The 72,089-nt window shown below is 41.9% G+C and overlaps 4 protein-coding genes and 2 pseudogenes across 4 annotated transcripts; 4 read left to right on the forward strand and 2 right to left on the reverse strand.

The window, feature by feature from the left end:
- Positions 1-2,695, forward strand: part of LOC142458643 (glyceraldehyde-3-phosphate dehydrogenase-like) — a 3,992-nt pseudogene extending 1,297 nt beyond the window's left edge.
- Positions 2,696-16,153: 13,458 nt separating this feature from the next.
- On the forward strand, positions 16,154-17,086 carry LOC142458644 (olfactory receptor 1E2-like). The gene has a single exon (XM_075559599.1). The coding sequence runs from the start codon at positions 16,154-16,156 to the stop codon at positions 17,084-17,086; it is 933 nt and encodes a 310-aa protein (XP_075415714.1).
- A 5,486-nt stretch (positions 17,087-22,572) lies between these two features.
- Positions 22,573-23,763, reverse strand: LOC142458161 (glyceraldehyde-3-phosphate dehydrogenase-like). The gene has a single exon (XM_075559212.1). It carries the CDS (start codon positions 23,699-23,701, stop codon positions 22,700-22,702), a length of 1,002 nt encoding a protein of 333 aa, XP_075415327.1. The 5' UTR covers positions 23,702-23,763; the 3' UTR covers positions 22,573-22,699.
- Positions 23,764-42,269: 18,506 nt separating this feature from the next.
- LOC142458645 (non-histone chromosomal protein HMG-14 pseudogene) lies at positions 42,270-42,780 on the reverse strand (annotated as a pseudogene).
- Positions 42,781-43,624: 844 nt separating this feature from the next.
- Positions 43,625-44,569, forward strand: LOC142458646 (olfactory receptor 1E2-like). Its single transcript, XM_075559600.1, has one exon. It carries the CDS (start codon positions 43,625-43,627, stop codon positions 44,567-44,569), a length of 945 nt encoding a protein of 314 aa, XP_075415715.1.
- Positions 44,570-62,529: 17,960 nt separating this feature from the next.
- LOC142458162 (olfactory receptor 1E2-like) lies at positions 62,530-63,474 on the forward strand. Its single transcript, XM_075559214.1, has one exon. It carries the CDS (start codon positions 62,530-62,532, stop codon positions 63,472-63,474), a length of 945 nt encoding a protein of 314 aa, XP_075415329.1.
- Positions 63,475-72,089: the final 8,615 nt, after the last annotated feature.

A 72,089-nucleotide genomic window follows, 5' to 3' on the forward strand; every position in this document is an offset into this window, starting at 1 on the left:
TCCATCTGTTCTCAACTAAAGAAATACTAGTCACTTAAAGCATAAAAGATAATTTAGCTGCTTGATTTACTGGTGAACAATATGTCATTCTATAATGAGATACCTTGCTGTGTTTTCAAGGTAATTTTGATTATATGACCTTTTTTTGCCAAGCACACTGATTTAGAACCTAAAGCAGGCTTAGTTTATAATTTCACTCTGTTAAAGCCTGGCTGGATGATTTTTAAGAAACAGGCCCGGTAGTACCGATGAAGAACACAGCTTTCCCCCAGATCCTGGATGCTTCCTCCCCCCAACTACCATGATCCGAATTCTACCTTGCAGGACTGGATAGGGCAGAGGTTGTACACTGGTGCATATGGGGGCTGGAGGCACAGGGAATCACGGTGGATGATACCTTCAGGACCAAGGGTGTGAGGGTCGATGCTGGGAGAGGGGAGGGTGAGTGGGTTGGAAATGGGGAACTGATTACAAGGATCCACATGTGACCTCATCCCTGGGAGATGGACAGCAGAGAAGGGGGGAAAGGAAGACTCCGGATAGGGCAAGATATGACAAAATAACAATGTATAAATTACCAAGGGCACATGAGGGAGGGAGGAGTGGGGAGGGAGGGGAAAAAAAAGAGGACCTGATGCATAGGGCTTTAGTGGAGAGCAAATGCTTTGAGAATGATTGGTTCAGGGAATGTGCGGATGTGCTTTATATAATTGATGTATGTATATGTATGGATTGTGATAAGAGTTGTATGAGCTCCTAATAAAATGTAAAAAAAGAAAAGGAAAAAAGAAAATGATTAGGGCAAAGAATGTACAGATGTGCTTTATACAATTGATGTATGTATATGTATGGATTGTGATAAGAGTTATATGAGCCCCTAATAAAATGTTTAAAAAAAAAGAAACAGGCCCTGTCTTGGTTTACTTTGTGTTCTCCTTTCTCTTCACACACTTCTTCCTCAGGTGTAAGACATCTGTATATACCTAGAATAAGTTTATTCCCAATGTGTTTTAATGAGCATAGGTAGTAGATTGCTTGTATAAATGAGGTTAGACTTGAGATAGCCTAATAGGACCTAAGAGAAGAAGGAATTGGGGAATGCACAGCATAAAAGAAGTGTGGTGTTGGCCAAACTATTCCCTTGTCTCTATTAAGGCTGATGAAGATGATGTAACAAATATATATATATGTCTTAGTCTTCATTTATGTCTTTGACTGGGATTTACAAAGTGAATCAGGTTCCCATTTGACTGTTTCTGATGTGGAACACCTATCCTCAGAGTAATACCAATACGACGGGGCAGCACAGTGCTCTGAACAATGTGTCCACCTGCAGACAGCTGGAGAATCAATGCTTCCCTACCATTTAAATGTAGTCTTTTTCTTTAAAAAAAATGGTGGTATCCTTTAAAACATTGTTTATTTTATTGCCTTTGTTGAAAATACACACAGCAGAATGTACACAATGCGACAATTTGTTCATGTACAATTCATTGACATTTATTATATTCTTCCAGCTGCAAAACCTTTCTCCCCCTCTGTATAAGAAAGAGGTTTAGATACAAGAGCAGTTGTTTGTTAGTCTGGGTAGACTAGAGAAGCAAACTCATAGACACTCATATGTAGGTAAGAAAGAGGGTGACTCTCTTCTCCTCCTCGTGTGACAGGCAGCCATCTCTTCTCATTCCCCTGCAGTCACAGCCACATCCGGAGACACAATAGTGAAGGTCGGAGTGAATAGATTTGGCGACATTGGGTGGGTGCTCACTCGGGCTGCTTTCCACTCTGGCAAAGGGGAGATTGTTGCCATCAATGACCTCTTCATTGAACTGAACTACATGGTCTATATGTTCCAGTAGGATTCCACCCACGGCAAGTTCAAGGCACCATCAAGGCTGAGAACATGAAATCTATTATCAATGGGAAGTCCATCTCCATCTTCCAGGAAGGAGATTCCGCCAACATCAGGTGGGGTGAGGCCGGTGCTGAGTATGTCGTAGAGTCCACTGGTGTCTTCACCACCATGGAGAAGGCTGGGGCTCACCTGAAGGGCGGTGCCCAAAGGTTGATCATCTCTCCCACTTCTGCCGATGCACCCATGTTTGTGATGGGTGTGAACCACGGAAAGTAGGACAACTCCCTCAAGATTGTCAGCAATGCCTCCTGCACCACCAACTGATTGGCCCTCCAGTCCAACGTCATCATGACAATTTTGGCATCATGGAAGGACTCATGACAACAGTCCATGCCATCACTGCCACCCAGAAGTCCGTGGATGGCCCCTCGGTGAATTTTGGCTGCTCAGAACATCATCCCCACATCCACTGAAGCTGCCAAGGTTGTGGGCAAGGTTATCCTGGAGCTGAATGGGAAACTCACTGGCATGGCCTTACATGTCCCCACCCCCAATGTATCTGTCGTGGATCTCACCTGCCATCTGCAAAAAGCTGCCAAGTATGATGACATCAAGACAGTGGTGAAGCAGGTGTCTGATGGTCCACTCAAGGACATCCTGGGATACACTGAGGACAAGGTTGTTGACTTCCACAGTGACCCCCACTCTTCTACCTTTGATGCTGGGGCTGGCATTGCCCTCAACGTCCACTTTGTCAAGCTCAGTTCATGGAATGAAAATGAATTTGGCTACAGCAACAGAGTAGTGGACCTCACGGTCCACATGGCCTCCAATGAGTAAGAACCCCCTGGACCACCAGCTCCAGCAACAGCATAAGAGGAAAAGAGGCCCTCAGCTGCTGGGGAGTCTTCCCCACTCAATTCCATACCCTAACACATTGAGAAATTTCCATTCAGACACCCTAAAGAAGAGATGGGGCTTAGAGAGTCTGATCATGTCATGCACTATCAATAAAGTACACTGTACCCCACCCCCTAAAAAGATTTGTATACAAGAATAATTGTACACTGAGAAAACATCTCAACTCAGTCCATTTCTAGCGCATTAGTCTGATATTAGCCCATATGTCCAATACCAATATATAAAGTCCTCTTCAGACTCATGAAATACATACAATGATGCCGAATTCAGGAAGATCACAGGCCAGGAGTGGAAAGTCTCTGGATCATGTGGTGTTGTAAGCATCTCAGCACTGGCAGGGGTTTCTGTGTAGCTTCTCTGGCTTCAGAGGTTTGGTTGCATCAGGGTAGGTCCATGTGGCTTCTCCAGCTCATGGCTCGAGGGTAGTTCCATGTGTCTTGTCAGTTCCAATGTCTCCCAGGGAGTGTCTTCAGAGTTGCACACACCTCCAAGGAGGACCAGATATCCCAGAATTCTCAGGAGAAAGCCATGACCACACAGAGGCCTCATTGGCTATGATCAGATTGACAGACTAGACTCCACCTCTTCACTCTTAATCCTCTCAAGTCCAAAATTGACACTGGCTTATGTAACTATCACACCTTCCTTTTTCAATCTGCTCTTCTGCATTGACATAACCCCCCCTAAGGTTTCAGTCTGTCCTTTTGAGTTGCTGTTGTCAGTTTGATCGCGTACAGGTTGTGTTAGTCTGGGCTGACTAGAGAAATAAATTTATAGACATATACAAGAGCAGTTGAATATTTAGAAAATACCCCAGCTCAGTTAAGATCTAGTCCATTAAGTCTGATATTAGACCATATGCCTGATACCACTCCATAAATTCCTCTTCAGACTCATGCAACACATGTAATGACGCCAATGCAGGAAGATCATATGCCAGGGGTGGAAAGTCTCTGGATCCAGTCGCGGTGGAAGCATCTTTGCACTGGTGTGGGTCTCCCTGTGGCTCCTCCAGCTCCAAGGCTCCGGCTGCCATCAGCCTAGTTCTATGTAGCTTGTCTGGAGAAAGACGAAGCAGAGTCTTTATCTATTTGGCCTCCAGTGAGCTATTTATCCATGTGGTGCATCCAAATGAGGTCATCAAGCTGTGACCTGCCTGACACGCTAGACTCTACCTCTCCACAAGTTGACGTGAGATTATGTAACCGCCACACAGATAGATCTTAAAAGAGTGGAATACTCAGAGCAGAGTTCTTTGCTAGTTGAGCTAAACTATAGTTTGTAGTCATTTTCTTGATTGAGCATTTGCTTGATGCTGTAATTCTCTGCTGATTTGCATCTAGTGTTTATTCCACCAATTCTGTTTGCTTTTGAATGGCAATTTTGTGGGCAAATGGGCGAATGCAACTGCTCATGCCACCATTTAACTCTGCTTCTCCTTCTACAAAAGGGTACCCCCCAAACCATCGGAATTTTTTCAAAGCTATGTATTTAAACATTTTTTAACCATACAACCGTATCATGTTCAAAGTACTCTCCATTACACTGAATACACTTGTCAAATCTGCAATTTCATTTTTGGTTGTTGAAAACATTTTTCAAACTTATCTGTTTGGATGGCTGACTACACCTCCTGCATTTTTTTCTCCATCCCTTCTACATCACCAAAGTGCTGTCCTTTTAAGTCCCTCTGCATTTGTGGAAGCAAAAAGAAGCTATATGGAACAAGCTCAGGGAGTAAGGTGTGTTAGGCAAAAAAAGCAGTTTGTTTTTTTGCCAAAAACTGATGCACTGAGATGGCTGTGTGAGCAGGTGCATTGTCATAGTGGCAAAACCAAGTGCCCTGTCTGCCACAAATCAGGCCTTTTTTTTGCACACTGTTGAGCTATCTTTTCAGAACCTCAAAACAGAAAGCTTGATTAACAGTTTGACCTGGTGGAAGGAACTAAAAATGCACTATTCCTCTCACATTAGTGGAGAATTGTTCCGTTTTAAATATACAAGAAAGTACCATCACCACCACCATCACCATCCCCCCCAAACAGAAAAGCTTCAGTGCCATCCTCTAAAGTAAATTCTTCTGTGGGGAAGGGCAGTTGTCCATGTAGCTGATATGGGGACCGAGCCCTCAGGTCCCACAACTGGTCCCCCTCTCCATACTGGCATGCTGCATTTGTATCCTGGAACACTGGATATAAGTATGGTCCCTTTTTCCCTCCAAATTTTCTGATCTGGCAGCAGGAACTGCAGACGGGTGAGTCTTAACTAGTCGCTATTTCCCCCAAGTCCAACATCTATTCCTTTCTGCGTTTTATGCTAGTGTGCTCAGTATAATTTTTAAATTCATGCAATTGTATGTATTGGTAATTTTTCCCTTTTCATTTCTGAGTGGTTATTCCAAATAATTCCACTAAGAACTTTTGTGTGTATGTATGTGTGTCTATTTTTGATACTTATATATTCTGTTGTATATATGCACCTAAGGGTGAATTTGTTGGCATGTAGGTGTATTATATTAGATATTACCCAAAAGACTTTAAAAACACACTAATTTGCACACCAATAAGCTATATGAGTTTTCCCGTTTCTTGGTATATTAATGAACATTTGAAGGGTCAATGGTGGTGTAGCAGGTTGTGTGTTAGGCTGCTGGCTTCAAGGTCAGCATTTCTAATCCACCAGTTGTTCTGCAGGAGAAAGATGAAGCTTGTTGCTTGTGTAACAAAATCAAACCCTGGAAACCAACAGGGGCAGTTCAACTCTGTCCTATCGGCCTGATATGAGTGGGAGTTTGTGATAGTGAGTTTGGTTTATTTGTTTTTAATAGTGATGATTTAAATTTTTTAAATCCAATCTCTGGGTGTTAAATGGTATCTCATTTCTCTGCACTTCTTTGATGACTAATGAGGTGGTTGAGTATCTCTTCATGTTAACTGATCAGCAGTTCTCAACCTGTGGGTCACAACCCCTTTGGGGGGTCTTATGACCTTTTCACAGGGGTCGCCCAAATTATAACAGTAGCAAAATGACAGTGATGAAGTAGCAACAAACATAATTTTATGGTTGGGGGGATCACCACAATATGAGGAACTGTATTAAAGGGTCGCAGCATTAGGAAGGTTGAGAACCACTGATTTAGATGCATTCTTTTTTAGCAACATGAACATTTGTTCTGTTCATTTTCTGCTAGATTTTCTTTTTCTTATTGACTTGTAGGAGTTCTTTATCAATTCTGGATGCAGTAGACTTTTATTCTGGGCCAGTCTTAACATTGCGTGTTGCACGTTGGCTTACTTTTTCATTCTCAATGGTGTATTTTATGATGATTTTAAAATATTTAGGTAGTCATTTTATCATTCATTTTCCTTATAGTTAGTGTTTCTTATTATTTTTTAATAAGATATTCTCCAGACCCCCCAAAGGTTCAGATAGTATTCTCTTTTGCTATCTTCTAGAAGAATCCCTGGGTGGTGTAAATTGTTAATGGGCTTGGCTGCTAACTGAATGGTTGGAAATTTGAGCTCACCTAGAGGTGCCGCAAATAAAGGCCAGGGATCGACTTTGAAAAATAAGCCATTTCAGGCATCGGACCTGACTCCGGGATGCATATGGCAGCCAACTAAAAAGGAGGGCAAAAAGAGGGGGAAGAAAAAAGGAAGCAAACAAAAAACAGCAACAACAAAACCACAGGGTGATGGGGAACAGGGCACTAGTACACCCACAGGGAGGGTATTGCTTATGTCTCCACAGGAAAGGGATAGAGGGACCAGACCACACCCCAGAGCACCAAGCCTTGAGGGAAATACACTGGCATGTAGCAGTGAACTAACAGAGAGGACGATGGGACCACTAAAGATATTGTAAGGAATTCTGGGGCATGAAACAGAACCAAAGATCCAATCGGCAAAATTTAGAAGCAGGCTCTATTGGGAGGCTTGTGGGCGGATTCAGCAACTCAGGGAATTGAGCCTTTGAAACCGTGCCTTAGGGAATTTAGGCTGAGTTTTTACACCCCTGCTGGCAGGCACAGCTGGGAAGGGTCCAAGCTGGGGAGGATCTGTGCACACAGGTGCTTCAGAAGGGAGAAGGTCTTTGACCTTATCTATATGCCAAGGATGGGTAGAGTGGAGTGTGCTTATCTTCAGAAAACATTCTGGCTCCATGAGGAGCCGGCTCCAGGAATTTGAAGGTTGAGCAGGGGAGGGGGAGATCAGTGAGAGGGAGGTCAGTGAAAGGGAGGCCTATGAGAGGTGAATTCTGAGAGCCAAGCTGAAGGCACCGGATTAAAAATGGAGTCCCTTTTGCCAAGACCAGGCATACCCAACTCTGCCTTATAGTGAAAAGGGGCGGAGTCAGTCTCTTCTGTAACTCCTTCCTGCGGACATAAGGACGACGGACTCATATCAGGGAGGGGATTTTAGGCAGAGTACTGGAATGCCTGGCCTAGCATAGGGTGGAGAGGCTGGTATTGCTGCAGCATCTTCTGGTGGACTGCTATACGGGTGATCTCGCGGAGCCAGTTTTGCAGGAGCTGAATGAGACAAGGGGCAATTAAGAGCAAAATTATAACTAAAATTATGGGTCCTAGTATGAGGGCTAGGAAGGAGTACAGAGAAGAGTCCACCAGGAAGAGGATCCGTCTGTTCTGAATCTGGTATTTTGCAGCTTACAGTTTAGCTTGTTGAGGGTCTGGACTCTAGTTTCCACAAATATAGCCTTGGGAGAAGGTGGGTCTGTCCAGACCACATGGGAGCGAACTAAGAGGAGAGAGAAAGTGTGCCTCATCATGGCCCACCAAGCCCTTGGAATGACATCCCTGCACAGAGCAGCTAATGCACAGAGTAGACTGTAGGGCCGGCCCCACCATGAGACACGACATTCTCCCACTGACCCTTAGTGCTACAGGGGACACCACTGGAGACACTGTGTGGTAAGTGTGCCCGGTCTGCCCCGTGCACAGCGGGGTAAAACACAAAGGGAGTGTAACAGGGCAGTAAGGGGAGCAACGTAACCAAGTCCTAAGAAATCCTGAAAAGACTTCTGACTTGGGGGACAGGGCTTGGCACCTCATCAGTCTTGATTGGAAAAACACACATAAGGGTCAGCAGACCGACCTGGAACTATCTCTCTCTTTCTTTTTTTCCCCTTCATTTTACCCCCCTGATGTTGTTTTTCTTTTGGCCTATGTCTATCTAAATAAGAAAGGCAGGATGAACAATTCCGAGGAGAAAACAGGGGACCAGAAGTTCTGGGGGGGGGGGGACATGGGAGAGGAAAGGGTGGGGACAGGGAGTGGGAAGCCAACAAACTCAGGGATAAGGGAACAACAAGAGATCTAAAATTGATGGTGAGGAGAGTATGTAATCCCTGGTGTGGTTGAATCAAGTATAGTGTATCCGAGAGGAATTACTGAGAGCTGAATGGAGGGTGAGCATGATAGTAGGATAGGAGGAAGGGGAAAGGAAATAGAGGAAAGAAATAGGAGGCAAAAGCTACTTATGGAGGTATAGCTATTGGCATGTATATAAGGCATGTATATATATGTAAATATTCTAATTTGTAATGAAGGGGATAGAGGCCATTGTACATATATTTATATGTTACGTATTAAGATAGCAGATGGATTTTGGACCTCTACTCAAGGTCTCCTCAACACAAGAACACTTTCTTCTAATAACCTGCCACTCTTTCATACCTTCCCGACATGATCACTGAAGACAAGATGGGTGCATAAGCAAATGTGGTAAAGAGAGCGGATGGTGCCTGGTTATCAAAAGATACAGCATCTGGGGTGTTAAAGGCTTGAAGTTAAACAAGCAGCCATCCAGTAGGGAAGCAAATAAGCCCACATGGAAGAAGCAAACCAGCCTGTGTGATCATGAGGTGTCAATGGGATCTGGTATCAGTTATCAAAAGATTCCAAACAAACAACTATATTGATGTGAACCAGGGACTTTGGAGTAGAGACCCAAAGCCCATCTGTAGGGAATTGGCATCCTCCACAAAAGGGTTTTAGGAAGGGATGATTCAATCCGGGTGCAGGAGCACTGAGGAGTCACACATCATCCCTCTAGTTCCTGAATACTTCCTCTTCCCCACTACTCTGACCCAGCTCTACCTTACACATCTGGTCAGACTGGAGAACACACATTGGTACAGAATTCAGGACAGATAAACCCCTCAGGAACAGTAGTGGGAGTAGCAATATGATAAGGTTAGGGGGAAGGTTGGGGAGGGGGAATGCGGAAAAAAGTTGGATATATAGTTTCCCTCTGAAGGGGACGAATAGCAGAAATGTGCGTGAAGGGAGACAATGGACAGTATAAGACACGAAATAATAATAAAAATATATAATTGGTCAAGGATTCCTGAGGGTTGGAGGATGGGGGAGGGAGGGGAAAATAGAGTATCTGATACCAAGGGTTCAAGTAGAAAATGGTTTGGAAATGATGATGACAACATATGTACAAATATGCTTGATACAACTGATGTATGGAATATTATGATAGCTGTAAGAGCCCGAAATAAAATGCTTTCTAAAAATTAAAAAAATAAAAATCACTCTTTTATGGGTGAAATTGCACACACACACAAAAGAAAAATGAGCCATTTTAATCTTATGAAGTACATTTCTACTCTGCCACACATGCTGTCAGGTAGCGACATTACTGTTCACTTCTATTGGGATGTCTTTCATGGATAGATCTATGTCTGGAAATGATTTTTATGTTTGGCACGAAGAAAGCATAACCCAAACAGTTGTAAAGGAAACAACAAACTCCTAAATAGCTCATCAGGTAAAGAGGGATTGAATATGGCGTATAGGCTGTGTGACAAAGAGAACGCCAGGATTTACGAGGCAATTATAGCAAACACTTGAGGAAGAATTAGTGCCAATTCAAATCTCATCCAGAATCTAGAAAAGGAGAAAATAATTTTCAACTCATTTGTTTGAGGCTAGTATTACCATTATACAAAGATCACACAAAGGCATAGCCAGAAAGCTATTGTTTAATATCCCATAGAAGCAAAAACACAAAGTTTATAGATATGATTCTTTAATAGTCATTAAACAAGCTACTCTCATATCAATTTTGGATAAGCCGTGTTTTTCTGGAATTTTTTCCATTTTATCTGCAAAGTAGAGTCCTTCTTGCAAATCAGATTCCCAAGTTTGTGCATTTGGCTACTTGTTAAAACTTAATTATAGCCCTAATATCAATGCAGCCAGGATCATTTGCATACATGAGAGTGATGATTAATTCTAGTCACATGGCATGCAACCTGAAGCTGAACAAGATGTCACTTCCTTATTTACAAGAGTTTTTTGGTTTTGCAATCTATTTAGTGGCACGTGAGAGATAGGGTTGTAGTGAAAGATTCTTATATCCTTAGAACTTTTACAAAACATGGGTCTTTTCCTGGTGGTTCTCTGCTTTAAAACTAATGATGGCCTTTTGTTGTTCACAAAATTAAGTTTAAATTCTAACAGTAGTACTAAGATACCTTAGGTCACTCACAATCAGTTTACACGTCTCTGCTTACCCTTACGGATTCTTCATTTATGCTCCCTCATGTCCTATAATGTAGACTCCAGTCATACAGGACTACTGACCTTTCCCTAAGCAGGCAATGATTGACCAATCACACTCGAGCTTTTCTCCTTACCTACTTTTTCTGAAAGTATAGACACATGATCAGTGGTTGTCATTAGTCACTGTTACAAGACTCTGAGAGACAATTTGTCCTGTGGACATCTTTTAATTATTTTGTCTTTAACGAGTCTCTTCAGAATCCAGGGCCCCTTAGGACCAGGGAAATGTAGAACAAGAGATACAAGAAAGGATGGTGTAGCAAAAGTCAATGAACACCTAGCGAGACTATTGCTCCACAAGCTTACAGTAAATAAAGGGAAGCCGAAACTTGGGTCAGGGCCTGGTGTTACCCTCAGACACACTGGGTAAGTTGGGCAGGGGTTGAATAAGCTTTTAGGGCCCCTCTAAGCTGAAGGTCTTGATTTCCCAGGTTGTATGATGTACTTCAGGGTCACCAGGGTTACTCGGTATATTCTTAACTAGTATAGTTAGTCCTCCTCTCGACCAGTTTTCTGTTTCCCAAGACTTTCCAACCTTCTAGCAATATTTTATAAATCAATGTTCACCGTGGCACATTTGCTCTATTCTCCACCCACTGTTCCTACAAATAGTTACCAGTCACTTAAGCATTTAATCTGTACATATTAACAATTCCTGCATCGCAGCATGAGAAGCTGACCTAAACATGCATAATTTCCTTTTATCAATACTGGTTTAAATTCTATACCATTGGCTAAAGTAATGATACTATCAATAGGAGTACCTTCATCCTCATAGGGATGATTTATAATGTTCACTATCACAGCATGATAATTATATCTCTAAAGTAAACCAGAAGCATATATAACCTTGAGTAGGTGAGTGGATTTGAGCCTCACACTTATTCATAGCCATGATCTATGGACAGTTAGTTCTTATGACATCGCTTTAGTTGATAAGCTTACTCATGAAGAGATCACGGAACATATGGGTGCTATAGAAAAATGTGATGAAGAAACCAGATGGTGCCTGGGTATCCGAAAGTATAACATCTGGAGTCTTAAAGGTTTGTCTTTAAACCTTTTTCCTCATCTAAGTGAGCCCACCTGGAAGAAGTAGACCAGCCTGTGATGTACACTGATTCATGGCTTGTAAATAATAAAATCCAAATCCAAAGGAGGTAATGGTTTCAGAGTTTAAATTGTAGACACCTGGTTTATAGAAGTTTATCGATGATAGTGGAAGCCCAAATTCATTTGTAGGCCCTCCCCACAAATTCAGCCTCCCTTGAATCCCCTCTGAACATAGCCCAGAGATGTCACTAGCCTTGCTGCCAGACAGAGAGCATGGTAAAGTAGATGATGGCAGATGTATTTAGGTTAAATATAATACTTTATCATTTGCTCCTCCCTTGGACCTACTTTAAAGTTGTTTCAGTTTTCCATTTTTTCTGCTTTCTTTTTAATTGAATTCTGGCCCCTACCAATTTTTTGTCGTTTTTTTGGTTGCTTCTTGTTTGTATTTTGTTTACCTATTCCTTTAGAGTAATTGGATTGATAATGACCTAGGTGATCTGCATGGTCAGCAGTTCTGGACCAGCAGCAGCTCTTTGGGAGAAACTTTGGGCTTTCTACTTCCATAAACATTTACAGTCCCAGAACTCACAGGGACTCACTATGTATCACCATTGACTTGATGGCAGTGAGGACATGGCAGGGGAGGTTGGGGGGAAATGGGGAGCAAATAATCAGTATAAAAAAGAAGAAAATGTTCTGAAGTTGTGCTGATGATTGTGCCACTCAATATGGGTGAACTATGATATGTGCATTCTATACCAACAAAACAATTAAAATAAAATGTTTACCATTTGCAATCTCTTTGTTAATGATGACATTTATAAATATCACTTACTATGTAATCTGTCCTCCACAAATGGTATCATTTCGGCATAACAATAGGTCTAGGAGGTGGGCACTTAAACCTTTACCTGACTTTCCATTATGTAGAGAACTTTGCAAATTTTTCTCTGGTTTCCCTCTCAGAGATTCTCATCACATTTCCAAGAAGAGCATCAGTCATTTATATATTTTAAAAGCATCGTATGTCAAAGGATCGTCCACGGACCAGCAGTGTTGGGATGCTCTGGACGATTATTAAGTGTGCAGTTAGAGAGACCTTTACGGCTTTGTGCTGATGGTTTTACTTATCTGGATACTATGTGTGTGTCTTGTCTTTGTCCTGCTTCACACTTAACACAAGGATCTCACGGTTAACGAAATGTATCGTCATTCGTATGGAGTCAAAATCAGTACCTTCCCAGAACCTTCAGGGTATTTGCATGAGCGCTAACGTTTTAGAAGCACAGCCCTAGGTGATCCTAATGGGAATACCAGGCTGAGCTCTAGCTGCTTACATGGGTTAAGAAAATGAGAAACTCAGATGCCTCCTCACTGAGTGTCTGGAAGTGATACCTCCATACTTGGTGATACTTCGTCATATTCTTGGCAGTAGAGATGGAGCCTACTGTTTTTAACAGGCAAGCAAAATAGTGAGAAACCAGGAATACTCATAGGATTGTTCCCTAGATGTTTCTTCCCACCAGAGAGGCCACACATAATATACAACTCTTAATGCCTGGATAGAACAGCATCCTCAGGGTGAAAGCCTGGTAGTTGAACTCAATGTTGCCTTTTTTCAGTGAGGAGATTCCCATATTCTTCACGCCCTTGATGGCTTTCATTGTCCAATTCGGAGGCATATGGAAATATGGATATCTGAGGGAGAAGTCTAGTGAGGTTTCAGAGCAGACCATCTTCCTTTGTTGTATTCATCCCACATTTCCAAAAGTCCTCACCAGACTGTTATCCCAGCCTTACAAATGACACCATGGAGAGTTCCATAAGGATGCTTAGATTGAGTCAGATTGCTTGAGGCTCCCTGATGTATTTAATGTGCATGACATTTATGAAGTCTGTAATAGAATGGCAAAATTTAGTGCAAAATGGTCCAGGCTCGCCAGTACCGGTTCTGGGAGAATGTAATAGGAGCAGTTATTCTGACTGGGAACCCTGGAGGTGCTGCTGGGAAAGCTTCGGACACTAACCTCTGGATGAGCTGTCCAAATCCACGAGCATCCCCACAGGAGAGCGAGGAAGCTGCCTGCTCCCATAGAGAGTTATAGTCTTGGAAAGTCTATGTGGAGCCGCTGTGAGTCAGAACTGACTCCATGGCCATGGGGGAGTTATTCTAACTTAATAAAAATGCAAAAAAGACTACACTGACATTAAATCCTCAGAACCCTCATTTTTTTCAGGGATGGACCAAAGGCGTAATCATGGCTTACAGAAAGCATCTTGACATTGAGGTAGTTTCTGTTGTAAAATTAAGTTTGTGTATGTATATGCAAAAAATTACAGGTGAAGATAATATATTTCAGATCATAAGTTTACAAATTCTGTATCAGCATACCTTTGCCACAAAAGTAAATAAATAAAAGTTTAAAAAATAATGTTTGATGTCTTTAAAGTTGGAGCAATGCATATCACAACTGAATGACACCCAGTAAATAATATGAAACATTGGTTGTGTCAGGTACTGTGCCAGGTGTTGGTGCTACAGTAGTCCAGAATGCCGACTTGGCCTCTCCTGCATGGAGTTCACAATCTGGTAGGGAAAAGCTAAGTGACTTCAAATGCATCGAGGGCTATCGGGACTAATACAGGATGCAGTGGAAACATAGCAGTCGGTTCTGACTTAATCTGAGAGACAGGGCAGGTTCGGCTGAGCAAATAGCATGCAGTATTATACTTGAAGGTGAAGTAGGGCTAACCTAAGTGAAGAGAGAGCAGAGGAAAGAGGATCTAGTCAGGAGGAACAGCAAATGTGAAGGCTAGGGCAGGAAATAATGACGTTAAAATTGTAAAAGGTATTTTATTGTATTGAGATGAGTACAGAGACATTATGAACAATTTGTACACAATTTTTAATGCATGTGCCCAAACCCTAAAATGACATGTAGACACAACTCTTTTCTAATTCCAATGACTTTCCAGCTTTAAATATGGAGGAAAATTTTCCTTAAGAGGATATCAAGTACCATTATCTTCAAATGTTCTTAAACTGTTACATCTTAAGTCCCACTAATTCATAATTTAATGTCACACACACACTATACACTCAAATGGTCAACCCTTCACAGCACATAACAGTGACCGGGAAAACTGAACTACCATGACCAGTGGTGTTGCTGAATGTGCACATAGTTCTGACAAGAACACCATGATGACGGAGTGGTTGTCAGATAAAATTCTACTAAAAATACACAACATGGGAACTGAATTTCAAATGTTCAAGTCATACAAACACATGGTGTTGACTTCAAATTAACAGTAAGTGTGTTTTGTATGAGGGATATAAAAACTCCCCTCATTCCATGGAATTTTACACTGATCCCCAAGTCAAATCTTCCCACAATTCAATATTCACTATTTTCTGCTTGTATTAAATAAAACCAACTAGCCGGTAAATGATTTCATGTATTAATAAAAAACACACTAGAATAAAAATAGGGTGAAGTGGGATTTTTTTCTTAAAATTTTTTCTAGAGCTATTAAAAACTTCACTTTATGAAGTTGTTGATGAAAATGTTCCTCTGGATTGTACAAGAGGGGAGAGCCCAGGGCCCACTGATAAGACATAAGCAGAGAAACGTTCATCAGACTTGGTTCCTTTTTCTCCTGCTTCATCAGAGGCTGGTTTTCCTGGTTCCTTTTTCTCCATTTTCTGCAGGTCCATCTTTCTCTGGCCCATTTTCCAGGTGCCCCCCTTTGGCTTGCATGCTTTCCGTCTGGGGAGTTATCCTTTCCTGCTCCTCTTTTATAGGCACAGGTTTTGCAGATCTCCTTCACTGACCCTTGGGCCGAGCTGACCCTCCTTTGGGGCATCTTGCCTGTGGGGAGGGTGCTTGCCAGATGCCTGCAGACTGTGGAGCACTGAGAGCTTTCGTGAACCTGGGTTGCCTCAAGAAAATGTGAGTTTTATGTGCAGCATTACTGAATAGTGGGATGCCAGTGTCATTCTGTGGCTGGGGGAGGCTGTCGAAAAAGATCAAGGGTCTAGTCATGGAGTATCTTTTGGACCCTTGCATCGACTTTTGCCTTTATCCCAAGAAAGAGGAGAAGCCACTCAAGTTTAACAGGAAGGAGAGGTGATCAGATTCTCATCAGTAAATGCCACAGTGAGAATGAAAACATGGAAGGAGAGCAAGCCTGGTAGCTGGGAGATGTTTCTGTGATTATTGTTTCTATAATCCATGCAAGATGTGATGTCAGCCTGGTGGAGCAAAGTAGCAGTTGGGATTTTAAACTATGGATGAATTAGCAAGAGAATTAAATGGCAATATTTGGAGGCTTGGTAGACTCTCTGTATAATGTAACTATATGTATGAAATAAGCATGAGCACAACAGGTAAAGTACAGATAGAGCAGAAGGCAATTTTCATCATTGAAAATGAATGAATGGCCAAGTGAGTAGCAAGGAGACCAATGCTTTGAATGTCTCAGAAGCTGAGAGGTATGAATAATTTTGGAAGGAAGGAATATTCCTTCTAAATGTTTTTTTTTAAGTGAAAAATATCATTTTTCTATTATAGATATTCTGATCTGTAGTATAAAAATTGTCATTATTTTGATGAGAGGAAAACCAAGCATCATTACAGAGCATCTAATATTGGATAAATATGTGTGTTTTTTATTCAGGTTTTTAATGAAAACTGTTTGTCTTGCTTAGATATTAGTGACATAGCATGCCAGGGGAGAATCAAACCATTGTCTCAGAGTTCCTCCTTTTGGGCCTGCCTATTGAGCCAGAGCAGCAGAACCTGTTCTACGCCCTGTTCCTGGTCATGTATCTCACCACTGTCCTGGGCAACCTCACCATCATCATCCTCATCCGCCTGGACTCCCACCTCCACACACCCATGTATTTGTTTCTCAGCAACTTGTCCTTCTCTGACTTCTGCTTCTCCTCTGTCACAATGCCTAAATTGCTGCAGAACATGCAGAGCCAAGTCCCATCCATCCCCTATGGAGGTTGCCTCACTCAGATGTATTTTTTCATGTTTTTTGGTGACCTGGAGAGCTTCCTTCTTATGACCATGGCCTATGACCGCTACGTGGCCATCTGCTTCCCCCTGCACTACACCACTATCATGCGCCCCCAGCTTTGTATCTCTCTGATGGCACTGTGTTGGGTGCTGACCACATTCAATGCCATGCTGCACACTCTGCTCATGGCCAGGTTGTCTTTCTGTGCGGACAATGTGATTCCCCACTTTTTCTGTGATATGTCTGCTCTGCTCAAGCTGGCCTGCTCTGACACTCAGGCGAATGTGCTGGCGATATTTGTCATGGGAGGACTCATTCTTGTCATCCCATTCTTACTCATCATCATGTCCTATGCACGGATCGTGTCCTCCATCCTCAAGGTCCCTTCTGTCAGGGGCATCTGCAAGGCTTTCTCCACCTGTGGCTCTCACCTCACGATGGTTTCGCTGTTCTATGGGACAGTTATTGGTCTCTACTTATGCCCATCAGCAAATAATTCTACTAACAAGGACACTGTCATGGCTCTGATGTACAGTGTGGTGACCCCCATGCTGAACCCTTTCATCTACAGCCTGAGGAACAGAGACATGGGAAGAGTCTTTTGTAAAAGGAAAATGCTTTCCTTTTCATGATTTGGGTTTTTACATTATTCTTTTGGTTAGTGTTATTGATAGGATACTATTGCAGACTTCGTTTTACTACCTTCATGGAAATGTCTCTTGTAATAAAATAGTACAATATTTCCTATATATAAAAGAGATCAAGTTGAGCTGTGTAGTTGAACTAAGGCTGATGTAGGGTTCTCGGTGACCTGCTGGTTGCATCTTCCTCTTTGTGTTCATGCTTGAAAAATATCATTTAAATTTATTGTTTTGTGGTATGGTTCCTTCATAAAAAGTTTTGAATACAAACGCTATAGGGAGACATCAGACAAGGCAAGATATAACAAAATAATAATTTATAAATTATCAAGGGTTCATGAAGGAGGGGCAGCTGGGGGGGGGAGGGGAAATATGAGGAGCTGACACTATGGCTTAGGTGGAGAGCAAATGTTTTGAGAATGATGAGGACAATGAATGTACAAACGTGTTTTATACAATTGATGTATGTATGGATTGTGATGAGAGTTGAATGAGCCCCTAATAAAACTATTAAAAAAAAGAGGTGTATGAGGCCTAATAAAATGATTTAAAAAAAGAAATGCTATATAATTTAACCATCTAACTACTAGGTATTTGATCTGGAGAAATGTTAGCCAGGACCTGAATAAATATACGCATGCCCATGTTCACTGCAGCATTATTCACTATAGCAAATATATATATATATACACATATGTAACAATGAACTGTGACCAACTGATGAATAGATAAACCACCTATGATATACACACAATGGAATATATTAAAGAATAATAAATGATCCACTAAGCACCTCATAACATGGATGAGTCTGTAGTGCTCAATACTTCTTGAAACCTATGAGTCACAAAAGGACAAATATTGTATGACACTACTATTATAAAAATTCAAGAACAGATTTTCACACAGCAAGAAATATTCTTTTACTATTATCAGGGATGGGAGGGGACGGGAGGATAAATCACTATCTAGATAAGAGATGTATATAAACTTGGGGACTGGAAAGGCAATATACAGTAAAAAGGCAGTCAGCACAACACAGCCAAGGCGAATGACACCAGGAGGTGCCCCAGAGGAAAAGACAACCAAGGTGAATGCTATTACTCATACAGCCTTCAGTATGGTGCAGAACTCAATGGTTTTCCCCACTGGACCAATAGGACACACCATGATCAATGGAGAAAAGATGGAAGTTGTCAAGGGTTTCACCTTGCATACATCCACACCCAATGTTCTTGGAACCAGCACCAAGAGCTCAAAAGAAACACTGCCTTGGGAAAGGCTATTATTTTGAGAAGTAAGGTGTACCTGACCCAGGCCATGGTATTTTCAATTGCCTCGTATGGATGTGAAAGTGGGCGTTGAATAAGGACAGAAAAAGAAACAATGCATTTGAATTATGGTGCTGATGAAGACTATGGAAACCTGCTCGGACTGTCAAACGAAGCAGCCAATCTGTGTTGAAGAAGTGGGGCCACAGTGGTTCTTAGAAGTGAGGCCAGTGAGATTTTTCCAAGTGCTTTGAACATGCTATCTAGAGATACCAGCCCATGAAAAAGGCATCGATCTTGGTAATGTGGAGGGGCAGTGAAAACGAGGAAGGCCCTCTACAAGATGGATTGACACGGGCTGCAACAACGGTCTGAAACATAAGAATGATCATAAGGACTGGGCAGTGTTGTGTTATGTTGTACATCAGGTTGCTATGAATCAGAACAGACTGGAATGTACCTGATAACATCAATAACAACACAGCCTGGTGATAATAGTAACAACAAACAATAATCTACAGGTAGGTACATATGCAAGTTGAACAGATGTGGGAAGGTGAAGAGCAGTGTACTCATGAGCATATAGAGGTCTGCTAGAGGATGCTTCTCTGTGTCAACATTCTGTTTAATATCTTTCTGGTTGTTCCATTTTTAGTCCTCTAGTTTCCCTGCCTCCTTATCTTCTCATCTTTGCCTTTGAGCAATGGTTGACTTTTGTTCTCATATAGATTTTTAAAAGCTGAAGCACCCATACTCAGGGTGTTTATTTTGTGTTCCAATCTGTAATTAGGCAAAAAGGTGATGTCAGGGTTTTTGGTGCAAGGTTTAAAGAGTATCCCTGAGTGATAGTCTCAGGGAGTCAGCAGCTTGAACGTTTGATGTGTACTTAGCTCTACTGAGGAGTCCTGGTGGCCTAGTGGTTACATATTGGGCTGTAACCCACAATGTCTGCGATTCACAACATCATAAGTTCAAATCCACCAGCTATTCTGAGGGAAAAGAGGGCCTTCTACTTCTGTAAACAGTTACAGTCTCAGAGTCAGAGGCTTACTGTGACTTGTAGACCCTGTCCTATAGGGGGCATTATGAGTCAGCTTTGACTCAATGGCAGTTTGATTTTTGGTTTAGGTCGATTGACCACAGAATCTCAGAGGAGTTCCACAAAGTAGCAACAAAGTACAGCGGGATGGGACCATTTAATTTATGGTTCAAATCTATTATAAGTTATATATTCTACTCAATTTTATATGTTTAAATTTCTTCTTTGGGAATGATTATCGATTGACTCATAGGAAGCTTCCAAAATTGTGCAGAGAAATGTTTACTACCCATTTCCAGCTATTCCCAATGGTATCATTTTCTAACCAGGAAATTGACACAAATACTCAATTCAACTATAGACTGGACTTGGATTCTATGAGTTTTGCAGGCACCAATTATTTTTTCTATGTCTTTGTATTGTTTATGCACTCATCATATGCAAAAATTTGCATCCCCACTGCCACAACCAAGAAACAGAACTGTCTCAATACCACAAAGGGACTCTTGTGTGCTGCTTCTTTATAGTTCAAAGTAGAAAATGTTTTGAGAGTGAAAGGGGCATAAATAGAGGAATAAACTAAGACTGTTCTCTGTAAACAAGGAAGAGGAAGAGGGAAGGAGTGAGGGGCAGGGAGGGGTGATGGGGGAGAGAATGAATGGAAATGAACTATGCGTAGTTCACATGCTGTGAAAGAGATTCGTGTGTAGAGGTACTTATCTTTTTCTCCTTATACCACAGACCTTCAATACAAGGCATATACTCCATCTGGTCTCAACTAAAGAAATACTAGTCACTTAAAGCATGAAGTATAACTTAGCTGCTTGATTTACTGATAAACAATGTCATTCTATAATGGGATACCTTGCTGTGTTTTCAAGGTAATTTTGAATATATGACATTTTTGTCAGGCATACTGATGTAGAACCTAAAGCAGGCTTTATAATTTCACTCTGTTAAGGCCTGGCTGGTTGCTTTAAGAAACAGGCCCTGTCTTGGTTTACTCTGTGTTCTCCTTTCCCTTCACACACTTCTTCTTCAGGGTAGAAGACATCTATGTCTACGTAGAATAAATGTACTCCCAATGTGTTTTGATGAGCATAGGTAGTAGATTGCTTGTATAAATGAGGTTAGACTTGAGATAGCTTAATAGGACCTAGGAGAAGAAGGAATTGGGGCATGCGCAGCATATAAGAAGTGTGGTGTCATCTAAACTATTCCCTTGTCTCTCTTAAGGCTGATTTAAATGATGTAATAAAGGTATATATGCCTTAGTCTTCACTTATGTCTGTGATTGGGATTTACACCGTGAATCAGGTTTCCATTTGACCATTTTTGATGGTGGAACACCTATTCTCGGAGTAATACCAATACGACGGTGAAGAACAGTGCTTTGAACAATGTGTCCACCTGCAGTCAGCTGGAGAAGCAATGCGTTCCTACCATTTAAATGTAGACTTTTTCTTTTCAAAAAATCACTATAGTATCTTTTAAAACATTGTTTATTTTATTGCCATTTTTGAAATACAGAGCAGAACATACAGAATGAAACAATTTGTACATGTACAATTCATTGACATTGATTATATTCTTCCAGCTGCAAACCTTCCCCACCCTCCTTTTTCAAGTTGACCTCCGGCATTGACATAAAACCCCCTAAGGTTTCTGTCTGATCTTTTGAGTCGCTGCTGTCAGTTTGATCGCATACAGATTGTGTTAGTCTGTGTGGACTAGAGAAACAAATTCATAGACACTCATGTGTATAAGAAAGAGTTTTATATACAAGTGCAATTGAATATTGAGAAAACATTTCAGCACAGTCCAGATCAAGTCCATAAGTCCAATATTAGCCCATATATCTGTCACCATTCGTGTTTAGTTTGGGTACACTAGAGAAGTAAATTCATAAACATGCATATGCATATAAGGGAGAGGTTTATAGACAAGAGGAATTGAGCATGGAGAAAACATCCAATGCAATCCAGTCCAAGGCCATAAGTCTGATATTAGTCCATATGTCCGATACCAATCTAGAAAGTCCTCTTCAGAATCACAAAACACATGAAAATTAAGTCAAATGCAGGATGAGCACAAGTCAGTGAGTAGAAAGTCTTTGGATCCATTGTCATTGGAAACATCTCAGGGCTGGCTGGGGTTTCTCTGTGATTTTTCTGGCTTCCGAGGTCTGGTTGTGTCCATGTGGCTTGTCTTCTGCAATGTCTCCCAGGGAGTAGCAGAGAGAGAGCGGTGTCTTCCTGCCTCCAAGGAGGAAGTACCAGATTTCCCAGAATTCTCAGGAGAAGGCCATTCCCACACGTAAGTCTCAATGGCTATCTCCAGATTGACAGCCTAGACTCGACCCATACACTTTTCATCCTTATTTTGACACAAGATTAGGTAACTACCACACCACTCTATAATTCTCTTCAGACTCACACAACACATACAATGATGCTAAATGCAGGAAGCTCACATGGCAGGGTGGAAGCATCTTAGCGCTGGCGTGGGTCTCTACATGGCTACTCCAGCTCCAAAGCTCCGGCTGCCTTCAGCCTAGCTCTATGTGGCTGGTCTGGAGGAAGACGAAGCAGAGAGTCTATATCCATCTGGCCTCCAGTGAGCTATTTATCTATATGGTGCATCCAAATGAGGTCATCAAGCAGCAACCTGATTGACAGGTTAGACTCCACCCCTCCACAAGTTGACACCAGATTATGTAACTGCCCCACAGATAGATTTTACAACAGTGGAATACTCAGAGCAGAGTTCTTTGCTAGTTGAGCTAAACTATAGTTTATAGTCATTTTTCTTGATTCAGCATTTGCTTGACGCTGTAATTCTCTGCTGATTTGCATCTAGATTTGATTCCGCCAATTCTGTTTGGTTTTGACTGATATTTTTGTGGGCGAATGCGAGAATGCAACTGCTCATGCCAACATTTATCTCTGCTTCTCCTTCTAGAAGAGGATACCCCCAAAACACCAGAATTTTTTCAAAGCTATGTTTAAAAAATTTTTTTTACAGAACAAATTTATCATCTTCCAAGTACTCTCCATTATACTGAATACATTTATCAAATCTGCAGTTTAATTCTTTTTTTTTTTTTAGGTACAGTGTACTTTATTGATGGTGCATAACAAGGTCGAGCTCCCTAAGCCCCTCCCCTTCCTTCAGGGGGTTCCGATGTTATATTCTCAGTATGTTAAGGGATTGAATTAGGGGCAAAGACTCCCCAGCAACCGAGAGCCTCTCTTCCTCTAGTGCTGTTGCTGGGGCTGCTGGTCCAGGGGGCTCTTACTCCTTGGAGGCCATGTGGACCATGAGGTCCACCACCCTGTTGCTGTAGTCAAATTCATTGTTATACCAGGAAATGAGCTTGACAAAGTGGTCATTGAGGGCAATGCCAGCCCCAGCATCAAAGGTGGAAGAGTGGGGGTCACTGTTGAAGTCACTGGAGACAACCTGGTCCTCGGTGTAGCCCAGAATGCCCTTTAGGGGACCATCGGACGCCTCCTTCACCACCTTCTTGATGTCATCATACTTGGCAGCTTTCTCCAGATGGCATGTGAGATCCACGACGGACACATTGGGGGTGGGGACACGGAAGGCCATGCCAGTCAGTTTCCCATTCAGCTCCGGGATAACCTTGCCCACAGCCTTGGCAGTGCCAGTAGATGCAGGGATGATGTTCTGGGCAGCCCCACGGCCATCACGCCAGAGTTTCTCAGATGGGCCATCCACGGTCTTTTGGGTGGCAGTGATGGCGTGGACTGTGGTCATGAGTCTTTCCACGATGCCAAAATTGTCATGGATGACCTTGGCCAGGGGGGTTAAGCAGTTGGTGGTGCAGGAGGCATTGTTGACAATCTTGAGGGAGTTGTATTTCTCGTGGTTCACGCCCATCACAAACATGGGGGCATCGACAGAAGGGGCAGAGATGATCACCCTTTTGGCACCGCCCTTCAGGTGAGCCCCGGCCTTCTCCATGTTGGTAAAGACACCGGTGGACTCCACGACATACTCGGCACCAGCCTCACCCCACTTGATGTTGGCCTGATCTCGCTCCTGGAAGATGGAGATGGCCTTCCCATTGACGACAAGCTTCCCATTCTCAGCCTTGACGGCGCCGTTGAACTTGCCGTGGGTGGAATCATACTGGAATATGTAGACCATGTAGTTCAGATCAATGAAGGGGTCATTGATGGCAACAATCTCCACTTTGCCAGAAGTGAAAGCAGCCCTGGTGACCAGGCGCCCAATGCAGCCGAATCCGTTCACTCCGACCTTCACCATCATGTCTCGGGGATGCGGCTGGGACTGCACGGGAACGGGAGAGGCGGCTGTCTGTCGCACGAGGAGGAGCAGAGAGGTGCAGTTTAATTCTTGGAAACATTTTCAAACTCATCTGGCTGACAGCACCTCCCTTGTTTTTTTCGTCACATCTTGCACATCATCAAAGTGCTGTCCTTTTATGTTCCCCTACATGGAAGCAAAAAGAAATTGCACACAATGAACTCAGGTGAGTAAGGTGCATTGGGCAAAAAAGACATGCTGGGTTGTTGTTTTTTTTTTTTTTTTTTGCCAAAAACGGATACACTGAGATGTCTGCATGAGCAGGTGCATTGTTGTGGTGACAAAACTAGTCCCTGTCTGCCACAAATCAGGCCTTTTTTGTTGCACACTGTTATGCAAGCTTTTTAGAACTTCTAAATAGAAAGCTTGGCTAACAGTCTGACCTGGTGGAAGGAACTCCAAATGTACTATCTCCTTCACATCAGTGAAGAATTTTACTAGTTTTCTTTTTTGGGTGTGTGTGGGGTACCCCCTTGTATATTTTCAAAATAATTTTTATTTAAGTACAATTTATGCGCCATAAAGGTTACTCCTTTAAACTGTATAGGTCAATGAGTTTTGATAAATGTAAACACCCATGTAACCCCAACCTAACCACAATCCACATGTAGACTGTTTCTTTCATTCCACAGGTTCTTTGTGACCCATTGCAATCAAACCTTTTACGCTTTGCTTCTGGCTAAGGATGTGGTTCATATCAGTACAGATTAAATTGTCTATTTCTTAACTTTATATAGATGACAAATATTCTTTTGTGTCTTTTATGCTATTTTCTCAGTATGATTTTGAAATTCATGTGATTGTATGCATTGGTAGTTTTTTCCTTTTCATTTCAATGTGATTATTTCAAATAATGCCACTAAGAACTTTATTGTGTCTGTGTGTGTGTTTATTGTTGATACATATATATTCTGTTGTGAATATAACTATGGGTGAATTAGTTGGCTTGTAGGTGTATTAGATATTACCAAAAGCCTTTAAAAACACACTAATTTGTGTACCAATAAGCTATATGAGTGCTCCAGTTTCTTGGTATATTAATGAACATTTGAAGGTCAATGGTGGTGTAGCAGGTTGTGTATTAGGCTGCTGAGTTAGTTAGTTTATTGTGCCAACATGGCCGATAAACACATGTGGGATTAATTGAAGGGCAGAGGGATACATGACTTGGTGAGCCTCGCCTTTATAGTTCTTGGGTCTCTTGCTTTGTGATGGTCACACCAGGATGCAGTTGCCTTAGCAGTTCCCTGCTTCAGCTGGCAAGGCTGACTTCCTGCAAGACGTCTTCAAGGAGAAGCCACATGGACCTACCTCAGTGCAGCCCTGGGTGCTGGAGCAGCTGTGTGGAGACCTCTGCCAGCGCTGAGATGCTTACATGTTCACTGACTCGGCTTTCCTCCTGCAGTTGGCATCGTTATGTCTGTTTTGTGAGATGGAGGAGGACTTTGTGGACTGGTGTTGGACATATGGACTTGTGGGTTTGGGCAGCACTGGGTTGGGCTGTTTTCTTGATGCACACTTAACCTATATATATAACTCTCTCTTATACATGAGTTTCTGTGGATTTGTTTCTTAAATTACCCAGACTAACACAGCTGCTGACTGCAAGGTCAGCACTTCTAATCCACCAGTTGTTCTACAGGAGAAAGGTGAAGCTTTCTGTTTCTGTAAAAAATTCAAAACCCTGGAAACCAACAGAGGCAATGAGATAGTTTATTGTGCCAACCTGGCCGATAAACACAAGTGGGATTAATTGAAGGGCAGAGAGATAAATGGCTCGGTGAGCCTTAACTTTCTTGTTTCTCACTCTTTAATCATTGGACCAGTGTGTGGCTACCTTGCTTGTTCTGTGCCTCGATTTAAAGGGTACACTACCTGTGGTACGCCTAGCCTGTGGACTGTGTCACTGTAAGTTGAGGTCCCTTAAAGACCACACAATTGATATTTACATCTCTGGAGCTGGGGACTGACAGTTGGTGACCTGGCTCAGGGTTGGTGACCTGCCTGGCTGTTTGCTGCCCATGCTGGGATAGCCTAGCTCTCTCTCTCTCTACAGAGGACTACCTGGAAGCTCTCAAGACTTGAAGGACTGCTAGTGTCTCACAACTCTCTCACGGGAGTGTGTTGCACTGAGACATTTGTACTGCTTCATAATTTAACCATTCATTTATTGTATTAAATATCTATCTGTTTATAATTTAACTGTTCATTTCTTTTTAAAAACATTTTATTAGGAGCTCATACAACTCTTATCACAATCCATACATACATCAATTGTGTAAAGCACATCTGTACATTCATTGCCCTCATCATTTTCAAAGCATTTGCTCTCCACTTAAGCCCTTGGCATCAGGTCCTCTTTTTTTCCCCCTCGCTCTCTGCTGCCTCATGAGCCCTTGATAATTTATAAATTATTATTTTGTCATATCTTGCCCTATCCAACGTCTATCTTCGCCCCCTTTTCTGTTGTCCATCCCCCAGGGAGGAGGTCACATGTAGATCCTTGTGATCGGTTCCCTCTTTCCAACCCACTCTCCCACTCACACCCCTGGTCCTGAAGGTATCATCCGCCCTGGATTCCCTGTGCCTCTAGTTCCTATCTGCACCAGTGTACATCCTCTGGTCTAGCCAGACTTGCAAGGTAGAATTCAGATCATGATAGTGGAGGGGTGGGGTGGGGAGGAAGCATTTATGAACTGGAGGAAAGCTGTATTCTTCATCGGTGCTACATTGCATCCTGGCTGACTCATCTCCTCCCCTAGACCCTTTTGCAAGGGGATCTTCAGTGACTGACAAATGGGCTTTGGGTCTCCACTCTGCATTTTCCCCTTCATTCACTATGGTAAGATTTTTTTTTTTGTTCTGATGTTGCCTTATACCTGATCCCTTTGACACCTCATGTGCTGGTGTGCTTCTTCCATGTGGGCTTTGCTGCTTCTAAGCTAGATGGCTGCTTGTTTACCTTCAAGCCTTTAAGACCCCAGGCACTATATCTTTTGCTAGTCAGGCACCATCAGCTTTCTTCACCACATTTACTTATGCACCTGCTTTCTCTTCAGTGATCATGTCACATTCCCTATTTCTTATAGCCTATGTATTCACTGCACCAAAGTTCTCAGGTTTGTCCCAATTTTGTTCTTGATGGCTCTAATACTTTGGAGTTTTTCCTTGAAGTCTGTGACCCACCTTGAGTTTACTCTTGCACATGGAGTAAGATAAGGGGTTTGCTTCATTTTTCTGCAGGTAGATACCCATTTTTCCCAGCACCACTTGTTGAAGAGGGCATGAGCTTCCCATTTGATATTTTTGCGGCTTTTATCAAAAGATCAGTTGTCTGTATGCTGATGCCTTTTTTCTGGGTTTTTAGTTCTTTTCCATTGGGCCGAGTATCTGTGATTATACCAATACCATGTCATTTTACCTCATGGCTGTATAATATGTGCTAAAGACAGTTAAAGGAGGCCCTCCAATGTGTCCTTCTTCTTGAATTCTGTGCTAATTTGGGGCTTCTTGCTTTCCATATGAAGCTGGTAATTAGGTTTTCCATTTCTCTGAGGAAAGATGAGGGTAATTGTCTTGGGATTGCATTAAATTTATATAGTCCCGTGGGCAGCATTAACATCTTTACTATATTGAGTCTTCCAAATCACAAGCATGGAATATTCTCCCATTTGTTGAGGTCATTCTTGGTTTCTTGTAATAGTGTTCTGTAATTTTCCGGATATAAATATTTTGTTCTTTTAGTCAGGTATATCCCTAGATATCTCAATTTGTGCTTGGGTATTCTGAAAGGTACCTCCATTTTAACCTCCTCTTCTGTGGTCTTATTTGATGCGTATAGAAGTACAAATTACTTCTGTTTGTTGATTTTGTATCTTGCCACTCTGCCATATTCCTCTATTCTTTCCAGTACTCCCCTTGTGGACCATTAGGGATTTTCCATATATAAAATTATATCATCTGCAAATAATGACATTTTCATCTCTTCCTTCTTCAGCCATATAATCTGATGTCTTCTTTTTTTGCCTTATGTTGTTGGCTAAAACCTCCAGTATGATATAAAATAAGAGTGGGGAGAAGGGATATCCTTATCTGGTCACCGTTTTCAGTGGGATTGTGTTTGTCTTTTCTCCATTGAGCTCCACGTCGGCTGTTGGTTTTTCATATATAGCTTGTATTATCTTGAGAAATTTTCTTTCCATTCCTACCTTCTTGAGTGTCTTAAACGGCAATTAGTGTTGAATGTTTTTGCAGGCTTTTTCCACATCTATCGATATTATCATGTGGTTGTTTTAGTTTTTCATGTTAATGTGGCAAATGATACTAATGGTGTTCCATATGTTGAACCATCTCTGCATCCCTGCTTTTCATTCCACTTGGTCCAGTACTTTTGTATTCTATTAACCAGTATTTTGTTAAGGATTTTTGTATCAATGTTCATTAAAAATATTGATTTGTAGTTCTACATTTTTATGGGATCCTTGCCCGATGTTGGTATCAGAGTTATACTAGCATCATAGAAGAGTTCAGGAATTTTCTGTTTCCATGTTCTGGAAGAGTTTGTATAGAATTGGTGTCACTTTTTCCCTGAGTGCTTGGTAGAATTCTCCTGTGAAGCAATATGGTCCAGGGGACTTTTTTGGTTGTAATCCCTTGATAATCTTTTATTTGTCTTCTATTGCTATGAGTCTATTGAGATTCTTTACCTCCATTTGATATAATCTAGGGAGGGATTATCTTTCCAAGAATTGGTCCATGACTTCCAACTTGTTGAATTCATTGGAGTACAGTCCTTTGTAGTACTGTGTAATTATCCTTTTGATTTCATTAGGGTCTGTTGTAATGTCCCCTGTTTCACCCCTCATATTTGTTATTGGAATTTGTTCCTTCCTTTCTTTAGTTAGGTTTGGCAGTGGGTATCAATTATGTTTATCCTTTATCCACATTCTCCACCCCACCCCATAGTTTTCTTATTTTCCCTCTCCTGAATCTCAGCCCCGATTTTTATTATTTCTTTTCTTTTGCTATTAATAGATTGCTCTGCTGACTCTGCTGTAATTACTGTAAATTTTGTGCAAGCATATCAATCATAAGTCTCTCTTCCTTTTTCAGGGGTGCATGTATTGCTATCAAACTTCCTCTGATAAATGCCTTTGCTGTGTCCAATAAGTTTTGATATATAGTGTTCTCATTGGTTTCTAGAATTTTCTAATTTCATTTCTGATCTGGGCCAGCATATTCCGTTTGCAACAGAACGTTATTCACCCTCCAATTGTTTGCTTTTATTTTCTTCATCTTCTTTTTGTTGATTTCTAGCTTTATTTCGCAGTGGTCAGAGAGAGAAGTCTGTATAATATCAATGTGGTTCAATTTAAGTATATTTGTCTTATGCCCCAGAGTGTGGTCTATATTCCAATATGTGCCATGTGGGCTTGAAAAGTATGTGAATTTTTTTTTTGTATTTAGATGAAAAACTCAGTAAATTTCTATCAGGTCAAATTGTCTAATTGCAATATGTGGATCTCTAGCCTCCTTGTTGAGTTACTTTCCCTGTGACCTATATTTCTGAGAGAGTGGTGTTTTATAGTCACCTACTATAATAGTTGAGGCTCTGATTTCTTTTATCATCTTTTGGAGTGTTTGATTGACACATTCAGTGGGCCTATAATTCATAGAATGTGTTTAAAATACAAAGTGGTTCTTTGTCTACTGTTGCCTTTAGCATTATATAGTGTCCCTCCTTATCTTGTTTTATGGTTTGCACTTTCAGGTCAATTTTATCCGAGATTAGGAATTCAAACCCTGCTTTCTTTTGAATTGCTGTTTTCTTGGTATGTTTTTTTTCCCCGGCCTTTGATTCTAAGCCTATTTTTGTCTGAAGTCTTGAGATGTGTCTCCTGTAGGCAGCAGATTGATGGGTTGTGTTTTCTGAGCCAGTCTGCTTGTCTCAGTCTTTTAATGCCTGAGTTCAGTCTATAGATATACAGGGTTATTATCTCCAACTGTGGACTCTGTGATGTCATCTTATACCTTTTGTGTTGGGTGTTTTCCTACCTTCTTTTCTTATCAGTGTGCTGTGAGTGTGTGTGTGTGTTTCATTCCTGACTTCTTTCCAACCTTAAGCCCATGCTTTCTTGGGGGCTATTTTCTCTTTGTAGCCCTCAGCTTGGGGTTATTCTATGTGACAGTCCCTTATTTATGCTTGGTGAGTGCTGTTTTTCTGCCCATACTGGGTCGGCAAGCTTCTTTTGTAGTGCTGGGTTTCTTCTATCATATTCTTTGACATTCCCTTGCCTTGGAAGACTCATACTTCTTCTTCTTGGTAGATAATTTGGCTAGATAGAGAATTGTGTCTGCGTTATTTCCTTCATTTTTTTGGGAATATGTTACTCCACTCTCTCCTCTTCTTCATAGTGCCTACTGATAGATCTGAGCATATTCTTATTTGGGAAACTTTATATGGGATTGCTTGTTTTTTCCCTAGCTGAATTCATGATTTTCTCATTTTCCTCAAAGTTTGATAATTTAACTATTATGTACCATGGTGACTTCTTTGGATTTAGTCTAGCTGGTGTTCACTCAGCCTCTTGAATGGTTGCCTGGTTTTCATTCATTAAGCTGGAGAAGTTTTCCTCCAATAATTCTCTCACTATTGTTGCAGATGACTCCTTTGTTGTGTCTTTCTCCAGTTATCTAAGTATTCTGATGTTGTTCCTTTCCATAGCTTCAGATATAGCTCGTAGGTTTTCTGCAGTTTCTCTGATGATCTTATTAGATTTTTGTTCACGTTTGTTGAAGTCCACTTGGCTGACCTTTATGTCACTGCTGCAGGTTTCTGCCTCCTCCAGTTGATTGGGGACATCCATGAGTCTGCTACTGGTTTTTGTTATCTCGGCTCTAAACTCTTTTATTTCCCTTTGGCGTATGGACTTTATCTCCTCTATCATATCATCCTTTTTCTCTATTGTTTTCCTCACATCCTGTGTGACTCCAAACAGCATTGTGAAGTTTTATTTACGTGGCAGATCAATGGCTGCTTCTTCTATGCATGTTGTTAGCTTCAGGACATCTTATGATATTTCCTTTTGTGTCTCCCGTTTTTTCGTTGAGTTTGTTGGACCTGATTGTTGTTTGTGTTGCGTTGTTTTAGAGGAGCCAGGTGCCAATTTTCAAGGAGTCAAGAAGCACTAGCTCTCCCTGGGAGACTCTTAGGAATGCTTCATTGAATTGCCTTTACCTCTTTATCCTCTGCCACTTCACATCTTCCCTAGTCAACCAGTATTCTGTAATGTGGAGGCGAGTTGAGTGGTCCCCTCAGGGGACACTTGTTGGGTGGTTGTCGACCCGTGGGGATGGTGTTTCACTGAGCAATCTCACAAGAACCTGTGATGGTGTGGACCATGACAGCTTGTGGCACCACAAATGGCATGTGGGACTGCCTGCTGTAATGGGAGTGGCAAAGGAACCTGGTGGGTTGTCCGCTTTGGTGTAGAGCCCTGTGAATGGTAGGCGGAAATGCACTGGTCATGTAGATCGCTGGTGAGTTTGGGAAAGGTTCCCACAGCAACGTGGAACATTGGCGAGTGTTGGCCAAGCTGCCTTTGGCTGTGTGAGGCACTAGGGAAGGCAGGAGGAAGTTCCCTCAGTCATGTGGGAACACAGAGGACAAATAGGAGCTCCCCAACCATGCTGGCAGGAAATTCCTCATAGAATGTGGCTGGGATTTACCCAGCCATGTGTGGAAAATCAACCACACTGCACAGTGTGGGTGGGCAGAATTTCCCCAGGAAGAAGGTGGGCTGTATATCCCCTGGTGGATGGTGCGTAGGCTTTACTCAGCCTCAGATTAAATCACAGAGTTTGGAACTCTCCTAGGTGGATGGAGGGCAAGCGTAAATGCCCTAGGCTAAGGGGAGTGCTTTGGAGGTCAGCAGTGGCATGTGAGGGAAAAGGGTAGAGAAAAAGTGAAAAAAAGAAAGAAAAAACCCAAAATATAGTCCAATTAGACTGTGCGGCAATAGAGAGAAAAGAGGGAAAGAAAAGTAATCTTGTAGCTGAACCTGGATCCCTGACCATGAGGCTGGAGGGGTTTAATTCCCACCTGAGGCAGCATCATGCTTTGGTTGTGTTGAGATATAAAGCCCCTGTGCTGGCTCCAAATGATCCCAGCTGCCCGTGAGACAGTGGCAGGGCTAAGGTCAAACTCTAGCCGGCTTCCACTGTGATAAGGCAAAAGCCTCCAGCTCCTCAAACCTAGTGCATTTGTGCCTACTTATGTTTATGATGCTCCTCCTGCAACCCAGCAGTGTGGAATATCCCTCTTAGTGACTCTCTGCACGGATTCTCCAGAGTCCCTCTGGTATGTCTATCTTTCATTCTTAATGGTGTTTTTCATGATAGTTTTTAAATATTAGGGTAGTCATTTTATCAACATTTTCCCATATATGTAGAAGTTTCTTTTTGTTTTTTGATAAAATATTCCCTTCACTCCCCAAAGGTTTGGATAGTATTCTCTTTTGCTATCTTCTAGAAGAGACACTGGGTGGCATAAATTTTTAATATGCTTGGCTGCTAACTGAAAGGTTAGAAAATTGAGCTCACCCCGATATGTATCGAATAAAGGTCAGGATTTACTTCAAAAAATAAGCCATTTCAGGTGTCTGACCCAACTCAGGGATGCATATTGCAGCCAACTAAAAAGGAGGGGACTAGAGTGGGAAGGAAAAAGAAAACAAAGAACAATAACAAAAACCTAAGTGTGATGGGGAACTGGGCACTTGTACACCCACAGGAAGGGTATTGTTTATGGCTCCACAGGAAAGGAATAGAGGAACCAGACCACATCTAAGCGCGCCAAGCCTTGAGGGCAATACACTGGCATGGAGGAGCAAACTAGCAGAGAGGATGATGGGGCCATTCCAGAGCAGAGCAATGTTGACCTCTTCCCCAGAAGAAGGCCATATAGAGGACAGCTCTGAATATATAGCTTGGGGATAGAGGCGGGTCTGTACAGACCACATGGGAGCGAACTAAGGGGAGAGAGGGAGGGAGTGGACTCCATCATGGTCCACCAAGCCCTGGGACAACATCCCTTCTCAGAGCAGCCAATGCACAGAGAGGGTCTTAGGGTCAGCCCACCATGAGACACAACATTCCCTCACTGACGTTAGTGCTATGGGGGACACTACTGGAGACACTGCATGGAATGTGTGCCTGGTCTGCCCCATGCTCAGCAGGGTAAAATGCAAAGGGAGGGCAACAAGGCAGCAAGGGGTGCAAAGTAATCAAGTCCATGAAGAATCTTAAAAATAGCCTTCTGGCTTGGGAGACGGGTCATGGCACCTCATCAGCCTTGATTGGAAAACATACATAAGGGTCAGCAGACAGACCTGGGACTATCTATTTTTCTTTTTTTTGTTATCTGATTTTGTTTGTTTTTCTTTTGCCATATGTCTATCTATATAAGAAAGGCAGGATGAACAATCCCGAGGAGGAAACAATGGGAACAGAGGATCCCCAAGGACATGGGAGAGGAGGGGTCAGGAAGAGGGAGTGTGGAGCCAACAAACTCAGGGATAAGGGAACAACAAGAGATCTAAAATTGATGGTGAGGAAGGTGTATAATGCCTGGTGTGTTTTAATCAAGTACAATACATCTGAGAGAAATTGTTGAGAGCCATATGGAGGATGAGCATGATAGTGAGATAGGAGGAAGGTGAAAGGAAATAGAGGGAAGAAATAGGAGGCAAAAGCTATTTATAGAGGTATAGCTTTATCCCTGTATATATGTAAATATACTAATTTATAATTAAAGGGATAGACGCCAATGTACACATGTTCAGTATTAAGATAGCATATTGATTTTGGACCTCTACTCAAGGCCACCCTAAACAAAGTAATACTTTCTTCTAATAACCTGGCACTCTTTTATACTCAGCTTCCTGATGAAATCGCTGAAGACAAGATGGGTGAATAAGCAAATGTGGTGAAGAGAGCAGATGGTGACCTACTATCAACATATATAGCATGCGGGGGTCTTAAAAGTTTGAAGTTAAACAAACAGCCATCAAGCAGGTAAGCAAATACACCCACATGGAAGAAGCACCCCAGCCTGTGTGATCATGAAATGTCTACAGGTCAGGCATCAGGTATCAAAAGATGCAAAACAAACAACTACATTGATGCTAACAAGGGGTTTGGAGTGGAGATCCAAAGACCATCTGTAGACAATTGGATATCCCCCACAGAAGGGTTCTAAGGAAGAGATGAGTCAACCAAGGTACAGTATAGCACTTACAACACATATCATTCCTCTAGTTCCTGAATGCTTCCTCCTCCCCCACTACCATAACCCAGTTCTACCTTACAAATCTGGCTATACCTCAGAATACACATTGGTACAGACAAGAGCTCTTAACACATGGAATTGAGGACAGATAAACCCTTAGGAACAGTAGTGGGAGTAGCAATACCTAAGAGTAGGGGAATGGTCAGGGAGGGGAAAGGGGGAGAAAGGGGAACCCCTCACAAAGTTGGGCATATAGCTCTCCCCTCCCCACCGGGGGCAAATAACATAAAGAGTGTTTCTGTTATTTGTGAAAGGTATGGTAGTTACAAATTCTGGTGTCAATATGGGACTTTATAGGATTTAGAGTGAAGGTGTGGAGTCTAGTCTGTCAATGACCTTCTCCTGAGAATTCTGGGAACTCCTGTATTTTCCTCCTTGGAGGTGGGAGACCCTTCTCTATATTTGCTCACTCCCTTGGAGACTCTCTACTGACAATAGTTGACTGCCTGCAAGACATCCCTGAGGAGAAGGCACATGGACCTACCCTGATGCAACCCTGAGTGCTGGTGCTGAGATGCTTATAATGCCACTGGTTCACAAGACTTCCCACCCTCTGGCTGTGATTTTCCTGTCACTGCATGTGTTTCATGAATCTTAAGAGGACTTTATAGATTGGTGTCTGACATATGGTTTAATATCAGACTTATGGGCTTGGACTGGACTGGGTTGGGATGCTTTCTAGATAGACATTTACTCTTTGATATGAAGCTCTCCCTTGCATATATGAGTGTCCTAGATTTGTTTCTCTAGTCAACTCTGACTGACACAAAGGGAAACAATACTGAGAGACACAAAATAATAATAACAATATATAATTGAACAAGGATGAGGGTGAGAATATGGGGGAGGGAGGGAGTTAAAGAGCAGCTGATGTCAAGGGCTCAATAGAAAGTAAATGTCTAGAAAATGATGATGGCAAAAAATGTACAAATATGCTTTATACAACTGATTTATGGAATGTTATATGAGGTGAAAGAGCCCCCCCCACCAAAATGAATTTTAAAAATAATAAAAAAATTAAAAAGTCACTGTTAAGGGTGAAATTGCACAAAACCACAAAATGAAAAATAAGCCATTTAAATCTTATGAAATACAGTTCTACTCTGACACACATGCTATCAGATAACAGCATTATTGTTCACTTGTATTGTGGATGTCTTTCACAGATAGATCTATGTCTGGAAATGATTTTTATATTTGGCATGAAGAAAGCATAACCCAAGTAACTGATCAGTCAAAGAGGAATTGAATATGGAGTATAGGCTGCTGTGACAAAGAAAACTCCAGGATTTACTAGGTAATTATAGCAAACACTTGAGGAAGAATTAGTGCCAATTCACATCTCATCCAGAATATAGAAAAGGAGAAAATAATTTTCAACTCATTTTATGAGGCTACTATTACCATTATACAAGGATCACACAAAGGCATTGCAAGAAAGCTATTTTAATGTCCCATAGAAGCATAGACACAAAAGATTTTTAATTATACATTTGATTTCTTCAACAGATGTAAAGTCGTTAAACTACTCTCATATCAATTTTGGAAAAGTTGTGTTTTTCTGGAAATGTTTCCATTTCATCTGCAGAGTAGAGTCCTCTTTGCATATCAAATTTCCAAATTTTCGAATTTGGCTACTTGTTAAAACTTATTTATAGTCCTAACATCAATGCTAGCAATGCAGCCAGGATCATTTGCATACATGAGAGTAATGATTAATTCTAGTCACATGACATGTAACCTGAGGCTGAACAAGATGACATGTCCTTGTATTCAAGTGCCTTTTTTTTTTGCAATCTATTTTGGGCCATATGGCAGATTGGGTTGTAGTGAAAGATTCTGATGCCCTGGGAATGTTTCCAAAATATGTGTCTTTTCCTGTTGGTACTCTGCTTTCAAACTAATGATGGCCTTTTGTTGTTCACAGATTAAGTTTAAATTCTTACATTAGTACTAAGATACCTTAGGTCACTCACTGTCAGTTTACACGTCTCTGTTTACCCTTATGGATTCTTCATTTATGCTCCCTCATGTCTTATAATGTAGACTCCAGCCATTCAGGACTACTGTCCTTTCCCTAAGCAGAAAATGATTGACCAATCACACTCGAGCTTTTCTCCTTACCTATTTTTTTTCTGAAAGTATAGACACATGATCAGTAGTTGTCATTAGTCACTGTTACAAGACTCTGAGAGACAATTTGTCCTGGGGAAATCTACTAATTATTTTGTCTATAATGAGTTCCTTTAGGATCTAGACTTCTCCGGGATCCAGTGTCCCTTAGGATCAGGGAATTGTAGAACAAATGGTACAAGAAAGGATGGTGTAGAAAAGCCAATGAACGACTAGCAAGGCAATTGCTCCACAAGCTTACAGTGAATAAAGGGAAGGGGAATTTTGGGTCGGGGCCTGGTGTTACCCTCAGACACACTGGTAAGTTGGACAGGGGTTGAATAAGCCTTTGGAGTCCTTCTAAAGGTCTTGATTTCCCAGGTTGTATGATGTGCTTCAGTGTTACCAGGGCTACTCAGGGTATATTTTTTGGTAGTATAGTCCATCTCTCCACCGGTTTTCTGTTTTCCAAGACTTTCCAACCTTCTAGAAATATTTTAAAAATTAGTGTTCGCCATTGAATATTTTGCTCTATTCCCAACCTACAGTTCCTGTAATTACTTACCAGTCACTTAAGCGTTTAATCTGTACATATGAACAATTCCTGCATTGCAGCATGAAAAGCTGACCTAAACATGTATAATTTCCTTTTCTCAATACTGGTTTAAATTCTATACCATTGGCTAAAGCAATGATACTATCAATAGGAGTACCTTCATTATCATAGGGATGATTTATAATGTTTACTATCATAACATGATAATTATATCTCTAATGTGTACTTGAAGCATATATAACCTTGAGTACATGAGTGGATTTGGGCCTCACACTTATTCGTAGCCATGATCTACGGACAGTTAGTTCTTATGACATGGCCCTAGTTGATAAGCTTCCTCATGAAGAGATCATGGAAGATATAGGTGCTATAGCAATGTGTGGTGAAGAAAGCAGATGGTGCCTGGGTATCCAAAAGAATAGCATCTGGAGTCTTAAAGGTTTGTTTTTAAACCCTTTTCCTCATCTAAGTGAGGAATCAGCTGAGCCCACCTGGAAGAAGTAGACCAGCCTGTGATGTACACTGATCCATGGCTATAAATAATAAAATTCAAATCCAAAGGAGGTAATGGTTTCAGAGTTTAAATTGTAGACACCTGTTGTGGAGACATTTATCGATGATGGTGGAAGCCCAAATTAGTTTGTAGGGCCCCCACACAAATTCAGCCTCCCTTGAATCCCCTCTGATCATAGCCCAGAGATGTCACTAGCCTTGCTGCCAGACAGAGAGCATGGTAAAGTAGATGATGACAGATGTAGTTAGGTTATCATTTGATCCTCCCTTTGACCTACTTTAAAGATTCTGGACCAGCAGCAGCTCTTTAGGAGAAACCTTGGGCTTTCTACTCCTGTAAACAGTTACAGTCTGGAACCCACAGGGACTCACTATGGATCACCATTGACTTGATGGCAGTGAGAAGGACATGGCAGGGGAGGTTGGGGGAAATGGGGAGCAAATAGTGAGCATAAAAAAGAAGAAATTGTTCTGAATTGAATGTGCTGAATATGGTTGAACTATGATATGTGAATTCTATACCAATGAAACAATTAAAATATAATGTTTACCATTTGCAATCTCTTTGTTAATGATAAAATATATAAATATCACTTTCTATGTAATGTGTCCTCTCCAAATTGTATAATTTTAGCATAACCATAGTTCTAGGAGTTAGGCACATGAACCTTTACCCGGATTTCCAGTATGTAGACAGTTTTTCAAACTTTGCACTTGTTTCCCTCTTAGAGATTCTCATTACGTTTCCACGAAGAGATCAGTCATTTGTATATTTTAAAAGCATCGTATGTCAAAGGATCGTCCATGGATCAGCAGTGTTGGGATGCTCTGGATGATTATTAAGTGTGCAGTCAGAGAGATCTTTACGGCTTTGTGCTCATGGTTTCCCTTATCTGGATAATATGTGTGTGTCTTGTCTTTGTCCTGCTGAGCACTTAACACAAGGATCTCACTGTTAACAAATGTATAGTCATTCCCATGGAGTCAAAATCAGTACCTTCCCAGAACTTTCAGGGTATTTGCATGAGCGTTAACATTTTAGAAGCACAGCCCTAGATGATTCTAATATGAAGTTCAGGGTGAGATCTAGTTGCTTTAATGGGTTTACGTATGCCTCCCCCTTGGCAGTGTCTGGAAGTGATATCTCCCTACTTTGTGATACTTTGTCATATTCTTGACAGAAGAGATGGACCCAACTCATTTACCAAAATGATGAGAAACCAAGCATACTCATAGGATTGTTCCCAAGATGTTTCTTCCCACCACAGAGTCTGCATATAATATTTAATATACAACTCTTAATGCTACTGGATAGAACAGCATCCTCAGGATGAAAAGCCTGGTAGTTGAACTCAGTGTTGCCCTTTTTCAACAAGGAGATTCCCATATTCTTAATTCACTTTATGGCTTTCTTTGTCATTCTGAGGCATATTGACGTATGGGTATCCGGGGAAGAATAGAGGTTTCAGAAGACAATGGTACGATCAGAGTAGAATTTATATTTTCTTGGTTTGTTCACCCCCTATTTCCAAAAGTCCCCATCAGACTGTTATTCACAGCCATATAAATGACACCGTGGAGAGTTACATAAGGATGCTTAAATTGAGTCAGATTATTTGAGGTTCCCTGATGTATTTAATGAGCATTATATTTATGAAGTCTGTAATAGAATGGCAACATTTTGTGCGAAATAGTTCAGGCTCGTCAGTACCTGTTCTGGGAGAGTTGAATAGGAGCAGTTATTCTGACTGGGGGCCCTGGAGGTGCTGCTGGGAACGTTTTGGACACTAACCTCTAGACTGATGATCCAAATCCACGAGCATCTCCATGGGAGAAAGATGAAGCTACCTGCTCCCATAGAGATTTACAGTCATTGAAAGTCTATGTGGAGCCAGAACTGACTCCATGGCTGTGGAGTCTCAGAACCTTGATTTTTTTCATGGAAGTACCAAATACTTAATAGTGGCTTACAAAATACCTCTTGACCTTGCGGTAGTTTATGTTGTAAAATTAAGTTATGTATATATGCAAAAAATTACAGGTGAAAAAATATATTTCAGATAATAAGTTTACAAATTCTGTATCATCATACCTATACTGTAAAAATAAAGTCCAAGAAATAATGGTTGATGTCTTTAAAGTTGGTACAATACATATCACAACTGAATGACATGCAGTCAAATTATGAAACATCGGTTCGTGTCAGGTACTGTGTCAGGTGTTGGTGCTACAGCAGTCCAGAATGCAGACTTGGCCTCTTGCATGGAGTTCCCAATCTGGTAGGGAAAAGCTATAGTGACTGCGAATGCATTCAGAGCTATCGGGACTAATACAGGATGCAGTGGAAACATAGCAGTCGGTTCTGACTTAATCTGAGAGACAGGGCAGGTTCGGCTGAGCAAATAGCATGCAGTATTATACTTGAAGGTGAAGTAGGGCTAACCTAAGTGAAGAGAGAGCAGAGGAAAGAGGATCTAGTCAGGAGGAACAGAAATGTGAAAGGCTAGGGCAAGAAATGATGATATTAAAAAATTGTAACAGGTATTTTATTGATTGCTTTAAGATGAGTACAGAGACATTATGAACAACTTGCACACAATTCTTTTTTAAAATCATTTTTGGGGGTTCGTACAATGCTTATTACAATCCATACATACAGCCATTGTGTCACGCACATTTGCAAATTTGTTGCCATCATCATTCTCAAAATATGTGCTTTCCACTTGAGCCCCTGGCCTCAGTTCCTCATTTTCCCCCTTCCTCCCCACTCTCTCTCCCTCATGAACCCTTGATAATTTACAAGTCATTATTATTTTGTTGTATCTTACACTGTCCAATGTCTCCCTTCACCCACTTTTCTGTTGACCGACCTCCAGAGAGGAGGTTAGATGTAGATCCTTGTAATTAGTTCCTGTTTTCTACCCCACCTTCCCTCCACCCTCCTGGTATCACCCCTCTCACCACTGGACCTGAAGGGTTTATCTGTCCTGGATTCCCTGTCTTTGCAGTTCCCATCTGTACCAGTGTACAACCTCCAGTCCAGCTGCATTTGTAAGGTAGAATTGGGATCATGATAGTGTGGGCAGGAAGCATTCAGGAGCCCCCGAACTGCTCATCTCCTTCCTGAGACCCTTCTGTAAGGGGATGTCCAGTGGCCCACAAATATCCTTTGGGTCCCCACTTTGCAAGCCCTCTCATTCACAATGATGTGATTTTTGTTCCTTGATACCTGATCCCTTGAACACCTTGTGATCACACAGGCTGGTGTGCTTTTTCCATGTGGGCTTTGATGCTTCTTTGCTATAAGGCTGCTTGTTTACCCTCAAGCCATTAAGACCCCAGATGCTATATCTTTTGATAGCTGGGCAACATCAGCTTTCTTCACCACGCTTGCTTATGCCACCATTTGTCCTTAGCGATCGTATTGGGAAGGTGAGCACACAATGATATGATTTTTCCTTCTTTGAAACCTGAAACCTGGTCCCTTCTACACTTCGTGATCACACAGGCTGGTGTGCTTCTTCCATGTGTGCTTGGTTGCTTCTCAGCAAGATGGCTGTTTGTTTATCTTCAAGCCTTTAAGACTCCAGACGCCATATCTTTTAATAGCTGGGTATCCTCAGCTTTCTTCACCACATCTGCTCTTGCACACATTTGTCTTCAGCAATTGTGTTGGGAAGGTGAGCATCATGGAATGCCAGTTTAATAGAACAAAGTGTTCTTGCACTGAGGGAGTACTTGAGTGGAGGCCCATTGTCCATCTGGTATCTTAGTACTAAACCTATAAATAAATGCACATAGATTTGTTTCCTCAAGCTCACAAAAAATACATTTATATATGTACATGTATTTAGGCCTCTACAAAATGCCCTTTACCCCCTAGTTCTTTTTTCTGTTTCAATTTACTTTCCTCTGTTCCACTATCATGCTCAGCCTTCATTTGAGTTTCAGCATTTCCTCTCAGTTACATTAGCTTTGCTCAAGCCCTACCAGGCCTCTTACACCCTCCTCGCCACTGAATTTTGACCACTTGTTGTTTCCTTGTCCCTGAGTTTGTTAACACCACTTCCTTCCCCCAACCCCACTCCCCCTCTCCCTTGTTTCCCGGAACAGTCCTCCCAGTTGTTTTCTCCTCCAGATTGTCTATCTAGGCATGTTCCCTTCTTAATTGGCTCCATTTTTGGGGTTCAGACCACGCTGCTTCCCCACCATGTGACCCCAGATATGTCCTCTGTCTCAGTCTGCTCCAGTAAGGGACAGCGTGATGCATGCTGTTGTCATTTGCCCAGCACCCTCTGTGCCCCATTAGCTCCCAGTAGGGATGTCATCCTCTCAGCATGCTGTGCCTGTGTGGGGCTCATCTGACTCTCTTTCTCTTCCTCCCTCCTGGCCTGCCTCCATGCGGGTGTGGCATGCTGACCCCTCTCCACAGCCTGCTCTCTGGCAAACCCACTTTCAGGGTGTACACAATTCTTAATGCCTGTCCCCACATCCTAAAATGACAGGTAGATTCAGCTATTTTCTAATTCCAATGCCTTTCTAGCTTTACATTTGGAGGCACATTTTCCTTAAAAGGATATCAAGTACCATTATCTTTGAATGCTGATAAACTGTTACATCTTAAGTCACACTAATTCACAATTTAATGTCACACACACAATACACACTCAAATGTTCAACCCTACACAGCACATAACAGTTATTGGGAAAACTGGACTACCACGACCAATGGTATTACTGAATGTGTATATAGTTCTGACAAGAACACCATGATGATGGAATGGTTTTCAGATAAAATTCTACTAAAAAAATCACAACATGAGAACTGAATTTCAAATGTTAAAGTCACACAAACACATGGTGTTGACTTCAAATTGACATTAGGTGTGTTTTGTATTAGGAATATAAAAACTTCCCCCCATTCTATGCAATGTTACATTGATCCAGAAGACATTCAAATCTTCCCACAATTCAACAGCCCCCTATTTTCTGGTTGTACTAAAAAAAAACCAGCCGGTAAATGATTTCATGTGTTCATAAAGAGCATTTACACAGGGGAAGTGGGGTTTCTTCTTTGTTAGAAATATTTCTAGAGCCACAAAAATCTTGAATTTATGAAGTTGTTGATACAAATGTTCCTCTGGATTGTACAAGAAGGGAGAGCCCAGGGCCCACTGATAAGATATAGTAGAGAAACATTCATCAGACTTGGTTTCTTTTTGTCCTGCTTCAATCAGAGGCTGGATTCTCTTCGTTTCCTTTTTCTCCATTTTATGCAGGTGGATCTTTCACTTTCTTTGATAGTTACTCCAGCCTGTTTTCCAGTTGCTTCCCTTTGACGTGCATGTTTTTGTCTGAGGATTTGTCCTTTCCTGCTGCCCTTTTGGGCTTCATCTCCACTTTTACTGGCACAGGTCTTGCCAACAACCTTACAGATCTCCTCCTGGGCTCCTTCACTGCCCCGTTGGCAGAGCTGATCTTCCTTTGGGGCATCTTGGCTGTGGGGAGGGTCTTTCTGGATGCCATGGACTGTGGTGCACTGAAACCTTGCGTAAAGCTAGGTTACCTAAAAAAAAATTATGAGTTTTCAGTGCAGCATTCCTGAATAGTGGATGTCAGTGTCCTTTTGTGGTTAGGAGAGGCTATAGAAATAGATTAAGGGTCTAGCTGTGTGCTATATCTGTAGCCCTGAATGGAATTTAACCCTGATCCTAAGAACGAGGAGAGCCATGAAAGTTTAACAGGAAGGAGAGGTTATCAGATTCTCATCAGTAAATGCTACAGTGAGAATGAAAAGGTGGAAGGAGAACAAGCCTGGTAGCTGGGAGATGTTTCTGCAATTATTTCCATATTCCAGGCAAGATATGATGTCAGCCCAGAGGAGGGAAGTAACAGTTTGGATTTAAACAATGGACGAATTAGCAAGAGAATTAAATGGCAACATATGGAGGCTTGGTAGACTCTCTGTATAAGGGAACTATGCCTAGGAAATAATCGCGAGAACAACAGGTAAAGTACAGATAGAGCAGAAGGCAATTTTCATCATTGAATGAATGGTCAAGTGAGTAGCAAGGAGACCAATACTTTGAATGTCTCAGAAGCTAAGAGATATGAATGATTTTGGAAGGAAAGAATATTATTCCATATTCAAAAAAAGAAAATATATCATTTTTAATTGTAGAAATTCTGATCTACAGTATAAAAATGAAACGTCATTATTTTGATGAGAGAAAAACCAAGCATTATTAACGAGCATCTAATATTGCATAAATATGTGTGTTTTTATTGAGGCTTTTAACAAACACTGTTTGTCTTTCTTAGATATTAGTGACATAGCATGCGAGGGGAGAATCAAACCATCGTCTCAGAGTTCCTCCTTTTGGGTCTGCCTATTGAGCCAGAGCAGCAGAACCTGTTCTACGCCCTGTTCCTGGTCATGTATCTCACCACAGTCCTGGGAAACCTCATCATCATCATCCTCATTCGCCTGGACCCCCACCTCCACACACCCATGTATTTGTTTCTCAGCAACTTGTCCTTCTCTGACCTCTGCTTCTCCTCTGTGACCATTCCCAAACTACTGCAGAACATGCAGAGCCAAATGCCATCCATCCCCTATGAGGGTTGCCTGACTCAGATGTATTTCCTCATGTTTTTTGGTGACCTGGAGAGCTTCCTTCTTGTGGCCATGGCCTATGACCGCTACGTGGCCATCTGCTTCCCTCTGCACTACACCACCATCATGAGTCCTCAGCTCTGTATCTCCCTGATGGCACTGTCCTGGGTGCTGACCACATTCCATGCCATGCTGCACACTCTGCTCATGGCCAGGTTGTCTTTCTGTGCAGACAATGTGATTCCCCACTTTTTCTGTGATATGTCTGCTCTGCTCAAGCTGGCCTGCTCTGACACTCAGGTGAATGAGCTGGTGATATTTGTCATGGGAGGACTCATTCTTGTCATCCCATTCTTACTCATCATCATGTCCTATGTACGGATCGTCTCCTCCATCCTGAAGGTCCCTTCTGCCAGGGGCATCCGCAAGGTTTTCTCCACCTGTGGCTCTCACCTCACTGTGGTGTCCCTGTTTTATGGAACAATTATTGGCCTCTACTTATGCCCATCGGCAGATAATTCTACTAACAAGGACACTGTCATGGCTTTGATGTACAGTGTGGTGACCCCCATGCTGAACCCTTTTATCTACAGCCTGAGGAACAGAGACATGAAAGGAGCCCTGGGAAGAATCTTCTGTAAAAGAAAAACGCTCTCTGTTTCATGATTTGGATTTTTACATTATTTTATTTACGAGTTTTACTGACATCAAATTTAGGACACTATCGGTAGTTTTATTGATATCAAATTTAAGACACTATTTCAGACTTTTTTTTCCACTACCTTCATGGAAATGTCTGTTGTCATAATATACTAAAAAACTTCCCATATATAAAAGAGATGAGGTTGCACTGTGAGGTTGAACTTAGCCTGGTGTGGGGTTCTTGGTGACCTGCTGGCTGCTCTTTGTGTTCCGCTTAAAAACTACAATTTAAGGTTACATGACTTTGTGGCATGGTTCCTCCCTAAAAACATTTAAATACAAATGCCTTATAATTCAGCTATCTCACTACTAGGTATTTAGTGTAGATAAGTGACAGCCATGACCTGAATAAATATATGAACACCCATGTTCATTGCAACATTATTCATTATAACAAATATGTATGTGTATATATACATATGTAACAGTGAACTGTGACCAACTGGCGAATGGATAAACCACCAATGATACACACACACAATGGAATATATTAGAGAATAAGAAAGGATCCACCAAGCACCTTATAACATGGATATGAGCCTGTAGTGCACAATACTTCTTGAAACCTACCAGTCACAAAAGGGAAAATATTTTATGAGACTGCTATTATAAAAATTCAAGAACAGATTTCACACAGAAATTACCAGGGAGGTAAATCACTATCTAGATAGGAGATGTATATAAACTTGGGGGACTAGAAAGGCAATATACAATAAGAAGGCAGTCAACACAACACAGCCAAGGCAAATGACACCGTGAGGTGCCCCAGAGGAAAAGACAACCAAGGTGAATGCTATTGCACCCACAGCCTTCACTATGGCGTCGAACTCAATGGTTCTCCCCACTGGACCAATAGGACACACCATGATCAATGGAGAAAAGATGGAAGTTGTCAAGGGTTTCACCTTGCTTACATCCACACCCAATGTTCTTGGAACCAGCACCAAGAGCTCAAAAGAAACACTGCCTTGGGAAAGGCTATTATTTTGAGAAGTAAGGTGTTCCTGACCCAGGCCATGGTATTTTCAATTGCCTCGTATGGGTGTGAAAGTTGGGCGTTGAATAAGGAGGACAGACAAAGAAACAATGCATTTGAATTATGGTGCTGATGAAGACTATGGAAACCTGCTCGGACTGTCAAACGAAGCAGCCAATCTGTGTTGAAGAAGTGGGGCCACAGTGGTTCTTAGAAGTGAGGCCAGTGAGACTTGTCCAAGTGCTTTGAACATGCTATCTAGAGATACCAGCCCATGAACAAGGCATCGATCTTGGTAATGTGGAGGGGCAGTGAAAACGAGGAAGGCCCTCGACAAGATGGATTGACACGGGCTGCAACAACGGACTGAAACATAAGAATGATCATAAGGACTGGGCAGTGTTGTGTTATGTTGTACATCAGGTTGCTATGAATCAGAACAGACTGGAATGTACCTGATAACAACATCAATAACAACACAGCCTGGTGATAATAGTAACAACAAACAATAATCTACAGGTAGGTACATATGCAAGTTGAACAGATGTGGGAAGGTGAAGAGCAGTGTATTCATGAGCATATAGAGGTCTGCTAGAGGATGCTTCTCTGTGCCAACATTCTGTTTAATATCTTTCTGGTTGTTCCATTGTCAGTCCTCTAGTTTCCCTGCCTCCTTATCTTCTCATCTTTGTCTTTGAGCAATTGTTGACTTTTGTTCTCATATGGCTTTTTAAAAAAACTGAAGCACCCATGCTCAGGGTGTTTATTTTGTTTTCCAACCTGTAATTAGACAAAAATGTGATGTCAGGGGTTTTTGTGCAAGGTTTAAACAGTATCCCTGAGTGATAGTCTCAGGGAGTCAGCAGCTTGAACTTTTGATGTGTACTTAGCTCTACTGAGAAGCACTGGTGGCCAAGTGGTTACACATTGGGCTTCAACCCATGAAGTCTGTGATCCACAAAGTCATCAGTTCAAAACCACCAGCTATTCTGAGGGAGAAAGAGGGCCTTCTACTTCTGTAAGCAATAACAGTCTCAGAGTCAAAGGCTTACAGTGACATGTAGGCCCTGTCCCATAGGGGGCATTATGAGGCAGCATTGACTCAGTGGCAGTTTGAGTTTTGGTTTAGGTCTATTGACCACAGTATCTCAGAGGAGCTCCACAAAGTACCAACAAAGTACAGAGGGGTGGGACCATTTAATTTATGGTTCAAGTCTAGTATAAGTTATATGATTCCACTCAAATTTATATGCTTAAATTTCTTCTTTGGAAATGATTATTGATTGACTTACAGGAAGTTCAAAAAATAATGCAGAGAGTATTTTTTACCCGATTCCCAGCTTTCCCAGTGGTAACATTTTATATGATAAGACATTATCAAAACCAGGAAATTGACCTTGACACAAACACTCAATTAGACTATAGATGTTCCTTGGATTCTACCAGTCTTTGCATGCCCCAATTATTTTTCTCTATGTCTTTGTATAACTGCCTTATTACCACAAAGGGACTCTTGTGTGCTGCTGCTTTATTGTTCAAATGAGAATATGTTTTGAGAGTGTAAGGGGAATAAATAGAGGAATAAAATGAGACTGTCCTGGGTCAACAAGGAAGAAGAAGAGGAACAAGAAGAGAGAAGGAGTGAGGGGCAGAGAGGGGTCTTGGGGGAGAGAAAGAATGGAAATGAGCTATGCATAGTTCTCATGTTGTGCAAGATATTAGTGTGTAGAGGTACTTATCTTTTTCCTCTTTATATCATAGACCTTAAAAACAAGACAATCTGGAATCAACTAAAGCAATACTTGTCCTTTCCAGCATGGGAGAAAAACTGTTTGATTTAGTGATAAAAATATGTCATTATTTTATTTTTTACCCTTTTATTGGAGGCTCATATAGCTCTCATCGCAGTACATGCATTCATTCAAGCATGTCAAGGACATTTGTACATTTGTTGCCATCATCATTCTCAAAACATTTTCTTTCTACTTGAGCCCTTGGTATCAGCTCCTCATTTTTCCATCTTCCCTCCCCAGTCCTCCGTCCTTCATGAATCCTTGGTAATTTATAAATTATTATTATTTTAAATGTTTTATTAAGGGCTCATACAACTCTTCTCTCAATCTATACATACATCAATTGTGTAAAGCACATCTGTACTTTCATTGCCCTCATCATTTTCTTTTTTTTAAAACATTTTATTAGGGACTCATCATTTTCAATGCATTTGCTCTCCACTTAAGCCCTTTGCATCAAGTTATCTTTTTTAGCCTTCCCTCCCTGCTCCCCCCTCCCTCATGAGCCCTTGATAATTTATAAATTATTATTTTGTCATATCTTGGCCTGTCTGACATCTCCCTTCACCCCCTTTCCTGTTGTTCATTCCCCAGGGAGGAGGTCACATGTAGAACCTTGTAATTGGTTCCCTCTTTCCAACCCACTCTCCCTCTACCCTCTCAGTATCACCACTCACACCCCTGGTCCCAAAGGTATCATCCACCCTGGATTCCCTGTGCCTCTAGCTCCTATCTGCACCAGTGTACATCCTCTGGTCTAGCCGGACTTGCAAGGCAGAATTCGAATTATGATAGTGGAGGTGGGGGGCACATTTAAGAACTAGAGGAATGCTGTGTTCTTCATTGGTGCTACATCGCATCCTGACTGACTCATTTCCTCCCCTAGACCCTTCTGCAAGGGGATTTTCAGTGACCGACAAATGGACTTTGGGTCTCCACTCTGTACTTCCCCCTTCATTCACTATGGTAAGATTTTTTTTGTTCTGATGATGCCTTATACCTGATCCCTTCGACACCTCGTGATCGCACAGGCTGGTGTGTTTTTTCCATGTGGGCTTTGTTGCTTCTGAGCTAGGTGGCCGCTTGTTTACCTTCAAGACTTTAAGACCCCAGACACTATCTCTTTTGATAACCGGGGACCATCAGCTTTTTTCGCCACATTTGCTTATGCACCCGTTTGTCCTCAGCGATCGTATCATGGAGGTGTGCACTCAATGGTATGATTTTTTTATCTTTGATGCCTGATAACTGATCCCTTCAGCACCTCCTGATCACGCAGGCTGGTGTGATCTTCCGTGTGGGCTTGTTGTTTCTGAGCTAGATGGCTGCTTGTTTATCTTCAAGCCTTTAAGACCCCAGACGCTATCTCTTTTGATTGCCGGGCACCATCAGCTTTCTTCACCACATTTACTTATTTACCCGCTTTGTCTTCAGCCTTTATGTCGGGAGGGTGAGCATCATAGAATGCCAATTTAATAGAAGAAAGTATTCTTGCATTGAGGGAGTACTTGAGTAGAGGCCCAATGTCCTTCCGCCACCTTAATAATAAACCTATAAATATAGGCACATAGATCGATTTCCCCATCCTCATATATATTTGCATATGTACATGTCTTTGTCTAGACCTCTATAAATAGCCTTTGCCTCCCAGCTCTTTCCTGTCTTACACTGACCGATGTGCCCCTTCACCCACTTTTTTGTTGTCTGTTCCCCAGGGAGGATGTTATATGTGGATCCTTGTGATCAGTTCTCTTTTCTCTGCCCACCTTCCTCTTCCTCTCCTGGTATCCCTACTCTTATTATTGGTCCTGAGGGGTTTATCTGTTCTGGATTCCCTGTGTTTCCAGCTCTAATCTGTACCCATGTACATGATCTGGTCTACCTGATTTGTAAGGTAGAATTGGGATCATGATAGTGGGGGGACAAAGCATTAAAGAACTAGAGGAAAGTTGTGTGTTTCATCGGTGCTATATTGCATCCTGACTGGCTCATTTCTTCCCTTTGACCCTTCTGTGAAGGGATGTCCAATTATCTCTAGATAGGCTTTGGGTCTCCACTCTGCAGTCCCTCTCATTCACATTGATATGATTTTTTTTTTGTTCTGGGTCCTTGATGGCTGATACCTGATCCCATAAAAACCTCTTGATCACACAGGCTCTGTGTTTCTTCCATGTGGACTTTGTTGCTTCTCAGCTAGATGGCCACTTGTTTGCCTTCAAGCCTTTAAGACCCCAGATGCTATATCTTTTGATAGCCGGGCATCATCAGCTTTCTTCAATTCATTTGCTATGCACCCATTTTTTTTCAGTGATCATATCGGGAAGGTGAGCACCATGGAATTCCATGTTTTCAGAACAAAGTGTTCTTGTGTTGAGGAAGTACTTGGGTAGAGTCCCAATGTCTGTGTGCTACCTTGATACTTAACATATAAATATATGCACATAGATATATTTCCCTATCATTATATGTAAATATATTTGCATATGTACATGCCTGTATTTAGATCTCTATAAATGCCTTTGCCTCCTAGTTCTTTCCTCTATTTCCTTTTATTTCCTCTTGTCCCACTAGCATGTTAAGCTTTCATTCCAGTTTCAGTAATTCCTCTTGGCTACATTGCCTTGATCAAGCCCTACTAGGCATCCTAAGCCCTCCTCAACATAGATTTTAGATCACTTGTTCCTTTTCCCTGGATTTGTCAACATCCACTTCCTTTCCCCCACCTCCTTCTCTCCAATGTCCCCTCAGGAACCATTGGACCCATTGTTCTCTCCACTGGATTGTTTGTCCACCTATCTTATGACTTGTGTCCCAGCATGTGGTCTATTTTCGAGTATGTGCCATGTGAACTTGAAAAGAATGTGTATTATTTACATGTGGGTGGAGAGCTCTGATAATATCTATCAGATCAAGCTGTCCAATCATAATGTTTAGCTCTGTAGCCTCCCTGTTAAGCTTCTTTCCCTTAGATCTATCTTTCTCTGAGAGTGGATTATTAAAGTCACCTACTTTAAATGATGATTCTGTAATTTCTTTTTTTCATCTTTTGGACTGCTTGACAAATTTCTTGGGTCTCTTGTTGGGCACATATCTATTTGTTATGCTCGCTGGTTCTTAGTCTACTTTTACCTTGAGCATTACACAGTGTCCCTCCTTATCTCTTGTCGTGGATTGCAACTTGAGATCAATTTTGTCTGAGATTAGGATTGCAACTCCTGCTTTTTATGAATTGACATTTTCTTGGTATATTTTTCTCCAGCCTTTGATTCTCAGCCTAATTTTGTCTGTAATCTTGAGTGTGTCTCCGGTAGGCAGCAGATTGATAGGTTGTGTTTTCTAAGCAAGTCCACTAGCCTGTTTGATTTACTGATAAATAATATGTCATTTTATAATGGGATTACCATAGCAAAAATAGTGCAGGACCTTGCAGTGTTTTGTTTTGGTGTGCATGGAGTCACTATAAGGTGATGTAAGTGATTTGAAGGCACCTAACAACAACAACATAATGGGATTTGCTATTTTTCAATATATTTCAATATATTTCAATATATTCTTCATGTATTTTGAATATATGATGTTTTTTCCTATTGATTTAGAACCTAAAGCACACTTAATGTATAATTTCACTCTGCTAAAGCCTGAGTGACTGCTTTAAGAATCAGACTCCATCTTTGGCTCTCTCAGTGTTCTCCTCTTCTTTCACACACTTCTTCCCCAGGGTATAAGAAATCTATGTATCCATAGATTGAGTAAACTCTAAATGCGATTTCATGAGAGCAGACTGTAGGTTCTTTGTTCAAGTGGGTTTTAGAGTTGAGAAAATTTAATAGTACATAAGGTGGAATGGGGACACGGTCATCCTCTGAAATATTGTTGTACCAGTGATTCCCTTGTCTCGACTGAGGTTTATGAAGATGATACAACAAATACGTGTGGCTTTGTCTTCATTTTGTGGCTGTGACTGGGGTTTATACAGAAAATTAGGTTACCATTTGACCATTTCTAATAGTGGAACACCTATCCTTGGAGTAATACCAATACGAAGGGGCAGTACAGTGCTCTAAACAAAGTGTCCACCTGCAGACAGCTGGAGAAGCAATGATTCCCTTCCATTTAAATGTAGTCTTTTTCTTTTAGAAATCACATCACAGTATCTTTTAAAAATAATTTATTTTATTGTTGTTGAGAATATACAGGGCAGACCAGACACCAGTTCAGCAGTTTTTACATGCACAATTCATTGGCGTTGATTCCTTTCTTCTGGTTGTGAAACCCTTCTCACCCTCCTTTATCAAGTTGCCCCCCACATTGACATGAACCTTTGCCCTCTTAGGTTTCTTCCGGACCTTTGGCATTGTTGTTGTCAGTTTAGTCCCATGGCGATAGATCTTAAAGGAACCCAATACTCAAGGCAGACTATCTCTACAAGCTAAGCTGAATTACTGTTTGTGGTCTTATTCTTGATTCAGTGTTGGTTGGGATACTGTAACCTGTTGCTGACTTGTTTCCAGATTGAGTCCACTAATTTCTGTTTGTTTTTGACTGATATTTTATATATTTTTTTTGGTTTTGATTTTCAGACACAATTCTATTAAGAAAACAAAAATGGAAACAAAATTTTAAATGTCAAGTCATACAAATGCATGACAGTGATGCCAAATTGCCGTTAAGTATGTTTTGTATCAGGGACACATAAACTTCCCCCTCACCTCCCATCCCATGGAATGTTATTTTGACACGCAAGCCAGTCAAATCTTCCCACAGTTCCACATCCCATTTTTTCGTTTTTGCACCAAAGAATCAGTAAATTATTTCACATCTAAATAAAAGCATTTCCACTTAAAAAACAAAACAAAACCACAGGATGAAATGGAATTTCCTCCTTGAAAATGTTTCCAGAGCTACTAAAAGTATACTTTTACAAAATAGTTTATATAAATATTCCTCTGGATTATACATGAAGGGAGAGACCAGGGCCAACTGATAAGAGATGGTAGCTGAAAATTAATCAGACTTGGCTTCTTTTGCTCCTGCTTCATCAGGGTTTGAACTCTCCTTGTGTTTCATTTCTCCAATTTCAGCAGGTAAACTTTTTTCAGTTTCCTGGTTAGCCACATCAGCCTCTTTTCCCTTCTCTTGCACTTTCTTGTCTGAAGATTTATCTTTTTCTGGCAACTTTTTTGGCTTCATCTCCACTTGTGCCGATCTCCTCTTGGACTCCTCCTTCACTGCCCCTTCCATGGAGCTGACCTTCCTATTGGGCTACGGGGAGGGCGCTTGCTGGATGTCTGCAGATGTGGGGTACCAAGAGCTTTCTTGAAGCTGAGTTCCCTAGTGCTGCCGCTCTGCCCGCCAGCTAGGACCCGTAGCAGGGGCGGTGGGAGAACAAGATGGAACTGGAATGGGAACCTGCTTCATTGGTTTTTGACTGATTTGTTGTAGGAGAACCAACTGTTCATGCCAGCATCCTGTTCTACCCCTCTCTGTTTCAAAGTTGCATTTCTTCTATTAGTTAACCTTTTCTGTGGTAGTTACACAATCTGGTGCCAATGTGAGGATTGCAAGTGTACGGATGAGTCTAGCCTGTCAATCCAGAGATAACCAATGAGACCTCACTGTGGCGATGCATTTCCCCCAAGGATTCTGGAAATTCCTGTATTTTCCTCCCTGATGGGGAGAGACACAGTCTCTCTTTGCTCACTTCCAGAGAGACGCTTTACCGACAAGACACATGGCACTATGCTGATAAAGCCCGTGACCTGGGAACAGGAGGTGCTACATGGAGACCCCTGCCAGTGCTGAGATGCTTCTACCACCACTGGAGCCACAAGATTTTGCACCCACTGGCCTGTGATTGTTCTGAATTTGGCATCATTACATGTGTTTCGTGAGTCTGAAGAGGATTTTATAGGTTGGTATGGGACATATGGGCTAATATTGGACTTACAGACTTGATCTTGACTGGTTTGGGATGTTTTCTCAATGTTCAATTGATCTTGCATATAAAGCTTTTTTTTTTTACACACATGAGTCTCTATGGATTTGTTTCTCTAATTTACTTGGACTAACACATTTGTTAATTTTTTTAACTATTAGTTTTATTGACATCTTACACAATCCAATATATCCATTCACATACATTACTGCTGTTCAATCCTATCTAGTGGAGATATAACCTCATCAATGCTACCAGATCCACATTCCTCCCCTCCTCTCGACTTCTCTTTTCTTACCTTCAGTGAACCATACTCCTATAATTGTTTCAGCAGTTATCTACCTTGACTGTCATGTACCGAACAATCTTAAATATACAAAATGAACATCCACAAATCTAATATGATTAATGAGGTAAAACAAATAACAGTCTTAATAGGGAAGGGAGGAATATTAAAAAAAAAAAAACTAGCGGATAATTATGTGCTTCATCAGTGCCATACCAGTGTGACCCTTCTGAGAGGGAATGTCCAATTACCTTGCAGGTGGGTTTTGGGCCTCTATTGCATCCAGGCTCCTTCACATTGAGTTGGTTGTGTGTTTTTGAATTTTTGACACCACATGATCACACAGGCTGGTGTGTTTCTTCCATGTGGGCTTTGTTGTTTCACTGCTGAATGGCCACTTGTTTAACTACAGCCTTTGAGACCCTTGACATGATAGCTTTTGGTAGCCAGGCACTCTCAGTTTTCTTCACCACATTTGTTTGTGCATCCTTTTCGACTTCAGAGATGGTGGCAGGTAAGTTAGCATCATACTATGTGACATTACTAGAATAAACCATTCCTGTACTGAGGTAAGATTTAAGTAGAAGCCCAAAGTCCATCTTCTTTGTTACATGTGAATACATACGTGTGCGTATGTATATATTTTTCTCCTACCCCACAGTTATGTTTACCCATCATTCACATTTCAGTAATTCTTCTGAGATATCACTCAATTGTTCAAATACTTCATGAGAAACTACCCTTTCCTTGCAGACAGTTTTAGAGCACTTACTATTCCCTTGTACCTGTCATTATTGGCTCCCCACTCCCCTCCTTCCAACCCCCTCCTCACCTCTCATGCTCCCCAGGAACCATCTGTCCATTAGTCGTCTCTGTAAGGTTGCCTATCTTGGATTATTTGTATAGATAAACATCTGTATGATAAAAATCATACAAATAGTCACAAGTCTAACAAGAATGATGACATAGAGAATGACACAGAACAGATACATACTTCCATGCTTAAAGAAAGAAAAGGCAATGTTTAAAAACCATCATTCCTGTCCTCATTTCTTACAGGGTTACCTATCCTGGGTCCCAGTCCTAAAGGTGAGCACCCTACAGGTCCACATTACTATTCCAGCCATCAGGGATGGAGTGGTCTAGTGTTCCCTCCCACACCACCCTCATCCCCATTAGCCCTTTAGTCTTTCAGTGGGTCCCCCTTGTGATTAATCCACATCCAGTTTAGAAGGGAAGCCGAGTGTTGCCCCCCATGTCAGAAGTCTAAGTCCGGGGTTCTTCGGGGACTTTGTGGTCTGTGCACTCCCATCTTGGTTTGGCCCCAGGTGGGCAGGTCAGACCAGCTGCTCTCCCCCAACAGTGTCTTCAGAGCTGTTCCTTGTGGCACTGTCATCCAGGTTCAGTACATGACATCTTGAGCTGAGGCCGGCCCTGCAGGCATCCCTGGGAACGATCTGCTCAGTGCAGTAAAATTGCCCTTGTGAATTGGTACATTGGAATGAGGTCCACTCTCACTCTCCCTTTCCTGTGGAAATAAAAACCAGGCCCTCCCCTTGGGTGGGTGATTGAAGTATAATTTATATGTAATAAAGTGCACCCTTAAATGTATAGGTGGATGAGTTTTGGCAAATGTATACATCATGTAATGTCAGTCCAACCATAATCCTAATCCATGTATAGAATGTTTCCACCATTCCACAGTTCTCTGTAACTCTTTGCGATCATTTCTTCATTCTTTGCTCAGGCAATGGAACTGGTTCTTATCACTGTAGATTAAATGGCCTATTTCTAAACTTCATGTGAATGGCATATACTCTATTTTTCTCAGTATGTTTTTTTCATTCAGTGTAAGACATGAAAAAATTATAATAATTTATAAATTATCAACGGTTCATGAGAGACAGATGGTGGGGGAGGGAGAGTAAAAATGAGGACCTGATACCAAGGGCTCAAGTAGAAAGAAAATGTTTTGAGAATTATGATGGCAACAAATGTGCTTGACACAATGAATGTATGTATGGATTGTGATAAGAGTTGTGAGAGTCCCAATAAAATGATTTTTTAAAAATCAGGTAGTTTCATGTACTGGTAGTTTCTTTGTTTTGACGTCTGAGGGGCTATTAGAAATAATGCCACTTAGCACTTTTTTATATGTCTTTTGCTGTAGATGTGTAAATATTTCTGTTGAGTATATACTCAGGAGTGAATTCATTGGCTTAGAGGCATAATAAGTACCAAAAAGGCTTTTAAAACTATACTGATTTTCACATCAGTAGACAGTGGTGTATGAACATTCTAATTTCTTCATATCTTTATTAACATTTGAAGTAATCCTCGTGGCACAGTGGGTTATGTGCTTGGCTGCTGACTCCAAGGTCAACAGTTCGAATCCACTCATTCCTCTATAGGAGACAGATGATGCTGGTCTGCCTGCATTTTAGCCCTCACCTGGTGAACAGAGTGAACTTGATCAAGCAGTAAGGAAGATGGTCGGTCATCAGCAGTGCGACGGATGGGATTGGAAAAGCCTAAATCAAAGAGCTAAATCCTCTTAGTGTTACCAGGATTGGTGCCAGTAAAGACGCATTCGTCACCATCTCTTGGGGGCTCCTGCTGCAAACCCACTCCCCAGCCTGCCAAGTCCTCTGTGGCAAAGGCTTCTTATGCCACTTCAGCAGATGCCCTTAGAGCAGCGGTTCTCAACCTTCCTAATGCCACAACCCTTTGATCCAGTTCCTTGTGTTGTGGTGAGCCCCAACCATAACAATATTTTCGTTGCCACTTCATAAATGTGATTTGGCTCCTGTCATGAATTGTCATGTAAATAACTGATATGCAGGATGTATTTTCATTGTTACAAAACCAATATGTAATTATAGATGGTGAAATAATTATTTCTAATGACAAATAAATGACATTTTGTCTTGAAGCATGGTGTAGCATGGGTAGCAGTCTTAATATAACAACAGTAAACCACATGGCTACATTTTGTGACACTGTGTAAAAAGGCAACGTCAGTGTGAAAGTTCTCATCAGATCAGCCTATCTGCATGTGGTCTCAGTTCATAAGACCATTGGAAATATGTGTTTTCTGATAGTCTTAGGCGACCCCTGTGAAAGGGTCATTCAACCCCCAAAGGAGTTGCAACCCATTGCTGCCTTAGAGGCATATTCATTCTGTAGCAACCGGGCACAGCGGTGCACAGCTGTCCCTGCTTGGTGCCTTCCCCCCAAGTGGATGCTCATCATGTCTTGACGACACTCGGTTTCAAGAAGGACCTCAGGGTATTGGTCCCATTCTATTCAGTTCCTTTCCACAAAGTACATGCCTGAGAGACCCTGGGTGTAGGGAGTGGACCTTCTCAGCCGCTCATGATGCAGGCAGACCTCGTCCTGTACAGTATGAACCTGCCACCAAGCAGGACCCTGCAGTATTCGGACATCTGGAAGAACACGGTGGTATCACTGGATGTCTTCTTTTGGGGGTGATGCTTTAGAACACCACTGAAGTAGACAAGGTCCCTTTGGAGAGCGCTGTGGGGAGAGCCTCAAGGAACACCAGCATGAGTAAGGATGAGTCCTGAGAATAATTGGGAGAAACCTATGTTCCCATGCTGTTCTCCTCTGAGCTGCTGGCATTGTGTGATGTTGCCTGCTTTCTGGAAAAACAAACAAACGAACCAAAAAACAAAACCAAAAAACCTTCCAGAATGGGAATATACTTCAACTGTGACTTGTGAGTTCTGGCCATTTCAGATGGCACTGCTGTTGCTGTTGTCCTTTAAGGAAAAGTCCAAATCTGAAGTACAGATTGGTTTCCAGATGTTCATCAGGAAAGGCCATTTAAGTCTGTTATTTTATAACTAATCTGGCCAATCATTTCAACAGTGAAAAAGTGTGCATGTCACAAGAACAGCTTGAGTCATCGAGGTGTAAAAATGCTGCTCTCCTACTGAGATTACATAGGAGATATGTCTGTTTGTCCCCAAGCAGTTTTACTGGTGAACAAATAACTATTAGAAAGCTCTCTTGTCACGCTGGTGAATCTCGGAACCTCATGGGGTCGTACTCAACAAGCCTACTCAAGCTTGTGCTGCTGATTGGCCACATATTCTTTCCTACGTCTGAGTGCTTTCTGCTAGAATCTGCTGTGGAAGTAATTCATACTTTGATTTGGTGTGGATGGATGGGTCTGAAGCACATCCTGACTTCACCAGATGATGATCCAGGAAAAGTAGCAATTTCTCAGCCAGAATCCTAATTGACGTCTGCAATGGAAATACAGCCCTTCAAGACTGCTGCTTCTAATTTCCATTCACTTCCCTGTGTCCTCTCATTCCATTTCAGTAACATGATTAGTATAAATGTAATTTACCTGTGGCACAGAGATTAAACTATGTGGAAGCGGTGTCTGTGTTCGAATGTATCACATATGTTGAAATGGTACATTAGAAGCCCATCCTTGGTTTGTGTAATGAACTTATGCAACATAGTGAATTCTTGTATTATTGTGAAGAGAATTATGCAGAGATCTCTGTAATGTGGGCTAGCGTTGACATCTACTCTGAAATGTTGTTGTTGTTGTAGAGGTCTTATAAATCCAAGCATTTTAAAGAACCACATGCCTAGGGCTTCAAAAGCTGTAAATCACAACGAAAATATGACCAAACGGAACAGAAATTCCTGCTATCAAGTCTATTCTGATTCATAGAGACCCCATAGGACAGGGCAGTATTGCTCCTGTAGGTTTCCAAGACTAAAAAACTTTATTGACGTAGAAAGCCTAGTCTTTCTCCCATTGAGTAGCTGGTGGTTTTGAACTGCTGACCTTGAGATTAACAGCCCAATCTGTAACCACTACACCACCAGGGATTAAAATGTAGACCCAGCTACACAAGAGGTTCCTTCCCTAAACAGATATTGATCTAACATTCACATGAAAGTTTTTCTCTGCACCTATTTTTCCTGGAAGTATAGTTAGGAGCGATCAGTGGCTGATACCAGTGTCTGTTACAGGATATTTAGACAATTTGTCCTGGAGACATCTTGTAATTATTTTGTCTTTAATGAGTTCCTCCAGGATCTAGACTTCTCTGGGATCCAGGGTCCCCTAGGACCAGAGAAATGTGGAACAGGAGATGCAAGAAGTGTAGGTGCAGACACAGCAAATGAACAACTCTAGAGGCTCATTGTGCCACATACCTCTAGTGAATAAAGGGACTCGGAGTCTTGTCGGGGCTCTGTAGTCAGCCTCAGATACACTGGGTAAGTTGGGCTGGCGGGTGAAACTTCAGGGTCTTTCCACCCCCAGGGTCTTCATTTCCCAGGTTGTCTGATGTATTTCAGGATAGTCTTTTCGCTAGTGTAGCCCTTTCTTCCATTACCGTTCTTCTTCCCCAGACTTACTCAAAGGGTAGGACTATTTTGTAATTACTATTTACCAGTTACAATACCTTTGTTAATGATAACATTCAGAAATACCACTTACTATACCATATGTTCTCCCCAAATTATTTCATTTTAATGTTACAATAAGGTAGGCATTTAATACAATGATTATTAAACCATGACTGTATTCCACACTGGCTTCCTTCCAAGAGATTATAACTGCATCTTTCTGAATAGGCTTAACAACCTGTGTATTTTAGAATTTTGCATGTCAAAGTACACTCCATGAGTCAGCGGTGTTGCCATCCCAGGGTGTCATTTGAAAATGTGTAGCCAGGGATCCAATTATGACTCCATGCTGATGGCCTCCCTCATCTTCATGATTTGTCTTTGTTTTATATTTGTCCTGCTTCCGAATCACTAAAGGGCTGTCTATTTTGAGCAGTCATGCCTATGGAATCAGGGTCAATATCTTAGCCGAAACCCCATAGCATTTATAGAAACATTAAAATTTTGAGAAACATAGTCCTAGATGATTCTACTGGGCAGCCCAGGCTGAGACGTGGCTTATAAAATGGAAGTAGAAAACCAGAAGCTCATATACCCCCTCCTAGGCAGTATCTGGAAGTGATGTCTCCCAAGTTTGTGATACTTCTTTATGTTCTTGACACAACGATGGAGCCCCCCTCTCATTTACCAGGGAAACAAACGTGTGAGAAACCAGGTGTGCTCACATGATTGTTCCCTTGATGTTTCTCCCCACTATAAAGCATCATGTTACATCCAGCATGAAAACTGTTAATGTTGTTGGATTTAACAGCATTATCAGGGTGAAATGCCAGCCTGTTGGAGTCAGTGTTGTCTGCTCACTTAGGGGTTTCATATATCCCGTAACTCTCTTTATTACTTTCTCAGTCAGTTCTGAGGATGTCTGGGGAAGAACTAGCGTGAGGGCGTCAGAGCAGGACTTACCTTTACTCTTCGGTTTCGTCCATAATTTCTGCAATTTTCCATCAGACTTTTATTTGTGACAATATAATGACATCATGTAGAGTTAAACATAAGGATGTTTAGGTTGAGTCAGCTGTATTAGTGAAATCACAAATAATCTCAGGTTCCCTGATGTTTTTTTGTGAGTATCAAATTATAACCAGAACAAGGTCTATCTAGATAAGATAAGCTGGATAATCAATCTGGAGGAGAAAACAATGGGACCGATGGTTCCGGAGGAGACATGGGAGAGGGGGAGGTGGGGGAAAAGAAGTGGGTGTTAACAAACCCAGGGACAAGGGAACAGCAGTGATCCAAAATCAGTGGCAAGGAGGGTATAAGAGGCATGGTAGAGCTTGATCAAAGACAATGTAACCGAGAGGAATTACTGAAACCCAAATGAAGGTTGAGCATGATAGGACAGGAGGAAGGTGAAAGGAAATAGAGGAAAGATCTAGGAGGCAAAGGGCATTTATAGAGGTCTAAATACAGGCATGTACATATGTAAATATATTTATATATGATGATGGGGAAATAAATTTATGTGCATATATTTATAGGTTTAGTATTAAGGTAGCCGATGAACATTGAGCCTCTACTCAAGCACTCCCTCAATGCAAGAACACTTTGTTCTATTAAACTGACATTCCATGATGCTCACCTTCCCAATATGATTGCTGAAGACAAAGCGGTGCATAAACAAATGTGATGAAGAAAGCTTATGGTGCCCAGTTATCAAAAGATATAGCGTCTGGGGTCTTAAAATCTTGAAGATAAACAAGAGGCCATCTAGTTGAGAAATGACAAAGCCTACATGGAAGAAGCACACAAACCTGTGTGAGCACAAGGTTTTGAAGGGATAAGGTATCAGACATCACAGAACAAAAAATCATATCATTGTGAATGAGTAGGAGTGTGGAGTGGAGACCCAAAGCCCATCTGTAGGCAGCTAGATATCCCCTTATAGAAGGGTTGCAGGGAGGAGATGAGTCAGTCATAATTCAGTGTAGCAATGATGAAACATACAACTTTCCTCTAGTTCTTTAATACTTCCTTCCCCCACCCCCCGGACTATCATGATCCCATTCTACTTTACAAATCTGGCTAGACCAGAGGATGTACACTGGTACAGATAGGAACTGGAAACATAGGGAATGTAGTACAGATTATCCCCTCAGGACCAGTGGGGAGAGTGATGACACCGGGAGGGTTGAGGGAAGGTGGTGTAGAAAGGGGGAACTGATCACAAGGATCTAAATATAACCTCCTCCTTGGGGGATAGGCAGCAGAGAAGTGGGTGAAGGGAGTCATCAGACAGTGTAAGACATGATAAAATAATAATCATAAATTATCAAGGGCTCTTGGGGGAGGGAGGGGAAAAATAAGGAGCTGATACCAAGGGCTCAAGTAGAAAGCAAATGTTTTGAGAATGCTGATGGCAACAAATGTACAAATGTGCTTGACATAATGAATGGATGTATGGATTGTGATAAGAGTTGTATGAGCCCCTAATAAAATGTAAAAAAAAAAGTGAGAAGAGGACTAAATGAGCCAATGTGGCCAAATCTTTTTGGACATTGCAAAAAAAAAAAAAGAGTTGCATGAGCCCCAATAAAATGATACTAAAAAAAGTGATATCCAGAACGTCGGTCATATAATGGTTTGGTCATATAGTACCATTTGTGCCCTTGAAAGGAATTTAGCCTTCATGCGAAGAGCAAATGAGAAGCCACTAAAGTGCCTAAGCTGGAAAGAGATTATTATATTCTCGTCTTTGAATGTCACAGTGTGAATGAAAAGATTCATGTACATGTAGGGAGAGTAAACCTGGTAGTAGGGAGACACTCCTGCAGGGACTGTCTCAATAGTCCAGGCAAGGTATGACGCCAGCCTGGTCCTGGGGAGGAGCAGTGGGACTGAAAAATAAGATGACTGAGAAAGCTAAGTAGGTGGCAGCATATGTAAGCTTAATATATTGAACATTGATGGTGAAAGAAATAACTTCATGGAAGAAAGTCTCAAATTTCTGACTTGATTACCCAGACACTTTTTCCTGAGATAGGGGAAACTGGAGGAAATGCAGGTTGGGAGAAGGATAGGTTGGGATTCTGCGTTGCGTTTGGGATCTGTAACCAAGGGAAGATGATCCTTAAGGAACCAGGTTTATGGTTCTGAGGACTAGATGGTGATGGATGCCATTGGAGTAGATAAAATATTCATGGAGTGTATGTAAAAGAGAACTGTGTTTAGTAAATAACCGTGAGAACATCAATAGCTAAGGTACTCTTCAAGCAGAGGTCAATTCCAGTCATTGAGAATGAATGAATGGCCAAGAACAAGCAAACAAAAACACTGTGTGTCTCAGAAGCGAAGAGGGGAGAACTATTTTGGGAGGAGGAAATAGTGTTATATGTTAAATGTCATATATTTTTATTATAGAGATGCAGAGTATAGATATTATCTTTGTTCTAGTGAGAGAAAAATCAAGTATTATTACATCGAATAGACAATATGAATATTGTTATTTCTTCCTTAAGATATTAGTGACACAGCATGTCAGGGGAGAATCAAACCATTGTTTCAGAGTTCCTCCTTTTGGGCCTGCCCATTGAACCGGCGCAGCAGAACCTGTTCTACACCCTGTTCCTGGTCATGTATCTCACCACTGTCCTGGGAAACCTCATTATCATCATCCTCATTCGCCTGGACTCCCACCTCCACACACCCATGTATTTGTTTCTCTGTAACTTGTCCTTCTCTGACCTTTGCTTCTCCTCTGTGACCATTCCCAAAATGCTGCAGAACATGCAGAGCCAAATGCCATCCATCCCCTATGGGGGATGCCTGACTCAGATGTACTTCTTCCTGTTTTTTGGTGACCTGGAAAGCTTCCTTCTTGTGGCCATGGCCTATGACCGCTACGTGGCCATTTGCTTTCCCCTGCACTACACCACCATCATGAGCCCCCAGCTCTGTCTCTCCCTGTTGGCACTGTCCTGGGTGCTGACCACATTCCATGCCATGCTGCACACTCTGCTCATGGCCAGGTTGTCTTTCTGTGCAGACAATGTGATTCCCCACTTTTTCTGTGATATGTCTGCTCTGCTCAAGCTGGCCTGCTCTGACACTCAGGTGAATGAGCTGGTGATATTTATCATGGGAGGACTCGGTATTGTCACCCCATTCTTACTCATCATCATGTCCTATGCTCGGATCGTCTCCTCCATCCTGAAGGTCCCTTCTGCCAGGGGCATCCGCAAGGCTTTCTCCACCTGTGGCTCTCACCTCTCCGTGGTGTCCCTGTTCTATGGGACAATCATTGGTCTCTACTTATGCCCATCAGCAGATAATTCTACTATTAAAGACACTGTCATGGCTTTGATGTACACTGTGGTGACTCCCATGCTGAACCCTTTCATCTACAGCCTGAGGAACAGAGACATGAAGGGAGCCCTGGGAAGAGTCTTTTGTAAAAGAAAAACTCTCTCCTTTTCATGACTTGGGTTTTTACATTATTTGATTGACTAGTGTTATTGATATCAAAATTAGGACACTATTGCAGACTTATTTTTAGTACCTTCATGGAAATGTCTGTTGTATTAAAATACTACAAAATTTCCTATGTATCAAAGAGATGAAGTCGAGCTGTGTTATTTAACTAAGGTTGGTGTGGGGATCTTGCTGACCTGCTGGCTGTACCTTCCTCTTTGTGTTTGCGCTTGAAACGTGTCATTTAAGATTACTGTTTTGTGGCATGGTTCTTCCTTAAAAAGTTACTCAAAATAAATTCTAGAGAAATGAAAGCTAAGACATGAATAAATATATGCATACCAATGTTTATCAAAGCATTATTCATGATAGCAAAAAAAGAGAAAAACATGAAGTGTTCCTCAGCACAGTATTAGATAAATAACCTATGATACATACGTGCAATGGATCACATTGAAGAATAACAAAGAATTCTCTTCCTCACAGCACAGATGAGTCTATAGGGCAGTATGCTGAGTGAAACATATTAATCAGCCAAGGGCCAATATTGTATGAGACAGCTAATATAAAACTTTAAGACCAGGCTTAAAGATGGAGAGAAATTCTCCTTGATGCTTGCTAGGGATGAGAGGGGAAAAGGTAAATCACTATCTGAAAAGTAGATGTCTCCTAACTTGGTGAAGACAAAGGCAAAGACAAAGACAAGTTACAATAGAAAAGAGGGCAGCACAACCTGACCAAAGCCAAGGAAGAAAGACACGGTGAGGTGCACAGGAGTCAAGGATGACCATGTTAAATACGAGTAGGTATGCAGCCCTGTGAGTATAGTAATAACAATAATCTGTGAGTAGATACATGGAGAGGCATACAACTGAGCAAATGTGCAGAGGTGAAGAGGATTATGCTCATGAGTACATATAGGTTGGCAGAGGATATTTCTATAAATGCATATGTATGTGCTACAAATACACCCAAGGGTATAACACAGCACACAGGGAACAACTATGGAAACTTCTTAGCTATAACCAAACACTCGGAGGGAATGAGTCACCAGGCCTGAGGACTTGAGACTACCATTTCTCAAGACGTCTGCGTCAGTTGGCATAGCGTCATCCACAAAAACAATGCTCTCCAGTGTGCTTTGGAGAGTTGAGACTGGTGTCATCAAGGCATGGGAATGGCCATCTATGATGCAACTATGGGTCTGTCCTGAGTCAAGCAATGGAAAGTGAAGATGCTCTGACTCAATAAAACAATTAGTCCAAAGGACAGGTAGACCATAAAAACCATAGCCTTCACTAGTCTGAAACCAGAAGGTCTAGCCCTGGCAATGACTAGGGACAGCTTTGATTGAAACGACAATGGCAGGACCTGGACAGACTAGGAGGAAAATGCAGACCAATATTTAACATCATAGAAAGACCGTACTTACTGGGTTGAAAGCGATGGATGGAGTCTCTGATACTATGGCCCTCTGACACCCTTCAAGTCTGGAACTGAAACCACTTCTGGGAATCAACTTCCAGTCCAACAACAGGCCAATGCATTCTTTGAAAACATCACGGAGAAATAGACTCCTCAGTGCAGTCAACCACATGAGACAAAAGGCAAGCATTTCCCCCCAAACAAAGCTAAGGGCACAAGAAGGGCAGGAAAGAAGCTGAAATGGAAACAAGGAACTCAAGGAGAAAGTGGGAAGAGGGTGCTCCACTGAGGGGATTGCAAACGATGTAAGGAAGCAGTGTGCACAAATTGTTGAGTTAGGGGTGGGGGTGGGGGGAAGACTACTGTTGTAAGTGATCTTCATGCTTTCAGTTACACCATTGATTTGTCACCGAAGTTAATTTTTAAAACCAAATCCTGCTTTGCTTGTGGTATTATTTTCAATAGTGTTCCATGCTACTCATAGGTCAAAATATTGATTAGAATCCAAGCATCTCACACCCTAGCCTTCTTCTTATTGACCAGCCTTTTTATTGTTGAATAAAAATATCTCATACGTACATACTCTTGCTCAAATTTTCTTATTTTATCTTAGAATCTCTTTCCCCCCTGACTGCCAGACCCTAATGGGATTTTTCTATACCCCACTCCCTTACCCCAACTCAATTGAAAAAATTTTGTTAATGGAACAATAGTGTTTTGTTTTATTTTTAACATGAGAGTTAGTTAATTTTCAGGTGCCTTAAATATTATTTTCTCCAGATATGGAGAAGAAAGCTAGTAGCTGGAAAACAACAACAGTTTTGTTTTAAAATAATTTTATTGGGGGCTTTTACATTTTTTATCACAATCCATTCATTCCTCCAGTGTGTCAAGCACATTTGCACATATGCCGCCATCATCATTTTCAAAGCATTCTCTTCCGACTTGAGCCCCTGATATCAGTTCCCTTTTCCCTCTCCCTCTCCCTCCCGCCTTCCCTCACTAACACTTGATAAGTTATACATTATTTTTCCATATCTTACAAAGTCCTCCGTTGCCCCTCACCCACCTTTCCATTATTCATCCCCCTGGGAGGGGGTTCTAGATTGATCCTTGTGATGGATTCCCCCTTTCTCCCTCACCCTCCCTAATCCTCCTTGTATCTTTACTCTCTTTCTTGGCCCTGAGGGGTTTATCTATCCTGGATTCCCTGTGTTGCTGGCTCTTATCTGTAGCAGTGTGCATGTTCTGGTCTAATCCGATTTGTACGGTAGAATTGAGGTCATGATAGTGGGGTGAAGGAAGCACCAAAGAAATGGAGGAAAGTTGTGTGTTTCATCAGTGCTATACTGCACCCTGACTGGCTCATCTCTTCCCTGTGACCTGTCTGTGAGGGGATGTCCAATTGTCTACAGATGGGCATTGGGTCTCCACTCCATGCCCCTCACCCTGCCACGCACCTTGAGTAGGATTTTATTCTGGGTCTTAGATGCCTTATACCTGACCTCATCGATACTTCATGATCACACAAGCTGGTATGTTTCTTCCATGTGGGCTTTCTTGCTTCTCAGCTAGATGGCTGCTTGTTTATCTTCAAGCCTTTAAGACTCCAGATGCTCTTTTTTTTTAATTTTAACAATTTATTAGGGGCTCATACAATTCTTATCACAGTTCATACATATACATACATCAATTGTATAAAGCACATCTGTACAGTCTTTGCCCTAATCATTTTTTTCTCCTCTTTTCTTTTTTTACATTTTATTAGGGACTCATACAACTCTTATCACCATCCATACATATACATACATCAATTGTATAAAGCACATCCATACATTCCCTGCCCCAATCATTCTCAAGGCATTTGCTCTCCACTTAAGCCCCTTGCATCAGGTCCTCTTTTTTTTCCCCTCCCTCCCCTTTCCCCCCACCCTCATGTGCCCTTGGTAATTTATACCTCGTTATTTTGTCATATCTTGCCCTATCCGGAGTCTCCCTTCCCCCCTTCTCTGCTGTCCCTCTCCCAGGGAGGAGGTCACATGTGGATCCTTGTAATCAGTTCCCCCTTTCCAACCCACTCACCCTCCACTCTCCCAGCATCGTCCCTCGCACCCTTGGTCCTGAAGGTATCATCCACCCTGGATTCCCTGTACCTCCAGCCCTCCTATGTACCAGTGTACAGCCTCTGTCCTATCCAGGCCTGCAAGGTAGAATTCGGATCATGGTAGTTGGGGGGAGGAAGCATCCAGGATCTTGGGGAAAGCTGTGTTCTTCATCGGTACTACCTCGCATCCTAATTAACCCATCTCCTCTCCTAAAACGCCTCTATGAGAGCATCTCCATTGGCCGACACTTGGGCCTTGGGTCTCCACTCTGCACTTCCCCCTTCATTTAATATGGTATATATATACATATACACATATATACACATACATACACACACTTATATCGTTGTTGTTGTTTTTTTTGCATGATGCCTTATACCTGGTCCCTTGGCACCTTGTGATCGCACTGGCCGGTGTGCTTCTTCCATGTGGGCTTTTTTGCTTCTGAGCTAGATGGCCGCTTGTTCACCTTCAAGCCTTTAAGACCCCAGACACTATCTCTTTTGATAGCTGGGCACCATCAGCTTTCTTCACCACATTTGCTTATGCACCTGCTTTGTCTTCAGCAATCGTGTCAGGAAGGTGAGCATGACAGAATGCACAGCATCAGCTTTTAAGGCTCGTCTGCTATCACTATTTATGACAATGTTCTGCTTCTTTATTTAAGTTTTCAGTGTTTGAAAATACTAAAAAGTTATGCATAAGGTTTTTAGCAGCTTCTTCTTCTGAAGTGGGAGCTGAGTCCTTCTTCATTGTCTTCACTTAGTCTGGAAGCTCTGCTGAAACCTGTTCACTTTGGGTGACCATGCTGGCATTTAAAATACCAGTGACATAGCTTCCAGCATCACAGCAACACACAAGCCACCACAGTACAACATATTGACGGACACGTGGTGTTTGTTTTCTATGTAAGTGGACATTGTGGGAAAGCTTGTTTGGTTTTTTGCTGGGTCTGGATTGTGCATATGGCTCACCCTCCAGCAGGATCCAACTCCAGTGAAAATCAAGCAGGCTTTCCCACAGTGTTCACTTATATTGAAAACAGGCCACCCTCCCAAGAAAGTTCCATTTCAATTGTTGGGATCAGGGCTGTGATCTGCATAAGGGTGTTGCATCCAACCCTAATCTTATACGGATTGACTGTTCTAAGCAGATTCTATGGAGCTGATTCCATTGGTTAGATCACATCATGGGGAAATACTGCTAACCCTCTGAGTCTCTTGACCCAGTCAAGTTGACACAAAATCAGAATGGAATCATTTGGACATATTTATTTTTTTCAACTAGTGTGATAGGTAGGTTTGTTGTGCCAACATGACCAATGTGAGAATAGTTGACGAGCTGAGAGATAAATGACTCGGTGAGCCTAGCCTCTCTCACTCTTGCTCTTTGGATCATCGGACCAGAACAAGCTGCCTTGCTCATTCTGTGACACTACCTGTGGGACACCTAACCTGTGGACTGTGTCACTGTAACTTGAGGTTCCTTTAAGTCTTGCTTTGCCACACTACTGAAAGTTACATCTCTTGAGCTGGAGACTGTCAAACCCTATCATCTGGCTGATTGTTGGTGACCTGCTTGCTGTTTTCTGCCTGTGGCCAGATAGCCTGAATTGCTCCACAGAGGACTACCCAGCAGCCCTCAAAACTTAAAGGACTGCCAGTGTACTAGCTGCCTCAAGGAAGTGAGTTGCACTGAGCCATTTGTACTGCTTTATATATTAATTAACTGTTTATTTCTTATGTTATCTATCTATATAAATATATATATAAAATTATTAGTATCCTGCTTTTGTTTCTCTAGAGAACCCTAACACATTTGGTACCAGGAGTGCTTCTAGAGAAATAAAATCATAAATATGGGCTTCTTAAATTGGCTCTCCAGCCTGATTAGTCTTAACAGCACTAATAATGCTATTTCTACACCTAAAGGCATGGATAAATCTGCCACTCTTACTAGTCCATGTTGTGAAATAGCAAAGCTAATATCTACAGTAGCACCACCGGTAGATGAGGTGCTAGTTAAAGGAGAGACTCTGGGTGATCGTATGTTTGATATTTTCCAGGAGTTTGGTCAGGATGGAAAGTATAGGGAAGCTGGTTGGCTGGTCCTCCTTACAATGGAAAATATGAATAAGGAGAGGGATGGTCTGAGGGCCTCAGAGTGCACCTCAGGTGCTGACTTATAGACTTAAAAGCCTGTGCTATAAAGGAGAGCCTTCTCCCTTCTAGTAATAGAGTTGACATAACTGAGACCCAGGTCCAGAGTCTCATTATGTGAGTGGCTGAATTACAACATCAACTTAATTGAGATCTAGAGCAGTGTCTGATACCAAAGTGAGGGCCTTGATAGGAAAAAGTTGGGACCCTGAAAAATAGAATGGGAACATAAGGGTTGATGATCCAGAAGAGGAGGATATTGAGACTCTAGAAACAATCGACCCACCCCAGTCAATAGATCCACCCCTCCCAGCTGAAGGTATTAATCCACTTTCAATAGAACAACCGACACCTGATCAGATTAACGGAACTGTTCAAGCTGAAATGCCAGGTGGGGCTGCATTGGTAGTATTGCCTGAGGGAGATGGCTTACAAGATATTGCTGAGAGCACCCAGGAAACACCCTCACCACCCATTATTTCTGCTAGATCTGTGACTAAAATTAAGTCTCAGAAATCTCCTAAAGGTGATGTTGAGATGATTACCTAAGAAGAAGTATGTTATTCTCACAAAGATCGGCTCGAGCTTTTGAATATGTACACTCAGAAGCCTAGGGAATATCCCTGGGAATGGTTGCTAAGGGTGTGGGATACTGTTACAAGAAATGTAATATTAGACCAGTCTGAATTTCTGGAAATGGGACCCCTAAGCACAGATTATTCTTTCAATGTCTGTGCAAGAGAGGCTAAGAGAGGATCTAATTCCTTATTTGGTTGGTTTGCTGAAGCATGGCCTGCTGGATGGTCTAGATTAGACCAACTTGAGGTGCCTGGCGTACCTTGGTACACTGTAGAGGAAGGCATCAAAAGTTGGGGAAATTTGTATGTTGGAATGGATCTATCAGGATATTACCATAACCCCCAAAAGGGGATGTCCTGAGGACATAACCTTCACCACAATCATAAGGAGCAAGTTTGTGAAGTGGGCCCCAGCATCTCTTAAGACTCCTGTAATTGCTATTTTATGTGCACCAGGATTAACAGTGGGCACTGCCCTAAGTGAACTCCGACATTTGCTCACAATGGGGCTGATTGGGCCCTGTGATGGTAGAGGGCAGGTGTCAGCACTGAATCAACAGAGACAGGGTGGGCGTGGTTATAATAGACAGCAAGGTTTCCATAGTAATCAAAGCAACCTGTCTCATGTGGGTTATGGCATTGGCTACTTAGCCACGTTTTCCCTAGGAGTGAAATACATGAGAAACCTACTAAATATTTACATGATCTATACAGGTGGAGAAATGGTAGATCAGGTGAACAGCAGAATGGACAGTCATGATCGCTCAATTCCCAGACCTGAGGCAGTTTACAGACCCACAACACCTTGAATGAGGGAGAGGCTGGGTCTCTTTGAAGGAGGACCCTGCCATATCACCAGAGGTCTATACTGTTAATCTTTCTTCTAGCCTTCCCCAAAGGGACCTGTGGCCTTTCACAAGAGTGACTTTTTTGGGGGAAAGGAAATCATCAAAGTTGTGGGGGATTACTGGACACTGGCTCGGAACAGACACTAATTCCAGCAGACCCAAAGTGTTTTGGAGTCCCACCAGTCAGAGAGGGGGCTTATGGAGGTCAAGTTATCAATGGAGTTTTAGCTCAGGTACGCCTCACTGTGGGTCCAGTGGGCCCCTGGATCCATTCCGTGGTTAATTCCCCAGTTCCAGAATGCATCATTGGAATAGATATACTTAGTAACTGGCAGAACCCCCATATTGTATCCCTGAAATGTGGAATAAGGGCTATCATGGTAGGAAAGGCCAATTGGACACCATTAGAACTGCTATTGCCTAGGAAAATAGTAAACCAAAAGCAGTACCGCATTCCTGGAGAGATTGCAGTGATCAGTGCCACCATCAAAGACTTGAAAGTTGTATGGGTGGTGACTACATCCCCACTTAACTCACCTATTTGGCCTGTAAAGAAGACAGATGGATCCTGGAGAATGACAGTGGATTATCATAAACTTAACCAGGTGGTGACTCCCATTGCAGCTGCCGTTCTAGATGTGATTTCATTGCTTAAACAAATTAATACTTCTCCTGGTACTTGGTATGCAGCTATTGATCTGACCAATGCCTTTTTCTCAATACGAGTCTTGAAGGGCCACTACAAGCAATTTGCCTTCAGCTGGCAGGGGCAACAATACACTTTCACAACTCTCTCCCAGGGGTACATCAACTCTTCCACCCTGTGCCTTAATTTAGTCCAAAGGGACCTTGATCAACAGTCTATTCCACAAAATATCACACTAGTCCACTACATTGACGACATTAAGCCAATTGGACCCACTAAGGAGGATGTATCAAAGGCTCTAGATTCATTGGTACAACATCTGTGTACAAGATGTTGGGAAATTAACCCAACGAAGATTCAAGCACCCTCCACCTCAGTAAAAATTTTAGGAGTCCAGTGGTGTGGGGCATGTCGAGACATTCCTACTAAAATGAAGAATGAGCTATTGGATCTAGCTCCCCCAACAACTAAACACGAGTCACACTGCCTAGTGGGCCTCTTTGGATTTTGGAGGTAACATATCCCTCACTGGGGTGTTCTACTTCAACCTATTTATCAAGTGACATGAAAAGTCTCCAATTTTGAGTGGGACCCAGAACAAGAAAAGGCTCTTCAACAGGTTCAGGCTGCTGTGCAAGCTGCTTTGCTACTGGGCCCATATGCAGTGTAGTCCGTTGGGATTTTGGAGTAAAGTCCTGCCATCCTCTGCAGACAACTACCCCCCCTTTGAAAAACAGCTGTTGGCCTGTTACTGGACCTTGGTGGCGACTGAACACCTCACTATGGGCCATCAAGTCACCATGAGGCCTGAACTACCCATCATGAACTGGGTATTGTCTGACCCACAGAGCCATAAAGTTGGA

The sequence above is a fragment of the Tenrec ecaudatus genome, chromosome 10, assembly GCF_050624435.1.
Source record: "Tenrec ecaudatus isolate mTenEca1 chromosome 10, mTenEca1.hap1, whole genome shotgun sequence".
In the NCBI taxonomy this organism is placed as follows: domain Eukaryota; kingdom Metazoa; phylum Chordata; class Mammalia; order Afrosoricida; family Tenrecidae; genus Tenrec; species Tenrec ecaudatus.

Bases quoted from the DNA above. Each gene is read 5' to 3' on its own strand.
- LOC142458644 (XM_075559599.1), top strand. From the start codon at position 16,154: ATGCCAGGGGAGAATCAAACCATTGTCTCAGAGTTCCTCCTTTTGGGC.
- LOC142458161 (XM_075559212.1), bottom strand. From the start codon at position 23,701: ATGATGGTGAAGGTCGGAGTGAACGGATTCGGCTGCATTGGGCGCCTG.
- LOC142458646 (XM_075559600.1), top strand. From the start codon at position 43,625: ATGCGAGGGGAGAATCAAACCATCGTCTCAGAGTTCCTCCTTTTGGGT.
- LOC142458162 (XM_075559214.1), top strand. From the start codon at position 62,530: ATGTCAGGGGAGAATCAAACCATTGTTTCAGAGTTCCTCCTTTTGGGC.